At 42.9% G+C, this 72,089-nt stretch overlaps 1 protein-coding gene and 1 long non-coding RNA gene across 2 annotated transcripts; one reads left to right on the top strand and one right to left on the bottom strand.

Moving 5' to 3' along the window:
* Window positions 1-37,059: 37,059 nt before the first annotated feature.
* Snx18 (sorting nexin 18) lies at window positions 37,060-60,419 on the bottom strand. Its single transcript, XM_048368119.1, has 2 exons — window positions 58,597-60,419; window positions 37,060-37,829 (listed from the first exon to the last, which is right to left on the bottom strand). The coding sequence occupies exons 1-2, from the start codon at window positions 60,215-60,217 to the stop codon at window positions 37,576-37,578; spliced, it is 1,875 nt and encodes a 624-aa protein (XP_048224076.1). The 5' UTR covers window positions 60,218-60,419; the 3' UTR covers window positions 37,060-37,575.
* LOC125367456 lies at window positions 44,368-66,159 on the top strand. The gene is made up of 3 exons (XR_007214090.1): window positions 44,368-44,842; window positions 57,026-57,030; window positions 66,145-66,159. It is a non-coding gene; the product is annotated as an uncharacterized LOC125367456 (long non-coding RNA).
* Window positions 66,160-72,089: the final 5,930 nt, after the last annotated feature.

Here is a 72,089-nt window from a genome sequence, read left to right as displayed (position 1 = left end):
AGGAAGTCTAAAATAAAAATAATAATGACAATAAATGCTGGTGAAGATATAGAGAAAAGAGAAAGTGGATCGCAGATAAGAATGTGAAATTGTGTTACTCTTTTAAATGGTTTGGTAGTTTTTAAAAGAAGAATAAAACAATTAGGAGATAAAAAGGACCTCCCACGCTCATCAATTGTTTGAATCAATATCATTGAAAATGCTCATACTAGAACAATCTACAGATTCAATGCAAAATATCTATCAAACTCCCAATGTCACTCTTCACAGAAATAGAAAAATAGATCTAGAAGCTTATATGTAATTACAAAAAAAGACCATGAATAGTGAAAACAGTTTTGAGTCAAAAAAAATTTTGGAAGCATCACAATACCAGACGTCAAATTATACTATAGAGTCATAGTAATAAAAACTAACTTGGTACTGGCATAAAAACAGATCCCAAATCCAATGGCACCAATTATAAGATCCAAGTATAAAAGCACACAGCTGTGGACATCTAATTTTTAACCCAAGATTTAGCAATATATACTAGAGAAAAGATAGTTTCTCCAACAAATGGTGTTGGGGAAACTTGCAAGCAACATTCTTGACCCACCTCTCACTTTTACAGAAGTCAACTTCAAAAAACTCAAAGTAAGAGCTAAAACTTAAGCCTACCACAGGAAAATACTGGGAAAACACTATCAAGTTTAAGCACAGATAATTATTTTTTGAATCAGACTCCAATTGCCCAGAAAACCAGAACAACAAATGGCACATGTCGATTTTTGGCAGTGACAAAGGTTTTGTATTGTGAAAGGAAAAATCATCAGACCCAAGAAACAAGGGAATCAGAGAAAATCTTTGCCAGCTATACAACTGATAAAGGATTACTATCCTGAACACAGAAAGAACTCAAAAGAATGAACAGCAGAAAAACAATCCAATTAATAAATGGACAAGTGGATTTAATAGTTTCCTGGAAGAAGAAATATAAATAGTGAAGAAATGCATGAGAAATATTCAATATCAGGCTGGGGATATGGCCTAGTGGCAAGAGTGCCTGCCTCGTATACATGAGGCCCTGGGTTCGATTCCCCAGCACCACATATACAGAAAATGGCCAGAAGTGGCGCTGTGGCTCAAGTGGCAGAGTGCTAGCCTTGAGCAAAAAGGAAGCCAGGGACAGTGCTCAGGCCCTGAGTCCAAGGCCCAGGACTGGCCAAAAAAAAAAAAAAAAAAAAAATTCAATATCTTTAGTCATTAAGGAAATGCAAGTCATAAATAACAATACTAGATTTCATCTCACCTCAGTCTGAATGGCCATCATCAAGAAAACAACAGATTATGGCAAAGATTTGAGGGAAAATGAAACTTTATACACTGTTGGCAAAAATCTAAAGTAGTATAACTACTAGGGAAATTGATATAGATTCAATAAATCTTAAAAAAAAAATTTTAAATAGACCTACCTTATGATCCCATATTACTACTATTGTTTGGATTTACATCTAAAAGTAGTGTAAAATCAGTAAACAAGAGCGATATCTGCCTACCCATGTTTATTACCACACTATTTACAATAGGCAAATCAGTCTAGGTATCCAAGAAAAGACAAATTGATAAAAGAAGGTACATATATGGTATGGAACATTACCTATCCATGAATAAAAATTAGATCATTTCATTTGTATAAAAGTGGATGGGATTGGGGAACATCATGTTCAATGAGATAAAAGCTAAATATTATGTTTTCACTTATATATTTAAGACAGACATAAAAATGATACATATTCATAGACATGTACAAACATATGTATACATACATATTTATTTATCTATATCCATCTATAACATGATTCTAACTGTGACTCTATGTAGGAAGACAAAAGAAGAGAGGGTAAAAGAAAACAGAGGGTAAATAATTTCAAAATACAGTGCACATATGTATAAAGACAGCATAGGGAATATCAGTGAACACTCGATCAAAAGGAGGTGGTGGGGGTGAGGGAAGAAAGAATAAGTGTTATTCTGTGCAAAACATAATACTATGCATGTCTGAAACATCATAGCAAGTTTTTTGGGCATAATTAATATACACTTTTAAAAAGAATAGTTGAAGAGTAAAATGGGGACCAACATGATAGAGGTTCTGGAAAACAAGGAGTATAAATAAGGATGAGTATGGTAGAAGTTGTTAATTTGCATGCTGGAACTGTTTTTAAGAAGAGAGAATGGGATACAGGAGGTGGAGGGAGTGCAGTAGATGGAGATACATCATATGTACATGCGTAGAAATATTGCAATGCGACTTCTCTTGTACAACAAATACATGTTCACAAAAAATTGGTCATTATTTTTTAAATGATTTCAAACTCCTTTGAGCATGGTAACTATGATTGTACATGCTATATTGTCCACCCTATCTCATAGATACTAAGTTATACCTACCCTATTTCTTCTTAAGTGTAGTAATTGCATATGGATTGGAGAAGGTAAAACATGTCCAAATAGCACCTGGAGTGAGATTCATGGACTTTCCCCCACAATCCAGTCTTCTCTACTATTAGGAAAACTCTTAATTTCAGCAAGCAGAAAGAGAATGTGAGCAGACAGATGAGTATTTCCTAGACTCTTAGCACTGGGAGGCTCCAAAACGCTTCTAGCCAGTGAGCAATGACCTGAGGTCATTCGTTTTTTTCCAGTGACCCTGACCTATCCTTTCAGTCATCCTTACCTCTGTCTAGAGCCACTAGCCTCTGCATAGATCCTCTCTCTGTATTCTGCTGCCTATATGATGTTCATATAGAAAGCCTCAGGTTTTCATTCTTTGTTTATGGAACCCCAATTACCCTCCAATTCTGCATCTTCCTGCATTAGAAACCTCCCAAGATTTGCACTGCCATAGATCTTCCTTGGGTGTTGTCCATTTCCATAGGATCATGATTCTTGGAAGAATTTTCCTCTTTAAGGAATACGGTCTGATTCTTGGGTGTGTGAGAACACTGTCTATCAAAAGTAAACAGTGATTTCAGAAAGTAGGCAAACAGTACAACAGAATGAAGAGAAAATGGTATGTGTCAGGGGAAGCCTTAGACATGCCTTAAAACCACACCGAAAGCTGTAGTTTCCAATTTGCTCTTTTTTTTTCGTTAAAAAAATAGTTTGCAATTTTCCCCAGTTAAGTGATATTATTACCTCATGGAGGGGGGCAGGCAGTAAAGAAATGAGGGAGGAGACGTGCCAGCCACATAGACAGTTTATGAGAAATCAGCAGGAGATGAGGATCAGGAGGTGTGGAAGGTAAAGTTGAAAAACAACTGAAGATGGCAACCCCAGGACAGACTTCATCTGCTTTCCCTTTTTCCAGGCTGTCCTGACTACTCCCATCAATCCCTATGACCACCTTCACCTTCTGGTGCCATGACTACTGGTTACTAACTGTTCTGGAACTAAAGTTATCTAACATAAACATTGTGGAAGAGTTGGGCAGAGCTCTCCTCTACAGGACAGTCTTGCTCCCTGCCCCACGCCTCATATTGTTTCTGGTCTAATGACTGGGACAGAAATGGCTCCTAAAGGAAGGGTTAAAATAAAGATAGCCTTCATGCTCTTTTACTGCTAGGATCTATCAGACATTCTGACCCCGAAGTGAGGTGTAAAGGGCATCTGAAAGCCTTCTACATCCTGGGTATCCAGTTCATATGAGTGAACTGAACTCATAAGACATGTGGGTAGAAAGGTAGGTAGATGGATGATGGATGGATTGATTGATATGCAGGAAAAGAATAGGCACAATAGATAAATAGACAGGACTAGTGATGGGTTGGTAAGTGTTTAACCATCAGGCCTCCAGAAGCCTTGATTTTACTGGTTGTCAATTTGATTTTTACGACGTGAATATTCCCAACATGATAAAGAGTTAGGAAGAAGTGTTAGAGTATACCACCGGATAGATTGGATGCTTGGTGGGAGGATGGATGGATAGGTGGATGGGTGGGTGGATGGATGGAAATTATCAGCTCTGTTTTGAGCTAATCACTTGAATCTAAATTTAGGGACACAAACCAGCCACAGTCTCACTTGCTCACCAATATCCAAGTCGACACTGCCAAGAAATCATTGCAAATAAGGCAGGAAAGAGGATCATTTCATCTCTTCTTTTGTGAATCACCTTCTCCTCTTCTTTTTGTTTACTGCTTCTTGTCCAAAAGTGGCCATCTGCCAATGAAATTAACTAGACAAGCCATCCCTAAACAAAATCCCAATGAAAGTGACCTCCATTCTTTTCTTTTTTCACCTGCTTCTAGGTTTCCTTTACTACAGAGGGGATATTTCCAAGTGAAGGTAGCAGGGAAGAGAGCTAGAGCACTGTCTGCAGGCAGAGGAACATCACCAGTAATCTCATTCACATTTTTATGCAATTTCCAAAGTAGTATTGCATCATAAGTGAAGCAGTATACTGTGTAAATGATTTTTCTTTTTTTCTGTTTTCACAGACACTTGAAGTTAAGGGGGGCAGACCCAGATTCTGCAATGGCTGTCTCCGAAGAAGCATTGTCTTCATTACCCAGGAATGAGAAGAGACTTCTCAGTTTAGTGACCTTGCCAGCCTGAAGAGCCACCCACTCAGACTATGAAGCCAGTCTAGGACTAAGAAGAGATTTGGAAGGGAGGACAGGGAAGAAGAGCTCTCTAGGGATTGTCATCTTGCTGGCTTAGTCTCCCTGACATGTATCCTGAACTGGGAAGTGAATAGGTGGACAGGAGAGGAAACAGGATCTAACATCCTGAAACAAAAACCAAATTTGAAAACATTCAGTTAAAAGGAAAAAGCAAACATGGCTGTGCATAGGAACTTCTAGATTCACACCAAGGCACAGATTCTTTCTCCTTCAGCTCTTCTGAGACAATTTGTGTCTTGTATCTTCCCCTCATGGTTCCTTTTCCCCATTCCTGGATCCTGATCAGGGCTGGGTGAAATGCACGGTGCTGTTTTAAAAAGCCCTCTCTCCGAGCTGTGAACAATCCTAGCTAGATGGATGCCTGTACCAGGACTGCTTCCTCTCCCAACCCTCCACTCCCCGCCATCACCCCCAAACACTCCCCCCCCCACTGCTCACTCCCAGCCTGAAGAGACTGTCAGTGTCTCATGCCAGTGGCTGGCAGGACTGTCTCTCGCTGCCTGCTCTATAGGCCAATTTTCTTTGCTCTTTCTTCAAGCTGTCTCACAAGTTTGTTATGAAATTTACTTTGATTTTAGTACTATGGGCTGCCAACAAATATGAGCCAGGGATAAAATATTTCCCTGGCATAAAGTTGGCAGGCAGTTCAGTCTACATCACTAAATTTCAACCAGAGGTTTTATTAGCATCACTGAGTTCCCCCCAAACAATCTAATTTGCCAAGTTGAAGAACGGACCCATTTATCTTCAGGAATTAAGAAGCTATAATTCTTAGAGACACCCTTCAGTACCCAACTTGGCTCTATCCCAACAATAATCTTGACTCCAAGGGGTCTAAGACATCTGGCCAATCTGCCTGTGGATCTGTTCTGAACCTTGTGTTTTCTCTCCCAATTATAAAAATTGTAAGGTTGATTATTGATTCACTTCTTTTATTTTAAGGCTGTGGAAAATACTTTCTTCAAATAGTAATGCTTACATGTATGTAACTCAAAGCAATAAACACTATGGCCAGACTGTGGTCTGTGTAGTGATTGAGCAGGAGAGAGGAGCAGAGGATTTGATTTATATAGTTTGGAACCCAGCCAAAGTGCTGAGAGATTTGCTACAATCAAATTAAATGACTATGAGGAGCTGGTGCAGGATCTCTTTTTATCCTAATCTCTAGCTCCTTTGTTGACTTACTGAGGTATATAATCTGTGCCACAAATAAAATTACCAACTTTAATTTCTCTTAAACATGGAAGTTCACTGCACCTCTGGATGGCAGCTTTCCTCATGTGATAGCTCACCATCCAGGCTTTACAGGCTTTTACAGGTAACCGTGACCCCGGCTAACTATGTGCAAAAATCACATATCAACTTTTAATTTTCATGGACTGAAACAGAAGAGATTTGAACAGGAGGTGGTTTGTTAATACATAACATGAAAACAGAACAAAAGTGCACTCTTGACAAGAGCATGGTCAGGCTCAAGAAGTGCTATGCTGAGACTCTCAAGGCCTCATACTTTGACTGGAGTCTCAGGACATGGTCATTCAAAAACTCAGTCAATGTGTCATTAATCTTCAGAGACTGGGCTATGTGTCACTAACTCTACCCACATATTGGGTAACAGAGTTCTTGACACTAGATGGTCAGAACGGGGCTATTATTTTCTTCAGACTATGGGGACTTTGGGTCAGCAAGACCCTGCCATATGTCACAAGTTCTTTCATTAACACCAGCAGGACAGAATGCATATTATTTTTCATCAACCTCTCAGCCATTATTCTCCGCCATTAGGTTTCCTAACTCCCTAACACCATCACCAAGAAACCAACACATGACTTTATAATTCAGTGGAGAAGTAAGGGCACTGAAGCAAAAGGGAAGGAAAATATTGTAGAGTAAGTTTCTCATCTATTTCAATAGCTAGAAGTGTCCTGCTTCTAAAGCCTCATTAATAACACAGGACCCAACTGCAAAATAGTTGACATTGAGAGCATTTGAAACACCATTGGCACTACTGCATGTACAGAGATGAGGATAGCTTCATCTCATCATTGAATTCTAACTTTGCAAATGGAAAAAAAGAACATGTTTATTCGGTCTTGATAGGAAAGTGCTGATCACTATGCTTTGCCATAAACATTGGAGCAAAGCTATCTATGGAAGACTAGGAAAATCAACATGGCAGGCCTTTGGCCTATTCTAGCTGTGGAATCCATTGAGTAGGCACACTGCCACTCTGGACCCAGGGACAAGGAGTGGAAGAATAACATCTTCTATTGGAAAGGGCAACATGGGAAAACAAAAATTGTTTCTGAGTGCACAGCTGTTACTCTCCCAGAAGCTGGGCTTTCTGTGTTTGTATTGCCTGAAGGTTCTCACACCCAGAGTGTGTGTATATGTGTGTGTGTTTGTGTTTGTGTGTGTGAGTGTGTGTTAAGAAAGGCATATGTTGATGAGAATCAAAATATGGTAAACAGTGCCTAACCTTCCCCATTTTCAACACACTCTGCTGTATTTTCCACACAAGTAACTATGGCTCCATCAACAAGGTACCACTGGGATAACATTAGCGGTTTCTAAAAGGGAGGGGGCCTGGGGTCATGCCGAGCAGTGGTGCCACAGAGACTCGTGGAATGGAACAAATTATCAGATAGGAAGAAAGAAATGAGAAGAAAAGGAAAAGAATTTGGAAGAAAGGACTGGGAGAGAAGACAACAGTGGAGCAGAAAGAGGAGAATGTGTCTGTGTGTCTTTTAAATGAAAGAGCTCAATCATATTTTTACTTTTGTCTTACCAGGCTAAACCATATATTAAGTAGGATGCTTACCTGCCCTTAAATTGTAGTAGTGGTTTTAAAAAGAAGTTGCCTTTTCTTCTACATAAACAGTAGAAGCAGATCAGGGCTAGTGAGGACACCCCACAGAAGGGGCTCCCCCAGGAGGCCCCACAGCACCACATGGGGGCCACAGCTAACAGTAAATACTTGAAGAGAGCTGCATGGTACTTGACATTTGTGAAATACAGCAGGAACTACTAGCTTGAGGTAGTTGAGAGTGTAAACTTTAGATCTTGTCATGGTCTCTTGGTGATATAAGTGGGTCACAAAGCTGGGTTGGATGATTGCTCTGATTAAATGCAAGCAGATGACAGCCCAGCAGGTGTGTGCACATGCTGCTAGTGAGCGTGTGTCTACTTAAGGACAGACATGGGTTATATTTTCTTCTTTCAGTTTATTTGTATTGATTTTTGTCTGGCTTCTAAATCATTGGGCTATATGAGTATATTACATTGTTTGGATACAACTACTTAAAATACAGAAATTCTTTATGCATTGCCTCCCGCCTAGAGGCAGCAGGCATGTGCTGTGCTGAGAAACAAGAACACCTGGGAACTTCTGTCTCCACCTTCCTCCCCCTTTCTTGGGTCAGAAATTCAGGTTTTTGCTGCCTGGCTGCACTGGAGAACTGATTGACTTTTTCCAAACTTCTGTTTCTTTCAAAAGGGGGTAAGGAGCGCAGCCTCCTTCTTTCTAATGGTGCAGCTTGGAGGACAGACCCATTCGTATCCAGAATGATGCTACAGGGCTGGGGATATGGCCTAGTGGCAAGAGTGCCTGCCTCGGATACACGAGGCCCTGGGTTCGATTCCCCAGCACCACATATACAGAAAACGGCCAGAAGCGGCGCTGTGGCTCAAGTGGCAGAGTGCTAGCCTTGAGCGGGAAGAAGCCAGGGACAGTGCTCAGGCCCTGAGTCCAAGGCCCAGGACTGGCAAAAAAAAAAAAAAAAATGCCTGCCTCAGAATGATGCCGCAGGGCCACAGCCAGCTGCCAGGAAGGCATGGAACTGCAAACTGTGTCCTAAATGGCCATATGTCCAAAACACACTAAGATTTTATGAGTATGGGAACAGTGGGGGAAGGTATATGGGAGGGCATCGACCATATGAATGGAAAGCAATGAACCCTCCACTCCTGATTAGGGTTTGGTTTTATGGACAATCGTATATTATTTCTGTGTGGACCAAAGGACACAGTGGGCTCCAAAGTGCAATGAAAGCCCCAGTAACAGGTTGGAGCACTGACAGTACCAGGGAGTTTTGTGTTTATGTCACATTTTTTTCTATATGTAGAATCTTGTGTGGAACTGGGAAGAAAAAAAAAGAAAGGAAAATAAATAGTTTATTGTTGCTGACTTGGAAAGAAATGGAAAACAATCATAGTAATTGATTTGGGGGGGAGGAAGTCTTTTATATTTACTTCTTTTTGGATGTTGTTGGCTGTTTTCAATCTGTTGAAGATAAAAATATTAATATGTCTTTGAAATGTAGCTTTTTGTTCCTGTAAGAGCCAGGGGGAGATGATCAGGTTATTACTTCTCCTTGACCAAGTCTTATTATTTATATACTACTGATATGATTTCTTAGGAGACCAGAATGCCCTACTTTTTTTGTAATTCAAAATTATTCAAAACATTGACTGGACCAGAGTAGCTGGACCAAGACTTCATGATAGGGCAAAGTAATTTTTCAGATGAAAATAATTAGAGGTTGACTGGATTAGTGGCTTCGCTGTCCTACCAAAATTTGATGCTCCAAGGAAAATGTCTCTGACAACCTATTGATATAGGAGTTATGGAGTTAGGAAGCCTGGCAGCTGAAGATTATGGCTTAGATGTTGATAAGGAATCACACCTGGGCTGCTAATGATCATGGAATGCTGTGACATACAGCAAAGTCTTGTGGATTCATGGCCCCAGCAGCCCATGAAAATGACAGCCCCATTCTGATCATCCAAAGCCAAGAACTCCCCACCCAATGTGTGGGAGGAGTTGATGACTCACAGCCCAGACTCCAGAAATTAATGACACATTAACCCAGTTTTCCAGCACTGATCACCTCCATATACTCAGACCAATAAAAGCACAAAGTCCTGAGACCCTCAGGGTAATACTTCCTTGGGATTGCCCACTCTCCCATCTGCTCTGTGTTTACTTTGCTTTGCATCAATAAACCTGTTGGCGTTTAAGTCTCCTCTGTATCAATCTGTGAAGTATTTCTCTACTAAGATCAAGACTTGATGGCCCTCAGACCCAATGACTTGAAAGTGGTAACTCAAGCTTCAAATGTTCCATCTGGAATTGGGAGTAACAGACTTCCTCCTCGGAAGACAGCCTGTGTGGGAGAGAATGGAAATGCTTTGCCATTACCCTTCCTGCATTCCTGTCTTTCCATATCCTTCTTCTGCTACCTCTGTGCAGGTGCTGCTCATGAGGCAGGCTGTTCTATGGTTTACTCCTCCCTACCCGGCCTCATCCTAGCTTTGCTGCTGGCTTCACAAAGAGGTAACAAAGAAAGCCATGCCCCAGGACCAGCCCTGTTGCTTGTTTCTCCAGTGCATCATCACACTAATGTACAGCAGATGTAAGTAGTTGCTGGTCTAGAATTAGGGAAATGTTTAAAGGGAATTAAAGAATAGGAGAAAAGCTTAAAATCTGGCAATTAATGTATCCATTTCCAGAATCTAAGGAAAACAAAGTATACAAATGCATGTCCCAGTTTCTCATTCTGCTTCCTGCCATAAGGGTCATTTCTTACTTTTCTCTTCAAGAGAGAACATTAGAAAGGTTTCTCTTTAGGAAAATGCATCCTCTCTCTCTGAATTAGACTCCACTTGGACTGTGGAGCACTGCTGTATGGTAGTGTGCCCTGGGCATTGTGATCCTGGAAAAGAAGCATGCAGGCCGCCAGTGTTGGGAGGCTCTTCATAGCTCCAGGGCTTCCTGCTTACTCTCCTGAAACAGTCACCGCCATATGGCACCATGTTCACTCACTCTGTCCCTTCCTTCCAACACCACACAACCAAGGTGGGCAAGTCAGTCCCAGAGGACCTCTGACTCCAGCAAAGTTCACATCCTCTGTCCATAGAGGCCAGCAAGACAGAAGCCCAGCAAGGTGGAACCGGCCTCTGTGTCCCTCAACCTACCATCCTAAATTCAAACTGGAATCTTCCTGCTACTTGATTCTGGGTTTCTAGTTCTCCATGTATCCCTCCCCCACAGAAGGTAGGCATTTGGCATCTGTCAAATGTGTAAATCGCATTTAGGCCCTCGTTTATATTTTATCCACTGAGCAAATGGCAAAGGCTTCAATGCATAGTCAAAGGTTTGTACTGGCCCCCAAATTGGACTAGAATTACAGCAAGGCATTTCTGCAGGCAGTCGAGGATAAGACTCCAAGCTCCATGCTTGGTCTTGTTCTAAGACCACCCATCTGTGAAGCCATGCCCAGCCACTCTGTTCTTTTGGTAGTGAACACTGGAACACACACACACACACACACACACACACACACACACACACCTCCCAATTTAAGAGCAAAGCAACCTTTTGCCTAAGTGCTGTCTAATCTATAGTAATTCTCCTATTTTCAATTAAGCGACATAAGATAGCTATCTGCTCTCCTGTTCATCTTTCCGAGTTCAGAATCATCCTCATGGGCCTTCCTTGCAAAATAAACTGGCTTGTGATTAATCTTTCAAACCACAAGCCATAAGCACAAATGGCCATGGACTTGATGAAACTTTTTACTTTGTATTGGGTCTCAACAGGAAGCTATGTTCTTTTAGTCTCTATAAATGTATTGGAGGTGATATGTGGATTTATGATTCCTCTTTTTCTAATTTCTATTTTTTATTGTTATCTTAAAAGTGAAGTACAGAGGGGTTACAGTTTTATAAGTCAGATTTCTTTTTGAACAATGTTACCCCTTTCCTCACTCTCATCTTCACTCACAGTTATATAGTTCATTTTCAACATAGTGTCTACAGAGTACCACTGTTGTATTTGCTCACCCTTTGTCCCTCCATTTCTGTGCCCCCTTTCCCCTCCTAAAGACAGATAAGTGAACAAACAAGACAAAAAGAAAACAACAACAAAGGAAGAAAACTCTTGTTTCCATTTCCTGGAGTTCATTTCTATAAAAAAAAACATTTTATATAATCAGAGGCACATAGGCATTGTGCCTTGTGTTCTTCCTTGAAGAGTATCCTCCTTTGGTCTCACTGTGTATGAATGAGTCCTGTGTTACGACTCTTATCCTAGAGTAAGCCCAAGCACCTAGGGAAAGTTCGCAAAAGCTTTGACCCTGACAACCCAGAAGCAGCCTCCTCCTGACCTAAGGAACCCCTGCAAGTTTGACAATGGCTATGAAGGTTTCTGCTTCTGATTGCCCAAGCTGCAGTGTGCGGACAGCAACCCCAGACTTGCTCAGTAGTGTGATTGCCGCAGAATTCATGGGGAGAACTCAGAACTCCCAACAAGGAGAAAAGATCTGGAACTGACCCTTAACACTGAGTGAATAGTTCTGGTTCTCAGGCTGAACATGAAAAGGGATCCACATGGAACAAACATGATTGTGGGATTCTTAATCTGAGTACATGGGCTCTCAAGTGGCATATTCAATGACAGCCAATGGAACTCATTCCTTACATACCTAAAGTGGGCACTGAAGCCATATAGTCCAACTGTTTACATTACTTTTCAAAATAAAAAAGCTAAGATTCCCATTTTATAGATAAGGAAAGTATATAATTTTGTGAAAATAACATGTCCAATGCGATTCAGCTAATAAATTGATAAAGTAGGCTTTATGCCCCTTTTTGCTGAACCCAAAGCCTTTGTTTCTTGTTTCACTACCACTTGTGGCTCTCAACAAGTGACGGACTTCTGTTGGCAAGTTCTGGCCACAGCCTCTTCCCATGGCAAGCCTTGGATTAAGCCATGCCTAAGCTCTTTCTGCAGTAAAGAAAAGACCAGAGCTAGGTGTGGCTCTTGAAATGATCCCATAACTAGATATTTAATGAATTCATTTCATAAGTAAGTGTTTATCAGGTACATTAGTTTTCAGTAGTAGGTTCCACTTATAGGAGGTAACAGGAAGTCTAGCAAGATACCTGCTCTCTAAAATACCTTACCATCTGAAGGAAAAACACATAATAGTGACTGATATAGAAGGTACTTTATCATAGAGAACAAATTATATGGTACTGAGGATCTGGGGCCAGCACTCAAGTGCAGAGCATTTCCTTAGCAAGCACAGGGCGCTGATCAATCTCCAGTGCCACCACGTGCACACAGGAAAGGATAGTAGTGACTACAACTCTCTAGTAATTCAGAGAGGAAGTTAATATGGTCTATGCTAACGCAGGGAACTCTTTTTTTGTTTTTGTTTTTGTTTTGTCAGTTGTGGAGCTTGAACTCAGCTCCTAGGCACTGTCCCTCAACTCTTTTGCTCAAGCTTAGTGCTCTACCACTTTGAGCCACAGTACCACTTCTGATTTTCTGGTGGTTAACTGGAGATCAGTCTCCTAGACTTTCCTGCCTGGGCCGGCTCTAAAAGGAAATCCTCAGATCTCAGCCTACTGAGGAACTAGCATGAACCACCAGCACCTGGTTGCAGGGAAGTCTTTATAACAAAGAACAGATTTGAACTAGACTTTCCAGAATGGATGGAATTTGGGTAAGAGACTTTAACACTTTGTAACTTCCTCCCCCCAAATCAATTACTATGATTGTTTTCCATTTCTTTCCAAGTCAGCAATAATAAACTATTTATTTAGCTTTCTTTTTTTTCCCCAGTTCCACACAAGATTCTACATATAGAAAAAAAATGTGACATAAACACAAAACTTTAAAAACATGCTGAAAATAACATTTTATTATGAACTTTTCTAGTCAGTGCTCATGGGCTAAGTATTCTGGCTGACGCTTAGGTAATTTGTTTAGGACACAGTCATCTGCCACTATCTGAGAGGTTTCTTAGAAATATAAAGGAAAAAAAAAAGACAAGATGTCTGGTTCTAGCAAACCAGAATCTGTCTTCTTTCTAATTGTTAACAAGAGCAAAAACCTTTAAAAGAACATTTTCTACTCACGATTTCCAGGGTCTTTGATGAAGGCCAGGGCCAGGATGTAGAGATAAATTCTCACAGACAAAAAATAAAAAGTTCTCCTAACTACCTAAACATGTTGCTCTCCTTGGCCTCTGGACCCCAATCAATGCTCCACAATATTTTGGATGTGACCACTTGAGTCTAGCAAGTGACTGCCAGCTGTCCCTGGGTTTGTCCCCTTATTCAGCAGGCTTAATATCTTCAGATCTGAACACACACTGACCATCAGGTGCTTTGCAGTACATTGCAACAATTATCTGAACAGAGATTGGGTTCAATAAAACAGCCACCACCCAAGTGGAAGACTTTGATAAGGAAAATGGTTTCAGGGAGGCTCCATCTGGACCAGAGGGACTGAAAATGATCAGTACCAACAAGCCCTGCGAGCCTTTTCAAAATTTGCTAAAGGAGGATCTCCCTTTGCAGGCTGTTGATTAATAGTAAACATCAATTTCCACGTATAAAACAAAAGGAGCAGGAGGGAATACTGAGAGCAAATGGAGACAGAGTTACTGGGGAAGAACTGAACCCAGGGAGAAGTCAAATAAAAGTGTCAGACATTGATCGGTGTTTATTTCCAAGAAAAAAAACTCTTTTTGGTCACACTGCTTTAAAATAGGCTTTGTAGCATTATGTCTAGCCCCAGCAATAGCAATGTTATACCACCGAAGCTATTCATTTTTTTTAAAAAGATAATCTCTCCTTAAATTGGCTCTACCCCATCTCTAGTTGCTTCCTTTTTTCTAATCCTTCCTATACAGAGAAATCAGATTTATTTTCCCAAATATAATTTAGTCTTCAATTATATTACTGCAGATATGTTCATATTACTCCACAGAAAGGTCTAAGGGATGTTCCTGATTATGGAATTCAATGGTAGACCACAACCCAGCCAAATACTCCCTCAATCTGGTTTCCACAAGGTTATTGACCTAACCTTTTGTTATCTTAGGGCTCTGGTTACCTTTTATCCCTTCTCTATGTCTTTCTAACTTCAACACCTCTTCATTATCACTGTCCTGGGAAACTCTTGGTGTCAACTTCACCCCACATAATCCCAGTCAGTGACCTCAAAAGTGGCCCCAATGTATTAGAGGACTTCTTAGTAAGCACAGGCCCAATACTGAAAAATAAGAAAAAAAAATAAGTTCCTGTGAAAGTCAAAATTCCTAAACTACCTCTAATCATGACACATAAATTGAATTTGCCCAAGAAATAGTCTTATATTTTGACCCAGGTGGGAACGTTTCTGCTTAGGAGTTCCTCTTCCCATCAGCATTAGATTTGTCTTGCACAGGTTGGTACTCAGGATGTTTTTGATGTTTTTTTTTTTAATAGAAGAAAAAGAAAAAGAAAGGACAAAAAAGCATCCATTTCCTCCTCTCTCTTTTTGCAGTTGTAAATAGTTCACAAATGTAGCTATACACACTTGGAAGTGAAGGTGGAAATTGTACAAAAATTGGCTTGCAGTTTTACCACACTTTAACGTATATAGTCCTGATGTTAGCTAAATAGATGGTATGTACTTTACCTAGACATGTAATTAATAAAATAATTTAGGGCTAGAACCACCTGGCTTTTTCAGGAAGCATTAGAACAACTAACCAATCAATCAATATTAAAGAAAAAAGGAAGCATCTAAGAAACGAGAGGGAGAACAGGCAAAACAGACAGACACAGAGAGTATCACGCATGAAAAGCTACTAATGTCTTCAATAAATTCCATACTTTAAAAACGCTATCAAAATATGCTTTATGAAATACTTAGTTAAATGTGGCAATGCTACAGAAGTCTATTTGAAACACAAAATCAAACCAAAGCATCACAGGGAGAGACAGTGGAGGCGAAAAAGTTTTTAAATTTGGCTTTTGCAAATCTGTTTCACAATTTTTTTTATTGATTTGTTTTACAATTCCCCTCAGACAACTGTCTAACTTGAATCTTTCTCCCACTTCCCTTCTCCCTTGCTCCCTCTGTCCCCTTCTTTTCATCGGAAAAAAAAATACTAAGTTCTTTGAAACTACATAAACTCATTAAGTGTGTGAATCAAAAGACCTAAACGAAACCTAAGCGCACATAACTGACAGGTAACTATTGAGAACATCTAGGAAATGTATATACTTACCTTTTTTTAAAAAGAAAAATATATTTGTTTTCTCCAATTCTTGTTTTTTATTTTATTTTATTTGTAATTATAAAGGTGATGTATACAAAGATTACAGTTATCTAAGTCAGGTAAAGAGAACATTTCTTTTACTTACAAAACCAATTGGTATAAACCAACCGTAAAATTCATGGCAGGGCGGGGGGGGGGTGTAACTGGGGAGGGGGGAGATGGAGGAAAAATGAGGGAGGAGGTAATAAGCTGGATAAGTAATGTACTTGCTTTACATATGAAACTGTAGTCCCTCGGTACTTCACTTTGACAATAGAGAAGAAAAAAATTTTAAAAAGAGTACATTTCTTTTTGTATAATGTCACTCCCTTCCTCGCTCTCTCCGTCTCCTCACATGAGTTGTGTAGTTCATTTTCAACGCAGTGTCTAGGGAGTAGCACTGCTACATTTGTTCATTGCTTTTCTCCAGTTCATACATTTGCAAACTAATATGTGTTTTTCAAGAGAAAAGTTCCTTGAAAGGAAGTCAATGCACTTTGCAATATTTCTGACCCAGCCACACCCTCTACGTGCCTGCCAGGACAGTCCACTGAGAAACACACCAAGATTCTTTCCCATCTTCAGTAAATTCCTCTTTTCGTGCCCACTGCTTCCAGTGGCTGGCTGCTGCACATCTTCCTCTGAAAAATCTCCTTTCCTCTGTACCCCCACTTTCTAGGCTCTTAAACTGAGGTGAGCACAGGAGGCATCTTCAACTCCAAAAGAACCAGAGACTGGATAAAAATATGGAGGACAGAGAGGACTCTTGTTTATTATTAACAGTGACCTCCAGCTCTCTCCTTCCTGTCACATCACCCAATTCACTTTTCTGATTTGTCCTACAATTGGCATACAGTAGGGACCCAACAAACAAATTTTTAAGTCATTTGTGGGGAACAGAACTGGCCATCACACAGTCCCCCACCTCACCCGCTCCCTGACCCTCATATCCCCAGCACTGTCTCCATGGGTACCTCCCGCTCACTGAGTCACAGCACAACTCCGGGATGCAGGATGGGTCCTGCCCATTCAGGCACAGAGTCTAGCTCAGCAAGTGGCCAGGAGTGCTCTTCATCCAGGTACCAAATCCATTTACCTCAAGTTAAAGGGAAGTCTCTGTGAGGGCATTTCCAAGGATACTAGCTTCCAAATATTCTGAAAACATGAATCATCCTCGCCCCACTCCACAGCCCCCACCAACTTCAGCAGGTTCTTACTCCCGGAACAAGAATTTTTATACTTTTTTTTTTTTTTTTGCCAGTCCTGGGCTTGGACTCAGGGCCTGAGCACTGTCTCTGGCTTCTTTTTGCTCAAGGTTAGCACTCTGCCACTTGAGCCACAGCGCCACTTCTGGCCATTTTCTATATATGTGGTGCTGGGGAATCGAACCCAGGGCTTCATGTATGTGAGGCAAGCACTCTTGCCACTAGGCCATATTCCCAGCCCCGGGAATTTTTATACTTAAATAAGAACTCTGCACTGTTCTCACCCTACTCCAAATACTTGTGTAGACCAATGCATTTAGAGCAGCTAGGAGTCCCTCAAAAATGGCTAAGGGAGAGTCAAGCATCTTGGAATTCAAACACACTTAATTTTTCCTGCAGACACTGTTTCACAAGGCTGGTGGTCTATGGAAATAAAGAAAGGAAGGCTCATATTGGAGCTGACAGCTTGCCACTGCCTTGACTTCCCATCCCTGAGGGGTAGGGAAGGAACCCGGGCAGCTATCCAAGGTTGCCTAGTACCCGCCCTTCTACATAGAGGAAGTCACAAATGTGGCCAAGAAGAGAAAAAAGAAATTTGAACTTGAGAAGGAAAACACAGGAGGCCTCATCTAAGCTAGAAATCATAAAGGAACAGCAGCAGCAGAGGCCCAGAAGGCATGAGGTCTGCATCGCACTCCATCTCATACAGCTACTGTCTGCCAAGATTACATTTCTGAATAATTTCTTATCATTTGGCAAAGAAACTTGGATATTTAAAACGCCTTCTGTGCCTGAGGAACTTGAAATTTTACATCTGCAAACAAGGATACATTCTAACTTTTTGGCATTGTTTCATTTAAAATTCTTTTAAGTTTTACAGGATGGCTCTTGGAGGCTGAAAATATTCCTTCCTTCCTTCCTTCCTTCCTTCCTTCCTTCCTTCCTTCCTTCCTTCCTTCCTTCCTTCCTTCTTTCCTTCCTCCCTTCCTGCCTTCCTGCCTTCCTGTTTTGTGCTGGTACCAGGGCTTGAACTCAGAGCCTTGTGCTCTTGCTTTGGCTTTCTTGCTCACAGCTGGCGGTGCTCTACCATTTGAGCCATGACTTTACTTCTGGCTTTTTGCTGGTTAATTGCAGATAACAGTCTTTCAGATTTCTCTCTCTAGGCTGGCTCCAAACCATAATCCTCAGATTTTAGCTAGGATTCTAGGTGTGAGCCACCAGCACTCAGCTTAGCTGTTCCAAATAAGTAGGCTTTATATGGCTATAGATAATGGATCAAGGATTTATAAAATATCACCAATTGTATAGTTCTATTGTTTGAAGTATGACTGTATGTTTGTGTACAGGAAAAGCCTAGAAAGATTGACCTTTAAGTATTAATAGCAAATAGTGATTTTTAGAGAGGCAAGTTGAGCTCAATTCTTATTCATACTTTTCTATTTCTTTCAGAATTCTTTTGCAATGAGTTTATATTGTTTAAATAAGTAGGAGTAAAAGAAAGCCAATTATCATTTGGAGAAAAAGGAAGGTACCACTAAAGTATGGTGGTTGTTCCCAGTTTCAAACAATGAAGAACTCTTAAGAATGCCCGACCAAAAGCTGGGAATATAGCCTAGTGGTAAAGTGCTTGCCTCGTATACATGAAGCCCTGAGTTTGATTCCTCAGCACAACATATATAGAAAAAGCTGGAAGTGGCTCAAGTGGTAGAGTGCTAGCCTTGAGCAAAAAGAAGCCAGGGACAATGCTCAGGCCTTGAGTTCAAGCCCCAGAATTGGAAAAAAAAAAAAAAGAGAGAAAGAGAGAGAGAGAGAGACCATAAAAGAAATGCAGATTCCACTTCACCCCAGTAAGAATGTCCATTATCAGGAAAACTAATAATAACAAATGCTGGGGGGGATGTGGCCAAGAGGGAACCTTACTACATTATTGGTGGGAATGTAAACTTGTTCAACCACTCTGGAAAGCAGTATGGAGGTTCTTCAGAAGGCTAAGCATAGAGCTCCCCTATGACCCAGCTGCCTCAAAAGATTATACTAAAGCCACCAGCACAACTATGTTCAGCACAGCACAATTTGTCATAGCTAAAATATGGAGCCAACCCAGATGTCCCTCAGTAGATGAGTGGATCAGGAAAATGTGACACATATACACAATGGAATTCTATGCTTCTATCGGAAAGAATGACACGGCCCCATTCGTAAGGAAATGGAAGGACTTGGAAAAAAAATCATCCCAAGTGAAGTAAGCTAGACCCCAAGAAACATGAACTCTATGGTTTCCCTCATAGGGAATAATTGATACATTTCTAGGATAGACATAGCCGATGATCACAATAGCTCAATAGCTGTGCCCATATGATCACAGATAATGCTAAGCAAAATGATCTCCATGTTATGGAAATAAGTGGTATATCATTGTTGTAGTTAATCTCAACATGCCATGTGAAACCATACCTTTTTTTTTATCTTGTATTCCCTTACTGTGGTTTTACTCCTGCTGTTACTGGAACTGATCTTAGTACCCTGGACACTGTATATATGTGTATTTGAAGGGACAGGGAATACCAAAATCGAGAGACAAGGGATTAAAAAGACAAACCATTCCAAAAGCAATACTTACAAAACCATTTGGTGTAAATCAACTGTACGACTCATGGGGAGGAAAGGGAAAGGGGGAGGGGGAAGGCAGGGGAAAAATGAGGGAGGACGTAACAAGTTGAACAAGAAATGTACTCACTCCCTTACCTATGAAACTGTAGCCCCTCTGTACTTCACTTTGACAATAAAGAAAAAAATTAATTAAAAAAAGAATGCCTGAGGCCTCTCTGTCCTGCAACCATAGTCAACACAAATGCCTCTGAAACCCAAAGCTGACTTTAGCTAAATAAGGGCCCAGTGTCCAGAGGGTTAAATATATATTCTCTTCTGGCTGGTTCCTATGAATTAGCAGTGACTGAAGGGGAGATTCAGGCACTTTCTCTGAACCTAGAGCTCAGCCAAACACTCTTCTTTGACAATAAGGGAGGGCAGAGGTTGTGCTGCAGTGTGGGTTGGGGAAGAAGAGGCAATAAAAGGGGTGGGAGCAGCCACAGAGGGCCTAGAAGGTAGAGACCTAGGTCCTGTTTCAAGGAAAGAGACAGTCTGGGTCCCCACTTGCATCTAGGTGCAGTCCCCCATGAATTCCAGACCTGGGCATGTGTGCTGCGGATGTTATTTCCTCCACCTGCTAGCAAAGTTGCTGACATAAAGTGTGTCACTGGAGCATATCGTTTTCCTTTGGAGACACAGCATTCAAAGGTTAACGACAGGTCCTGCCAAGAGCGCAGGCACAAATCTTGGCCTGACAAAGGAGGTCTTGGCCCTCATGAATGGCCACACTTTAGAAGCGGAGGGAAAACAGGGAGAAGCAAAAAAGGCCACAGCTGAAAAGACCAGACCTTGTGACTTGCAGAGAAAAATGTGTTCGAATGGAGCCCAGGGTGAGTTAAGCATTCTATGCATGGTTTCTATGGAAACTTTAACAGCAAATAGATTACCAGTGCAGAAGGCACTCAAACAGAGCAGTTTGCAAACCCTGGAACGTACACTTCCCACTACTCCAGAACATTCCAAACCAGGGCCCAAACACAGTGGGCACCAAAAGAGGTAAAATGTGTCCCCAGAGAGGAAGCAAGGTATTCATGCCAAGTAATCCAGGCAACACCAGGCCAGAAGGAGATCATTTCTGTTTGTCCTCCGGGCTCCCATTCACATCGCACTGAACTTGGGATCTAGTCCATGCCACTTGCCCACAGCTGATATTCTGGTTGCTCAGAGGTAACAATGTATGTGGCTCTAGTTTCTAGTAAGACACACAGTAGGAATCACAGCCAATCCGTCTAGCTCCCTGCTTTGCTGTTCCCCCTCACAGAATGAAATATGTTCAATTCCTAGGCTTCAAACCTTGCTGTTTTTACACCATTTCCTCAGCCTTGTTCTGGACCTTCTGATGGTCCTTTGTTATGAGTAGCTCTGACAGGGTTCTTCATACCACTTTCACCAACCTTTCTAGGAAAAAAAAATAATTTATTATTTCTTGACTTTTATCCTCATCTACAATTCTGTGGATTTGGGATATTCCATCTCTTTAACTGTCCTACCCCGCCCCCCCCCCCCCACATAATTAACAAAACATGCCTCTGTTCCAAATTACTATATTTAACCCTGGATGAGGTTATCTTGGCTTCTAAGCTAGTAAAAATTAACACAGAACAACTAAGACAAACATAGAAAAAGAGAATGAGGGTGGGATAGGATGCCTTCTAAAATCCTACAATATGTAAGAATAAGAGAAACAAAACTTGGCCAAAGCCATGTGAATACCTGCAGCGAGGTGAGCCCCCACCAAGAAACTTCCATGGTTTCTAAGCCCAATGAAAATACCTTCCCCACTGTAGAGAGGAGGAGGAGCAATGGACTTTGACCATTTCTAGTTCTACTGCCAGGCCAGAGAGGAGGAGGCGAAGGCTGGCTGTTCACTGATCCAAGTTCTGCCTTCTGTGATAATACATCTCCACCTGGGGAGCCTGGGGCGACACCTCTGTTTTCAGGTACTTCTGTAGCTATAGGTATGGCCATCCATGTTCCTTGGTCCTTTGTGAAAGGTGAGAGGAAATGTTCCAACTCCAGCCTGGCCATTGAAAGGATACACAAGTTCCCTTTACCAGGAACTGAGGACTCAACTACAACCTCTAAATGAAGCAGAGCTGCAAGGAGACTTGGTTTTCTTTTTTCCCTTTTCCCAAGGAAATAAAACATTATCATCTTTATTCCGAAATTATTACAGCATACTAACAAAATTTCTTCCTAAAATGTTTATGGTTTATGTTTTCCAAATAATTTTGACATGTAAGAACTCACAATTTCACTGTAAAATTTTACTTTGTTTTCAGACAGGAAATGAATTGACTCCAGTTAATCAATGGATAATTGACTTTGCTGCAATGATTGAAGGGTTTTCTTTTGCATCTACTGTCTTTCCATTCAAATTCCAGTCCATTTTCTGGACTCCACATTGTATTCTGGTGATAGTTTTAGTTCTGGGGCAAATCACATGTGCACTGTGAATTATGATCAGCTGCAAATATGGCTCAATATCTTAAAGCCACTTGTCAAATACCTATTGTTACTTTTTGTCTCTAGAATAGCACATTCAATTACTAGATAAAACAGCATCATTTTTGGTAATTTTCAATAAAAGAAAGTCTAGCTTTTTTTCTTAAATTTAGATACTGGGGAAGATCTTCATGTTAGTAAATATTTAGTATACTTAAAAAAATAGATCTTTCCATTTATTCAACACCTCTAGTGTTCTTATGAAATTTTACACTTTGTGTGTCTAATTTTTCCTGTTAGATTCATTCTGAGATGTTCAATTGCTGCAACTGTTGTGAATGATGTCTTTTTCCTCTTAATGTTTTATAATTGTTTGTTTATTATTTAAATACAAGAATGCTGAGTTGAATTTCTTTCATCATAGGCTTTCTTTTCCTTTGTTTTCCAATCATGATAATTAGCTTCCAAATCACAATTAGGGAACACTATCAAGTCTCAGGAATTGATTATTAGATGTGGTAACTATATTGTTCTTTATGAAAATATTGGCTAATAGTTGTGTAATCTGCTTTATCTAGAACATCACAAGCCTGGATACTATAAAGACACTTGCCCATCCATGTTCATTGCTATACTATTCACAACAGCCAAGTTATGGAAACAGCCCAGATGCCCTACAATAGATGAGTGGATCAAGAAAATGTGGTACATATATACAATGGAATTTTACTCGTCCATTAGAAAGAATAGTATGTCATTTGCAGGGAAATGGATGGACCTAGAAAAGTTCATGTTAAGTGAAGTAAATCAGGCACAGAGAAACAAACAATTCATGCTTTCTTTCACATGTGGAAGCTAGATCTAAAATACAATCATGCATGATAACATACACAAGGCCTTCTGCAGTTACACATAAACTGACTAAAGGGAGGAGTCCAAAGGTTATACCTTTGTGCCAGAAAATGGAAACATATTTTGGGGGGAAGCAAAAATGGGAAGCACAGGAGTGGAGGGTAGATGAGCAGATGAATTATGCTATATTCATTATATTCAATGTAGATTGTGTAAAAAATGAACTACATAACTTTTGGGTAGGGATGGAAGGAGGGAAGAATGAGGGAGAATGATGGAAGGTATAATATTGATCAAGAAGCATTACAGTCACAACCCAACTAAGGAAATTGTATCCTCTTTGTATGATTACTTCATAATAATTTTTAAAATCAGTAAAAATATACACAGTCTATTAGGTTTATGCAACAAACATTGCGCTCAACCCATTGCATAAAAACAGCACCCTGTCTATATTTGACAATAAATGAATAAGATGTGATCCCAGAACTTTTGAAGGGCAAACGGGAAATTTATGATAAACAAGTGGTAGAGATGATCTGTTTTCAGTAAACTTTGAAACTTTCATAACTGAGTAAATGTCACAGATATAGTTATAGCAGCTTAGACAAGTTTGGCTGTCATTGTCACTCCTGATGAGCCTGGAGAGCTTTCACATATATGGTCATTACTCAGAGACACAGCTTCCCTTTGGGAGAAGCTGCTGTGGATTCTGGTGCCTAAATAGGAATGAAAGTCAGCGCTGTCACACAGAATATCCACTTTGAAGGGTCATGGGAGGAGACAGAGTTTATGATGTGCCTCCTCCCTTTCAAATCAAACTTCTATACTACAAGTCAAGTGTTATTTCAAATAAGTTTGTGGGTAGGAAAGACATTCGCCAGAAAATGGCAATATAGGTAGCAACATCAGCCTCTGTGGATGGTAGTGAGGCCTATTCATTTTCCTCATCAAACAGCCTTTTAGTCCCCAGAGGAGAAGCATTCAAATGCATAACCTTTAAAGGACCTATGAATAAAGCTCAATAGGAAGTGATTTAACTTTTATTTCCAAATACACAAGTAAAGGAAGTAAGGCCATTAATTTAGTCAGCTTTTGAGATAAGAGCCAAGCAGGAAATGACTTTTTATATGATGTCAGGAGAAACAGGTGGGGCATGTCCTTTGTCTGATCTGTAGCAGATCTTACTTAGCCTCTGAGTCAAAGAATGCTGTGGTCAGGGGCTAATTATAAGTCACAGCAGCATGGCTTGTGCTGTGTGACGACTGTGAGGTCGACAGTCCTCTAGCATTGCAAGAAAGATCCAGAAAGGAAAGAAAGGAGAGAAGAAATAAGGAGAGGAATCCAAGTTACTTACTAAGATAAACTTTAAATGTTGGTGATGATTTCTAGGACTTTCATGTCCTTTTGACACTTTTAATATAATTCCTTGCAGGAGGTGTCGTGGGGGAGTTTCTGGGGTTTGAACTCAGAGCCTAAATGCTGTTCCGAAGAGTTTGCACTCAAAGCTGGCACTCTATTCCTTGAGCCACAGCTACACCTCTGGCTTTTTGGTTGTTCATTGGACAGAAGAGTCAGACTTTCCTGCATAAGCTGGTTTTGAACCAGTATCCTCACATCTCAGCCTCCTGAGTAGTTAGGATTACAGGTGAAAGCCACAGGTGCTGCATCTTTTTTCGTTTTTGAGACCAGGTACTTTCTGGTACTTGCCTGGTACTTTCTCTAGGTAGCCCAGGTATCCTTGAACTCATGATCCTCCTAACTCAGCTTTCTAACTGCATTATAGGCCTGTACCACCATGCTAGGCCTTTCTTTGTTAATTTTTAGTTTAGAGATGATATGGTAACATTTGCAGGGTAAATGTCTTTGATATACTTGGACCTCTTTCATCATCAGGCTTGAGGACAAAAGTAAATGATGTATTGGGCTCAAACTTCAGTTTGTTTGGATCAAGGCAAGTGGTGGTGGCTTTTTTGATTACAGAAGAGCTTGACTAATATCGAATTCAAAAGGTTGTTGGGAAGATCAAACAAAGTGATGCATGGGAGTGTCCAACAGAGTTGGAGATAACACTCCCTCCACTGCCTAAAAAGTACCAATTTGAAAGATTTTTATTTATCTGTGGTAAAATATACATACACAAATATTGCCAGCTCAACCATTTTTTTTTTTTTTTTTTGGCCAGTCCTGGGCCTTGGACTCAGGGCCTGAGCACTGTCCCTGGCTTCTTCCCGCTCAAGGCTAGCACTCTGCCACTTGAGCCACAGCGCCGCTTCTGGCCATTTTCTGTATATGTGGTGCTGGGGAATCGAACCTAGGGCCTTGTGTATCCGAGGCAGGCACTCTTGCCACTAGGCTATATCCCCAGCCCAGCTCAACCATTTTTAAGTGTACGCAAATATTAAACACATCACATCATGTAAGCACAACCTCCTGAAATCTTTCCTTCTTCAAAACTGAAGCTCTGAAACTCTATCCCCATTAGATCACTCCATTCTCCTCCATTCAGCCCCTGCCAACGCTCACCATACGTTCTGACGAGACCAAGCGCACTCAGGGTGGTATGGCCGTAGACCTCACCATACTTTCTGTTCCCGTGAATTCAATCCCTGGTGGCATCTTGTGTGTGAAGAATCATCTAGTATTTGCCTTTTGTGATTGGCTTACTTCAGGTAGTCAACTTTTTAACAAGAATATTCTCTAAGGCTTGACAAATGTTTGCCATATTGTGCTAAATAGTCATCCTCTATGATTATCCAACTAGTTTGCTAAAAATGTGAAGTTTTCCAAAACAAAACAATTTCAAGATGTTCCACTATTGTCATACAAAAGAGGCTGAAAATGAAGTATTATTACAAAGGCATGTATAAAAATGGGATAATAAAATGTGTTGAAATTGTTTGAGAAGGGGAGGAGGGATGGATGAGGGATGGTGACAAAGGGGAGTGAGGTTGTTCGGGGATGCATGAATAGAAATATCACAGTAAAACTCCCTTGTGCCACCCATGTACGCCAATAAAAATAAGTTATCTAAAAAGAGAAAAGATTCATAAGTTACTACCCTTACCTCTGTGCCACATCTTTACGCCTTAACTGACAGTACTCAGAGAATATAAAATTACTGGTCAGATTTGATTAGTATTAAAATTTGGGAGTGCTAACTTATTATTAACAGTAAGACTGGCAAAAATTTAATACATTGAGATATTCAGGCTAGTTGTGGTAAGATAATAAGGACCTCATGGAAATCCAAAAGTTTATGCATGTGTAGCTCCTCAATTCTATAGGTCCATTTCTGGATAATTTCTGAAGAGATCATCATACATGTGGTTCAAAGACATATAACCATGGTTGAACTGGAAAATAATCCCTTCAAAATATTGACTTCCTAATGCCTAGAACCGCTGTTTTCGGAAGGGAAGAATTAAGTTTACAGATAAGTTAAGTTTGCTGTTCACTTGACCTTACTATAAGAGCCTCCTAGATTATACTTGGTAGGCTAGTGGTCCTTTAAGTGAAAACGAGAACCCAACCAGCCTTTGCTGGCTTTCAAGATGACAAGGGGATCAGGAGCCCAGGCATAAAGACAGCATCCAGAAGCTGGATAAGATAAGAAATTGAGTTCTCCCCTACCGCCTCCAAGCAGAAACAAAACCCTGTCAACACCTTTTTTAGGCATAATGAAATTTATTTTGATCTTCTGATTGCTACAACTTTAAGGGAATACATTTGTGTATTTTAAGTCACTGAGTTTGGGGGTAATTTGTCACAGTGACAACTGTCAATAAATGAAATAGGTGAGGTGTCACTTAGGATGAAAAAGAAATAGAAGCAATGGAACTATAACAAAATACATAGGCTGACTGTTTTATACAGAAATTTATCTAGCTCAGTTTGGGAGGCTGAATTGCTCACGATCATATGTTCAAATTCTTGTGGCAAATGATACCAGAATGAAACCGATCATATGGTGACGCAGAGAGCTCGTGTGAGATTCTAGGCTCATGCTTTCACTTGGTGTTGTTAGAACCAGGCCACTGAGAACTTCATAAATCCCTTCCAATGACAGTCACACCCAATTTCTTTATCACTGTCCATCAGATCCTGCTTCTTAAAGGTTCTACCACCTCCTAACACCACCAGATGGAGGACCAAGCCTCCTGACTATGAACCACATCCAACCCACAACTGCATCTAAACACCCACTAACAGGAGCCTGATCACATGTGATGAGTTTACAAGGGGTGCCCAAGATTCTTAGGCTTTCCCCAAAGGGAAAGTTGCTGTTTCTAATGTTGTTTTTTTCCCCCCTGCCTTTGGCTAGGCCTTGATGATTAATTCAAAACAGAAGGGAGAAAAACTGGAGCTAAGAAATCCACCCAGTTCATAAGTTTTTCTGCTCGTAAATATTTAGGCAAATATAATTCAACAGCGAAACTGTACTACGTCTTGCTTTCATTCTTTCAGTAAATAAATAAGTATGCAAGGCACTGTGTTAAACACTGGAAAACAAAGAGCAAAGAAGCAGATAAAACAAACAAGGCAGGGAAAACCAGGCAAAAAATATACAAAATGTAACAAATGTTAAGATTAAGGGAAGCATTGGGTACTACAAAAAGGAAGGGAGGGATGCTAACTAAGGCAGGGTGTGGGGAAGGCTGCCTGTAGGAGGTCATGCCTGAACCCCGTCCCAAAGAGGCAGGACCCAGCCACACAAAGACTTGGAAGGCCAAACCAACAGAGGAAACAGCTCACAAAAAGCCAATTGGCATGAGGTCCAATGTAGGCATATGGGTGGGGTAGCTAGAAGAGGCCAGGAAACTATAAAAGGCCACACAAAGGATTTGTGTGCATAATTCACTTTGTGATATTCTCTGACCCACCTTCCTTTTGAGGAGGCTGGAGATCTGTCTATCTCAGAGCCAGAAAAAAAGAAACCAGCTTTCTGGAATTCTCCATCCTTTTCTCCTTCCTTCCAGCCATGGCTTCTCCGCAGAAAACGGCCATTCCTCCAGATAGGGTAGGCAGACTTCTAGGAATTTACAGCCCCAATGCATTCAGTAATGAAAAAAAAAATGTTTTGTGGTATGTTGAAATCACTCATATTTAGCAAACCCTCTTGCACATACAACAGAATCCAACAACATGCAGGTGTACAATTCAGAATGGACTGCAGACTGTACTAATTCAGAGTTCACCATGGGCTATGTATTCTAGTAATGGAACAGAGAATTAAATGGTAGAATGAACCTTTTCTTCCTTTGATCCCTGCTTGTAAACACATAGCCCATAAAACACAGCAGTGACACTCTACAGCATTTCACTCATTCAGTCTTGGTTCTATGTGTATGATAAATAAATAAATATGCCCTGCCTGGTGCTAAACACTGGAAAATAAACAAAGAAGCTGAGTGCATGGAGGGGTTATATAAAGCAGGCAAACTGTGTCTTTCTATAAGGCCTGTTGAGAAAGACCTTTTGAAGGCCTGTGCTGAAGAGAAGCCTAACCAGTGGGCGGAACTCAGCCAAGCTTGTGTTTGCTTGAACGAAACGAAACTGCACGTCAGAAGCATCTGGAAGCTTTCAAAACTCACTACAACCTGGGCCCTACTTTGCCACGCTGCTCCAGCTGTCTGGGTGAAGGTCCCAGAAAGATATTTTAAAAGTTCCCAGGTGACCTCGAGATAAAGCCAGGGCCCCAAACACCCAAAAAAGGAGGACTAAGAAAAAGAGTACTGGGAAGTTTTACCAGAGCATTCGCAGGCATTGCTCACAAGACAAACAATGGTCACGATGGATGAGCAAAGGGTGAGGGGAAGGGACAAGTGCATCCTCACCGAGGACAACATGCTGGTGATGTGAAGATGCAGAAGCAGGAGCTGGCAGAGAATAGGGCTCAACAGAGGAGCTGCGCCTAGGGACATGTCTGCTCACTGGAGAGCAGGAAGGGACCTAAAAGAATCAGACGCACTTAGGGGCTGGAAGAATGGCTCACAGGGAAGAGTGCCAGCCAAGCAAGCCAGGTAAACTGGATAGAGTCTCTGAGTTCAAATCCCAGAACCAGGAAAAAAAATTCTAAAAACCAGAGCCACTGTACAAAATAGTGTTCTGAACACTGTTCAAATTTGGGGATTCAGTTAGCATTTTGACCAGACTGTTAGATGCTGGCCAGAGTAGAGAGAAGGGCAATCCTGGGCCTGAGCTTTGTGTTGGGAGATGGCAGGGCTGACCAGAGGGGTTCCTGTGGCCACCAGGTAGACTGGACCCCACCGAAAAGAAAGGTTGCAGCCACCACCAGGGGCCATCAATGGCAGAAACAGAGGTGTGCGCCCAGAATGTGGAGGACAGCCCGTGTCTGACCTCTAGTCAGGACATCTTGTCTGGAGTTGATGGTGAGCTGGCCCCAGTAACAGGAAGTCTCCAAGAGCTAACGTAAATTCAGTACTTCATAGTTCAAATCTGAGAATAAATGCCTCGAGTCAGGCAAGCTTCAAAGTAAGAAGTGGTTGAAGGGGGTGGCCATTGATGACAGCATGGAATACTAGGAGGGGAATGGCTCCTGGGCTTGTCCAGCCCTTCTGAGGACATGGTACCTGGAGCAAAGAACTCACCTTCTCTCCACATCCCCTGCCCCATCTTGGTATGAACCACGCTTGATTGTTTGGAGCATCACAGAGCTCTCTGTCTGTCTGCCTGCTTCTGTCTTTGCCCACCCACTCACTGCAGCCAGTGCTTCTACTGCACATGCTACCACCCGTAGGCACTCCCCATGGCACAGAAACCCAAGTCCTCTTAACAGGACTTGTGGCCTTACTGGGCTTCCATATACCCTGGATTATCTCTTCCCACTCTACCATCACCTCTACCCCATCCTACCCACCCTACCCCACTGCAGCCACACAGCTTACCCAGGCTACACTTCAACATGTAAGATGGACTCCTGCCTCAGGGCCTTAGCACCTGCTGTTGAGACTCTGGAATGTTCTTCCCTGGTTATCTGCAAGGCTCATCTCCAAGTGTTCAGATTGGGCATCCCTTCCTGACCACCTCATTTAAAACAAGAAATGTTCCTCTCACAACTCATCTACCTTCCTTCCCTACTCCCCCCCATCCATCATATACCACCTACTTCAGTCATGTATTTATTATGTCTCACCTCTACCCCTAGGCTTTATCCACCTCTGCATCCCCAAGGGCCTGGAATGGTACCTGAAACAATAGACATTCCATGGATGTTGTTGAATGAATAAAAGAATCCATCAACTCCAGTGTCTGGGACATCTTTGCTGTGTTGATGCGAAGCTAACTGTGTGGTACATTGGAATGGCTAACCACCTTTGTTTCTGCAACCCTTCCAGGAAGATGATTTGATTTCCCACAGGATTTGTCCACAGGGGAACATTCTGGTGTAAAGTCTTGTCTCATTGGAAGTTTCTGTGTTCTTGAAGCAGTAAAGCAACCAGCATGGTCTGGGCACCAGTGGCTCATTCCTGTCATCCTGGATGCTGAGATCTGAGGACTCTGGTTCAGACCTAGCTAAAGCAGGAAAGTCTGTGAGACTCTTAACTCCAATTAATCACCAAAAAGCCAGAAGTAGAGCTGTGGCTCAAGTGATAAAGCTCCTGCCTTGAGCAAAAACTCCAAGTGAGAGCAGGATCCCTGAGTCCAGCCCCAGCAGCAGCATACACATGAAAAGAAGCCACACAGCAAGTAGTTACTTTTTCATGGTACCTCCCCCTTTAGACTCCAAAAGCCACCCACTCCCAGGCCAAATTTCCTCGTCTCTAAGGCAGCCCCAGCCTTTCTTCCAAGCTCTGCTGGTTGCAGTTAGGAAGAACACACAAACGCTGGCAACAGCTTGGCAGATGGTTTGACAAGCTAGCCATTCTCAGCTGAACAGAGCTGGTCCTATGGCTGCCGCTATGCCCTGCCTCACCCTGCCAGACGCAAGTCTGGCTCTGTGAAAGCAGTCATCACGGGAGGAAACTGCAGGCATGCTCATACCAATACTTTATTTCTTAATCAAGTGTAATTCAGTGTTCCTTGCAAACCTGGGCAATCAGAGGTCTTCTGTTCTCAAGAGTCACCTTCCTATTCTACTTACTGCTTCTGTCTCCAGTGGCTGGAGTCCTCGAAGGGGTGGCAGCCAAGGACAGGCCTTGACCTCAAGGAGACCAAAATTCCATCTCCCCTGTGTTCACCTGATATTCTCAAGTGTGAGCAAGAACACACCCGGTCACTGGAGGTGACCAAGTGAGCCGCATCAGTATCAGCTTGGCCCTTCTAGCTATGTGATCTTTAGGGAGCCTGGCTTCTGTGGCTGGTAGTTGGTTCCTGGATCTCAAAGGGGCTAGCATAGAACTGAAGCCCCACCCATTTGGGGGTCTCCCTTTTGTTTGTTTCTTTCAAAGATTTTATTTTGCTAATTCCTCTATTTCAATTTTTTTATCTTCAGCTATTAAATAGCAAATACACTCACTCAAATACAAGAGATTCAGTAGAGTACATACACAATGACCAGTCTCCATCACACCCTGCTCCAGAAGCAAACACTGTTAAAACTGCTATCAGTTGGTGGCATTTACGTTCACAAATAACCTACATACATAAAATAAGCAAGTTTTATTTTACTTAAAAAGTCACATGTGAAATACTGCTCCACTCCTTTCATTTTACACTTAATTTTCTTGGGAAATTCTATGTTGGTATATTGTTTCCTCATTTCTTAAAAAAAATGACTGAGCTCTACATAGTTTTTAATCCTTTAGGTAACTCAAATGTATCAAAAGACACCTGTTAGCATAAATACCTAAAGTGTCTAGTTTTCTTTCCATGTATTCTAACATGAGGACCTTTGGAAAGCAGGAAATGCAAATCAAAACTGTAGAGATTTAACTCACCCAGGTCAGAGTGAATAATCCTCAAGTAAACACAGAACAGATGTTGGCTAGGATGGTGGGGGAGGGGATAAACATATATATAATATATGCATTATATACATATATATATATGCATGCATGCATGCTGCAAGTGGGACTAAATTAGAGGGGCCACTATGGAAATCTGCTTTTCTGAAGGTCTTTAAAAAAAAAAACTAAAAATAGGATAACCATATGATCTAGCTATGCTAATTCCAGGTACATATAAATTTATGTTTGTTGCCACACTAGTTATAATAGCCAAGTCATGGAATCAACCTAGGTGCCTATTAATAGATGAATGGATAAAGAAAATGCCACCCCCCCCCACACACTCATGCACAAAGAATGAAATTATGTCATTTGCAGGAAAACAGATGAAACTGGAGATCATCAAGGTAAGAGAAATAGGCCAGACTAAGAAAGACAAGCATGACATGTTCTCTCTCATATGTGTGATGTAAGGAAAAGAAAAGGAGGGTGATGGGAAACACTATGAAGTAGTAAGAGGAAAAGGACCAGTCAGAAGGAGAGATAAATATGGGGTATAGAGGAATAAATAAGAGCAAAGTATCATATATATGTATAAAAACACAGCAGACTCCACCATTATATAGTTAATATGCAGTAGTCTTTAAAAAGCACCATTTGGCAAGGATGGCCCCTTTTCTCTGGAGTTACAGGTCTCACATGGAGAACACACTTAGGGCTGGAGGCATGGCTCTGCGTTTGGATCCCAGTACCACCTAATAAAAGTAACAATAAATGAACACAGACTAACAGACTTAACACTTGTACTGAAGACAATTCCAAGGGACTGGAAGTGATTAAAAATAGATTCTGATAACAAGTTTCAAGCTGAACCTAATTTGCTATAAGCTCTACATTGCACTCTAGGTTTTCTTCCCAAGGGAAATGTTTAGTCAAAAGCTTAAAGCATGGCATTTTTGAAATGTTAGGTAGAACAATTGAATATGGTCAATATTAATGTTACCTGATTCATGGCATGGTTGCTCCAAAAAGCCACATAAGGGTACTAAATTCAGCTTCCCTGAGTTGACTGCCCTGATCCTCTTTTCAAAATGCCTGAGTCAGATGCTGTGAGGTAATGAACACATATCTCCAAGCCTCAAGTTCATATATGCCAGTCCTGGGACTTGAGATCAGGGCCTGAGCACTGTCCCTGGCTTCTTTTGCTCAAGGCTAGCACTCTACCACTTGAGTCACAGCGCCAACTTCCGGCTTTTTCTGTTTATGTGGTACTGAGGAATCGAACCCAGGGTTTCATGCATGCTAAGCAAGCACTCTACCTCTAAGCCACATTCCCAGCCCCTCATAGTTTTAAGGTGTGGAAGAATTCAATAAAATTACTCATAATGAGGTGAATCAAAACAGAATTCTGATCTAACTTCAGATATTCCTTGTCAGAGTCAGAGCTATGGGGCAACTTAGTAGACACTGGCACTTAAAGACTCTTGAAGACCATGGGACGCTCATTAAGAAGGAGCTGCTTCTAGACTGAGCCCCCTCACCTGTTAGGAGTTTGCTGAGTGAAGGAAGCAGTGGAGAACAAGGCTTCTGAGCTGATCTAGAGGCAGAAGTAGGCGATGGGAAGCTAGCCCCCTTTACACACACCCCCCTCCCAAATCTTCCTCAGAGGTTTGTTTGGGGCATCAGATACAGTTCACAATTGAGGTAACACACTTTTCTCTCCTTGTGGACCCTTTAACATAGGGAAGGTTATAAACCCCAGGAAGCCAGCATAATTCCAGATCTAACTGTGGCCTCCATTGAGGCCCATGAGATCCTTGTACCATTATTTTTTTACTTACATGGTTTTCAGTTGGTCTGTTTTTAATAACCAATGAAGAAAGGGTGAGTGTTGGAACCATAGTTACTACTACAAATCACTACACTCACAATGTACTGACATAAGGTTAATTGTGGATGGTACTAACGTAAGCAAACACTATGTGCCACATGAATGGTTTATAGTTTTAAATGAATTCAATTCACTAAGTTCCATGGACATTTACATAGCAAATACAAATGGAAGTTTAAGATAGAAGGCATACTCTCCATTTCTCTGTGTAAGTCTTGCATTGAACAAATGCCTCCTTGACTGAAGAAAAAAATAACTAACATTCCATTTAAGCTGGGGAGTAAAGCAACCTTTGTTTATTATTTTTTGAAAGACAAATGTGGCTGCTTTGCACAGATAATGTTTTGAAAGAAAGAAAATAGCATTCAACATTTCTAATCTATACATAAATAATAATTTTACTTAGTCTGCTAGCTAAAGTTGGAAATGAAAAAAATGGATAAAGCCTTAAAAAAAAAACTGAACAAAGACCCAAAGGTATTATACTCAGATAAGGTATTTGATTCTAAAAGATAAACAAATGGAAAAAATTAGCTATGCCAATGAACTTGGTAAAAAATGACATTTAAAGGTTTAATCCATAAATTTTACATGCTTGGCTTGTCAAGACTAGAATCTTTCTCAATTATGAGAATAGAAGCAAATTTTAAAACTCTTGAAAACTGGCATGTACCCATGCCGGTGGCTCACGCCTATTCAGGAGGCAAATGTCATTCAAAACCGACTGAGGCAGGCAAAGTCCATGAGACTCTTTTCTCCAAACACCCAAAGGCAAAAAGTGGAGCTGTGTCTCAAGTGGTGAAGTACTCAACTTAAGTGAAAAAATACAGGGACAATGTCCAGGTCCTGAGTTCAAGCCTATGTCTATGCCTATGTGCACGTGTGCATGTGCGCGCACGCGTGCACACACACACACAAAGTGATATGTAAGAATCTGCTGTATTCTAGTGAATAAATGTAAGACAATCATCTCAAAGAAGTCTAGGAAAATTCCATCAGCTACTCTGTACTAGTCAATGTGGGTTGGTTCAATTCACTCCCAAATGTATTCTCCCATTCTGGGTGTGAGTGGTATTTTCAGAGACAGCAGTCTGGAAAGCTGTTGTATCTGCATGGCTGAAAACCCAGTCTTGCAGCACTACCCCTTCAGCACACAAACTTGAGGGCAAGTTTTTGTGTTATAAACACAGCAGGCAGCAGAACCACAAATTGTAGAAATGAAGACAAGTGATGGCTTGAAGGGCATGACAGTTTATTCTTAAAAAATTGTACCACACTGATCCCGATGACCAGTATACACATGATAATGGCTTTTCTCTTGGGTATTAACATTGCAGTATTTCTGTATACTGAAATGTTTTAATAGGACCAAGAACGTTAGAGAATAAGGATCTTAGATGAAAATGGACACTTACAACTCTGGTGTTCTAACTCACAGAATTAATTTCCATCAGTGGTATTATGTTATGTAATAGGGAGAGCACAAGTTCTCTTAGAAATAGGCAGCATGAACTTAAGACTTCTTTGTACTTTAATCTTTAGTTTTTATAATTTTACCTCTGTCCACCCTGGCTAAAGCACATTTGTACAAGACACCTCAGATAATTTCTATGCTACCATTGTACAAGTTTAGTGATTTTACTTAAGATTTTTTTAAAAAGTCAAACCACCATCAAAACAGAAGAAAATGTATGTGACTTTCAACTCATTTGAAAAGCATAGTGCTTCTTCTCCAATACAGATCCAAACTTAAATTCTATAACTTCCAAATTTCTGTGATAAAATTAACATTATATATATGTGTATATTTATGGGTTTATAAAACTGTAGTTTGTAATAAAACAAGAGAAACTTATTTTTAGAGAACAAAGTATTCAGTGACAAAGCCATGTGATGTTACAACTGGCTCTAAGAATTCTAAGGTACAATTTTTTTTTTTTTTAACCAAAGATCAAAATTAGGATACTCTGATCCTAAAAAATTCAACCCAGTCTGGGTGCTGGTGGCTCACACCTGTAATCCTAGCTACTCAGAGGCCGAGATCTTAGGCTCATGGTTGGAAGCCAGTGGGGGCAGAAAAGTCTGTGAGACTCTTGTCTCCAAACAACCATTAGAAAGCCAGAAATGGAGCTGTGGCTCAAGTGTAGAGAGCTAGCCTTGAACAAAAAAGCTAAGGGACAGCACCCAGGCCCTGAGTTCAAGCCCCAATATGGGCTCAAAAAAAAACTTCAACCCATAGGAGATAACTTTTTAGAGAGTAAATGTGCTGTTGAGTAATTAATTATGCCACTAACCTTTTCTTCTTAAGACCTTCTACAAGCTGACCTTTTCCTGTAATCATTGTGACTCACCACAATATCAAACTGACCTCCACTTCCGCCTAGCCATTCCAGTACTCAGGGATTTCTGAGGCAGTACAAGTACTATTTCATGAAAACAGTAGCTACTTTAACCTTTCAGTGACAATTTTTAAATCTGTAAACTCAAGAATCACATTATTTAGCCCAGCAACTATTAAAAACATTATGATCTTGGCATTTTCAGCCAGAATCTCTTTGTGCTTTTTAAATTAAGCTGCTGTTGAACCTTTTTGGTATTTATCATCCATGCGTATTTCCCTTGTAATAAAAGAATATTTTAAATCATTTTTAAGGTTAAATGTTCAGGGGTGGGGGCTTTACCAATACTTTTCCTCTTTCTAAAATACAGTATAAATCAATATTACTTTTCCTTCAGTATTGGAATAGTAGAAATTATTTCTGGTCCCTCCTTAAATCAACCAACACTTTTCATCACGAATAACACTGAAATTTACAGACATCCCTGAAAAGTTTTTGATTAAGTAAACGAATGAATCACAGTGGAGTCTCAATCAATTAACAGTGTAGATCCATTTAAAAACTGATTATTAAAATCTTCAAGCTATAAAACAAAAACAAAAAACCCAGGAAGCTCTTCCAAGAACTGAAACCAAGTGTGTTGTCACTGCTTCTGGACTTGTATCCCCTGACTGCTCAGACTTTTCTCCTCCACATTATGAGACGTGTTTTCAGCAATCCTCATGCCCAGGTTTCACACTACTGCAGCCTGCAGGAGATTACAGTGCATTCACTGTCTCGTCTCTTCCCTTCATCTCCAGACATGGGCATGTGTATCACTCCACTGCATTGCATTCACCAGCATCTTATCAGGAGACAGTATTTGCTGTGCAAGTTGATGACAGTTGACCCTTCTACTCTTCTACCCCATCCCCCAGGCAATATGAGGTTATCACCAGCGTGTCATCCTATGCACTGGCCTTTCACTCTTTCAATCAGAAAAGTTGACTTACTTACTTTATAAAAAAGGAGGGGGGGTGAGGGTAGGGATGAAAAACCAAGAGTTTAAAGGCACAAAGTCGAGTAGCTGCTCTAGTTGGAGGTTGTAAACAGAGAATAGGTTGAATTTAGGTAATCCCAATCAATGAGAATAAAAAGGCATCCACAGCAGGCTTTTGTCCAGCCAGCTTCTTTGAGACCCTTCATGGGTTTTGAGGTCTACAAAGTATGCACTAAAATACCCATACTTCAAAAAGCAATAAGGCAAATAGTATAATCATTATTCCAAAAGTTACAATGGTAGTGTAGGCATACATAGTATAATTTAGTTACAATGTGTGGTACTGTTTCTATTATATAACCTTATTAACTGTTTCTCTCCTACGTAATTATAGATTCAGCTGGGTTTCAGTTGAACACAAAACCATCCTTGTACCACCACTGGTAGTTGGCAATAGCTCTTTGATAGCACTTTTTATTCTGCTGGAGAAATTTTCCTTGAGCTGAAAAATAAAAAAGTCTACAATCCAAAGTCCAGTCATTAAATGCTATCATATTTGTGAAGAGCTTCTTCCAACTTCTGGGTCACTTTTTGGAAAAATATTATTTGCTGTTGTAAGAAATGCTGCATCTGTGATTTAAAGTCTCTTACTCTAATTTGATGGAAATGGTGGATTTCAGCCAATGTGGCAAAAGAAATAGTGTTACAGCGGTCTTGAATGCCGTCAGCCTTCTGGACTTCCATCTTTCCTTCTTCCACATGGCGCCTACTCTCCTTGACTTTGGTAAGAGCTCCTGTAGTTAAAAATAAAGTCATTAGTTTAAACCAATAAATACACACATACACACACACACACACACACACACACATCCCGATGACATACATACCTACATACCACAGCCTCTGGGGTACTGTAAATACTAACCTGACCTATTTCAAAGTGCTTTGGCATTTGAAATGGTAACTGTAATTACTCACTTAAAAGCTGAAAGCTTTCCCATTGCTAGAAACTAGTATTTGGCATATTCAGTTATGTGTAGTATTTTTGACACGCTATAGCTAACAGATAATAAAGTACAAGGAATTGTTCTTAGAGACAAAACAAAGCTGGACACTAGGGGCCAATGCCTGTTATCCTAACTATGGGGGAGGCTGTATTGCAAGGACTGTAGTTCCAGGCCAGTCTTCTCAAAAAAGTCTGTGAGCCTTTGTCTCAATAGAAAAAGTTGGACACGGTGGCACAAACCTCCCACTGTAGCAGGAAGCAAGAGCACTAGGAGAATTATGGTCCAGGCCCATGCCCAGGTAAGAAGTGAAATCCTATCTAAAAAATAACCAGTATTAAAAAAAGGGCTGGAGGGTGTTGTCATTAATCAGCTGCTTACTTTAATAAGCCTTACTACAGTTTCTAAAGGATATGAGGTGGGGGTGGGGGGGGAATGAGGCCAGTTGCAGGACAGGGTGTATGTGGGGCGGGGGGGGGCAGAGGAGGTGTCAATGGGCTGAACTTTGTGGTTTGGCCACAGGTGCAGGTGATTTAGTTCAGGAAGCCCTAATAACTAAGTTTCATTCTCTTTGTTATTCTCCTGGCCATTTCCTGATAAGGAAGGTCTATGAAGGTTTCTCTTTGAGCACCATGGATTGGAGTAGTCTGGGAAAGTATTATCTAGAGCAGGTGGTACCAATCACTTAATGGATGACATGTGGGTGAAATATATTTGCCAATTAGCTCCTGAGGTAGGCCTTGGGCCTAATGAGTTAGGAAAGGTGTGGGGGGGTTATGTTACTTGTGGCTTTGATTTGGTAGTCTGGGCAGTGTTTTGGATAGGGGGTGGGTAATTGTACATGTGATTTTAGGATGTAAAGAAGAGAGGAGAGATCGGAGAGGAAGGCATCCTACAGATGTTTCAGACAAGAGTGCTACATGGAGGAAGCAAGAACCATTTTTCCTTCTATATACTACCAGGAATCTAGTGAGACTGGAAGTGGTCTGTTTTTTCCTAGGAAGAAGAGGAAGGAAGGAACTGTCTGGGTTGTAGCCACCATCTTTGCTTGGTTATTCGAGTCAGAGACATACTGTTTGCCCCTCTGGTGACTCTTACAGTGTTGACTACAGCCTGGGTAGATGTAGCAAGGCATTCCTGGAGAGAGCCTGGATGGATGTCCAGTTATTGATGAGGGTTCTTTGTAGTCAGAAATCCCCTCTACTGCCAGATTTGGGCATTGGAGTGCAATTAAAGTCCTATTTTGACTAAAATATTAGTTGATCACTTTTTCCTCAGAATCAGCGCCCTAGTCAGGGCAATTAATCTTCCCTCTTAAGATGTGGCTCCTGGTGGTAAGGATTTAGCTCGTACCACCCAACAAAGAGGGCAGGTGACCGGGTCACCATGGCATCTCAAAATAGTACATCTTGCCTGACCTGGGGGTTTGTGGGTGGGTGCCCTGAGGGCACTTCCATAAAAAAATGTTTCAAAAGGCTGGAGGTACAGGCGGAGCTCAGCAGCAGAGTGCCTGCCTATCGAACTGGAGCTCAAAACCTTCAGTTCAAGCCTCAGACTTTAAACACAAAAAGACAAACCAACAAACTGAATTTTCTCATGCTTAAAAGGTGTAAGACCTTTGTATCAACTCATGTGAGGAAATTATGTATAAAAACAATACATCATAAAAAATATAAATCCCATTCTCACTAAAGAATTAGTGTGCAGGACTTGAGAACCAATCTGTAAAATGTATTAGTACCACCTTGGGCTGGTCAGTGTGAATGTCACAATCATGGAGGGGGCTGGCAAGGCTGCCCCCAACATCAGGGCACACACATGCCCCGGTTTGCAGAACATGCCTAGTTAAATAAAATGTCTGGGGATGGAGTGTGTTCTGTACACATGCCCTGTGTAATCCCACCAATAGGGTGTCAGGACCTTTTTGCCTTTTTAAGGAAATCAGTGAGCTACAAGCCTTCCTAAGGAGAATGACAACACAGACATAATAGCTTCTTGAAGAAATATTACCAGAGGACGGTGCAGGGGTGAGAGTAGGGAACCAGTCACTTTAGTGGGTGTCACAGAAGGGGGGACCTTCCCCCTACACACACACACACAGAGACACACACACACACAGTAGCACAGTCCTGTGAAGACACCAAACGCTGAGATGTTCAGCAGTATGAAATATGGGATACCTACAGGTTCCTGAGAATGTGAAAGACAAGGCTAAAATCACTGGAACACAGTCAGGTGGAAGAATTCAGATTTCCTAGTATCTACTGCACTAGAGCTTGCTGAAGGGCAGGAGAGAGCACAGAGCAAGGCTACCAAGAGCCCTGGCCTGGCAATGCAGACTCCTGAGGGACAGGGGAGCCTGGAGCAGACAGGATTCACTGACACAGTCATGGATGGCAGTACTGCTCCCACCTCATCTGCAGAAACAGGTGAACTCTACGGCACACCTGGACCCACCCAGTGAATATGGCTTCAAGAACTTGACCCCTGCCCTCACCACTCAGGAGCCCGACACGTGGCAAGAGTAGCACTTGCCCTATGCCTCCCACTGCCCACGGTACCAATCAAGCACAAAAACCTAGAAGACCTCGCTACATCAAAAAAAAAAAGGAAGAGAGTTTTTGTAACCCACTGTCCTTGTTTATATTTGTACAGGTTTTACATTGTAGAAGTTGAAGTTGAAAAGACCAGGAAAGTTACAAGAGGAAAAACTCAAGAAAAGAAAACTCAAAGACCACTGAAAATAGGAAACGATGCTGCTGAGGTTGGGTAGTAAAACAGAATAAAAACAGAAAAGTCTCAGGTCATTTGACATTTCTTCATGTGATTTCGATCCAAGAACCTGAGAAGGCCACAGTGTAGGGTTCACACAGGTGGATACAGGTGGGCAAGCACACAGACGCCCTGCTCAGGTGCTGACACGGCGGGTCAGCTGGAGCCTGACCTGGGACAGTGCGGAAAGGCAGCTTGCTCTAGTTAGTAGAGCCAGCATTCCTCTACTGGAAGTTGTCTGGAGAACAGGGAGAAGCAGACCCCCTGCCAAGAACCGTGAATGATGGTCCACTAAACTGAGCTTGTCCCATTCCAAATTAGATCACCACATTTCTCAAGCCGCATTCTATTAAACCTAACTATAATGTACACCTACAACTGCTTTAAAAACAAACAAGTCTGAGACTTTTACAACACATCACATGGGCAAACATATTCCAAGCTCTTGGACAGAGCAGTAAGGATTAAAATCTCTGAAGCCTGAGGACCTTTTGGCATTTAAAATGGTTAAGGCTTCTGCATGTATATAAGGAAGCCAAAGAAAAATTTAAGACTCATTTTTCTTCTAAGTATGAATTGGTTAGGAAAATAACACAGTGTTGCTATTTTTAAAGCACCCAAAAGGTTGGGCTCTGGGTCAAGGAACTGAATTCATTGAAGAAACAGTAAGCGTATGCTGGCAGAACACGGAGAATCAAATGCTTATGTTTTTGTTCCCACCCTAAGTGAGCTCAAGAGGAAGGTACAGAACAGGTACACTGAGGACAGACAGACAGACAGTCAGGCCTACCACTTAGACACAGCAAAACAGCACTACAAGGCACATAATTTCATTCCACATGGGGGTGGGGGTGTGGCTTCCCCAAAGCACCATGAATTGTGTCAAGACAGAAAATGCTCAGAGGGCCTGCTCCCTGTCAAGCACTGTGTTAAGGATGGAGGGACAGGGTGCATAAAGACGATTATCCAAGACAATACATGGCAGCTGCCAAAAATAGTCATAATTATGCCAGGCATTTTCCAGAGCCTATTTCTAATCCTCACTACAATGTCCAACAGACAACACTGCATGTGTGAAGAAACTGAGAGTTACTCGGCATCTTTTCTCTGAAAGTGACCCAGGTAACCCACTAAGAGGCTGAGATGGGAACTCAACACATAACTAAATTCAAAGCAAATACCACAAACACAGAGAAAAGAAAGTGGAGCAGGCAAGAAAGCAAGGTGGTCCTAGGTGGAAGCATGGTGTTAGGTGTCCAAGACCCAGGGACTGGGGAGGGGCTGCTCTGCCCAGCCCAGCTCCTGGCTCCCCAGCCCTCCAGCATTGCCTTCTTTCTCACCTTCCTTCTAAGAGTCCTGACTCTGGTTTTCACCTGTATTCAAAAGGCGTTAAGGAAACTAGATTTAAATTTTCCCCTCTGGAATCTTACTAGACTCATTCAATTTATTAGCTGAACCTGTGACATTCTTTAACACTTAAGGAGGGATGACTTCCTGGTCCTGGTAGCAACAACATTAGGGTACCACAAAGTGAAAAACTGAAAGAACATAACATTCTTCATTATTTTTGAAAATGTAAGCTTACACTGACTTCCCTTTTAGCTTGTCTTCTTTCTTGCTCTTTTTCTTTCCCCCTTACCCTCCCATTCATCTACCGAGATACTATGGGAAGATTAATGAATTGTGAACTGCCCCCCCATAAACATTAACATATAATTCCTTTAGGAAACAGATGAGGTTTGTCTCTTTACTAGTGCAATTGGACAAAAACAAAAAAAGGAACAAAACTTGAATTTGCAAATCAGGAAGGACAAAACATTTGGAAGAGTAAGTGCTTGAAAGCCAATTCCCTGAGATGTGCAATTTGACCCAGTTAATAAATCCCAGTTCACTAGTTTAATGTGTCAGGCCTGCAGGGGAGGAGAAAAGCCTGTAGAAAGAGACAGAGTCCCTGTGTAAGGAACTCAAACTATTTTCTCAAGTGACAAATCATAGACGCCTGAAAAAATGAAGGGTCTATATGAAACATTACAGAGCACACAGTAATGGCATATAGTATGTAACTTACTATAAATATACAAACAGAAGAGTGACAGCTATGGGTAATCAAGGCAGATTATGTCTCCATAAAAAATACACCCATGACATAGAGCAAATTAAGAAGAAAAAGAACCCCCATTAAACTAAAATGTAGTTAAATTTTCTCCTACATTCACCTTCAGTAGGAAGCAAGATGATCAACAATAAAACAAGCTGCTGGCAATATACTAGAAAAATAAAAGTCACCAACATTTCTGGACACAATTTGAGTTCAAGAGCCAGCAGCTTGGTTCCTGTAAGAGGAATGCCACTGGCTCTGAGGCTCAGATGCCAAACCTATGAGACTCCCATCTCCTAAGCCTAATAAAAGCTCTTTGTACAATATTTTGAAAAATATTTTATACAAGAAAGCTATTAAAAAATTCATTTCACAACCCTCCAAACAGTTTGCCCTAAACATTTTAATGAGCAGTTTAGGATGTCAACATGTTTTCCTTCCTATAAAAAAGATAAGACTTATTATAGAAGCTAACTTCCTGGTTTACTAACTGGAAAAAACCAGAAATGAACATGAGATCCTTCCAATAGGCCAAGCTATACAAATGGACTGCTATCAAGGGTGTTTACCATGTGGGCTGACACATACAGAGAATACTTTCTAATGTCCCCTGCCCAGAAACTTCCCTCTGTCCCAGCCCTACCTTCTCTGAATTCATGCCACAGAAAAGCAGAAACAAATTTTCTAGTAGAATTATTATATTGCATAGTTAAGAAATTAACTACTACTATTGATTAGAACTAGAATTAGGGTGTTATTACATATAACCCGTTCCCACTGTTGATTGGCCAATTCTCAATCTGGAAATTATCAGTACACATTTCCAAAATTTTAAATATCAACAGTAGAACAGAAGTTGCCAAATTTGTAGCCTGGTATAGCATATAAGCTGTGAGAGTCTGGAGGAGAAAACTTTTGGAGCAGGGTTCGATTCGATAATTAAAGGCTTGCTACCGCTAAAGTAGCTTTAAAAATTCAAGTAAATTTGTAGGGTTTAAGCAGGAGTTTTGGAGTGGGTGGGGGGGCAGCTCCAAAGCCGTAGAAGGAATCACAGAATTGCCTAGCAGTGCGTGGCTCTACTGAATTTTTGCTAAATATGAGAGGGTAAAATAAAAGCTATGAGCAATGCCCACAATCTACGCCACAACAGGACCACACTTTTTTTTCCCTTTTAAATCATGGGATCAATGAAATGCAAGCAAAGGTTTCAGATGTTCCACTTAAGTAGCTAGTTTAGGGAAGCACCCCTGCAAGCCCCCTTTCCAGTCACATGCATCATCCACACTGCTTTAAAAACAAAAAGGAAGAATAAGGGGAGAAATTATACAATGAAGCCTAAGGTCCTATATCCTATAATGCTCAGTTAGGTCAACAGTTTTAGAATGAAAGAAAAGAATCCATAGGAGTGATCAGAGTCTTGACATTGTTCTTGGCTGACAGACAGGACTTGCTGCATCAGGAGTAACATGGCAGAAGACTTAGAAGTTGAGAAGACACCAACAATACAGAACACTGAATCTACTCTTCCTAAGAAAAGGAGAACTCTTCTGATTGAGGAGACAATGCTTACAAGTTAGCACAGGACTACAGACTTTCCAAGGGGCACAACTGAAAAAAAAATCCCTGAAATATATTTGAATTACAGAAGAAGGTACCACTTGGCACATGATCAGGATACAAAGTTCACTCTGGAACACTCCTCGTGGACCATATTCCTAACGGAGCAGTAGTGACTGTGGGAATAAACACCCCACACCACTCCAGGCTGACAGAAGCCCAGGTAAGAAGCACAGAGCTGGTTGCCAGATAGAAGGACTGATTTATTTTTAGCTGAAAGACCTTGGAAGAGTTTTTAGAATAAGTCCCTTGATCTTACAAACAAGAAGCTGAGTCACTTGTCCAAACTCTCGTAGCTATTTGTGGCAAAGAACCCGTTCTTGAAGCCTTTTCTACTTCCTGGTCCCTGTGTCCAGCTTTCAGGACTTCGGGGCACAGACCAAGATCTGCCTGGAGACCTGAGACGGACACTTCATCCTGCTACCAGCCATTGCAACATTCCTTTCATTCTCACAGTTTTCAGGATGAAAAGGAAAACTAAGCCAATGTTTCCACTTTGCTTATTAAATGTCTCTCCTAGATTCCAGTGTCAATTCCATACACGCAAAAAAAAAAAAATCATAAAAAGCAACCCTTAACAGGTTCACTTTCATACATACCATAACTATCTAGGCTCACAAAAACGCTTTGCCCCATGTTTCCATCAGCAAATCCAGGTCCTAAATTCATACTCCCCCCTACCTCTTTCTTCGTGTCTTACCAGATCAGAGTCAGACATCTTGCAAACATATATATATAGAGAGAGATATATAGATACATATTATACTTTATAACACATGTATTTAATTTTAGAGAGACTGTATTACTCATGATTTTTTTTTTTTTTTTTTTTTTTTGGCCAGTCCTGGGCCTTGGACTCAGGGCCTGAGCACTGTCCCTGGCTTCTTCCCGCTCAAGGCTAGCACTCTGCCACTTGAGCCACAGCGCCGCTTCTGGCCGTTTTCTGTATATGTGGTGCTGGGGAATCGAACCTAGAGCCTCGTGTATCCGAGGCAGGCACTCTTGCCACTAGGCTATATCCCCAGCCCTACTCATGATTTTGATGAATTAAAAAACAAAAATTCATTTGACAAAGCTCATTAATATTATAAAGGGCTCAAATGAAAAAATATACCCTTCATTTTATAAATGAATAATGATCAAGAAAATCAGCACCACTTGCAAAAGCACATTATTTACACAGCACATCGTTAAACTATTTCCACCAGCAGAAACTACTGTTTAAGAAGCATTTCAGGGTCCCTGTGTTTTCTTTGTGATGAGAGGGAAGGAGCTCTGCTGTCTCTAGCCCTCAGCACATGCTGAAAACCCTCTGCAAGCTGAGCTGAGTAGCAAGCACACCAACAACTGCGCCTGCATGCCCCTTACCTTACTACCCCACAGTCCTCTGCTGCTGGTGTGCAGGGAGAACTACTTACTTCCCAGGCAACTTGCTACCCAGCCAGTTAAGACAGGGGAACCACATCCCCTCAGGGTATGCTGCCTCTGACATTTCACTCTTAGGGGTGCTGCTTAACACCCAGCTTTACCTGTCTGTGCTCCGCAGAGCTTCTAGCTCCAGAAGCTTCCAGGCCCACAGGAGCATCTGCACCTCAATTCCTTTCCTCACCCAAAATGTCTCTTCTTGTTGTGTTTGGTCTCTCTTAAGCCACCTGTACAAAAGGACTATTCATTAAGCTATGGGGATCCAGAGACTAAGTTTTCCCCCTATAAAGCACCTCATTTAATTTCCAAATGGAGAAGGTGTCAAAAACATGAAGGAGGTTTTTAGTCTCCCTTGGGCCTTTCCCCCAGAAACCAAGGCCAGATGTGAGGGTGAGAACTGAAGACATGACAAGCCAGGGCCAGCTGAGTGGCTCAAGTAGCTGGAGACTGGACCCAACCTGTTTTCCCTCATTCCCAGAGACTCTCAAAATGTTGACAGAAAATGCTAATTTAATCTTAGTCAAGGCAGTCTACAGCCTTCTTATCAATGGTACAGACAGCCTAGGTCCCTGCTACTCCCGGGGACCTCCTTCCCCTCCCCTTTTGTCCCTCTCTTTGGGTCTCCATCCACTTACTTACCCTTTCCCCCCTCTGCTTCAATATTGACTTGATAGTCCTTAGGTAAAATGTCCCCCAAAACAAGGGCTGATATCTACCCAACAGAAACAGGTAGATGTTCATCCACCCAGGCCGCGGTACCACAGGGGTGCAGATCTGTGCCCAGCACTGCCAGTCTCATTTTTCTTCTCTTTAACCCCAAAAGGAAAGTAATCATCACCATCAGATTCCAAGGTGAAAGCTAAGGAACACTAATAGTGTCATGAATGCTGACCAGCTGCATACAAATCTGGGCATCTTTCCTGAATCTGGCCAGGGAGATCTCAAATCCCACAGACCAGTCCCCCATCTCAGGGATGGGTGACCCCCAAACTGCCGCCAGGCCCTCAGACTTCTATTTCTGTACCAAGTCCACCCTAGGTAGGCTCCAGGTTTAGAGCACACCAAATAAGCTCAGAAGAACGCACATGTTAACACTGAGCTCCAGCCAGGAAGAGCGAAAATGGGTTGTTTTAAGATAGGGTCTCCCTAGGTAACCCAGACTGTTCTGGAACTCCAAATTTCTGCTAGCCTCCCTCGTGCTAGGGTTGTAGGCATGGACTGCCATACTCAGTCCAAAAGCAATTTCTTTTGAAGGATTACAAGTCACAAAGGCCAAGAACTATCAAAATTCAGAAGCAAATCAATTTAAACTTTACTTTCAATTCATAGTGTACTAAACGACAGAGAACCTGGGAGCCACTGTCAAAAAGAAGGAAGAGAGTAAGACAAAGAGGGTAAACTGCAGAAAAATCCTGGTTGCTTGTGGATGGAAAAAAAAAAAAATCACCTGAAGAATTCAGGTCCTGAAGATATGTAAGGGGGCTGGGAATATGGCCTAGTGGCAAGAGTGCTTGCCTCCTACACATGAAGCTCTCGGTTCGATTCCCCAGCACCACATATATGGAAAATGGCCAGAAGGGGTGCTGTGGCTCAGGTGGCAGAGTGCTAGCCTTGAACGGGAAGAAGCCAGCGACTGTGCTCAGGCCCCGAGTCCAAGGCCCAGGACTGGCCAAAAAAAAAAAAGATATGTAAGGAGTAATTTATTCTGGGCACAAGCCTTGCAGTACATAAAATAGCAGCTCTTAAGCTTCATTCATCAGTCACCCAATGTCTAAGTGCAGAATCATATTCAGTAGGAAAACATTCACTTGCATAAAAATATCCTCACAGAATTATTTGTGCATATTATGAATATACACTCACATAGTTCACCTTGTTCCAAAAGCAAGAGTGAAATCATGTGATTACATTTCTTGTGGCTTATTTGCTAAAACAAGGTGTTCATTGCTTGAATTTTTTTAATTTTAAAAATACACATACACATTCCTGTGTTTTTCACTTAGACCATAATAAATGGTGTAGCTCAGTGGAAAAGCCCATGCTTAGCATGTGTGAGGCCCCAGGTTTAATCCTCAGAATCAAAACATAAATAAAAATTTTAAACTTAAATAATAAATTTACTAGGGTAATAGTTTCAAGAGAACTCTATATACACAGTGAATCTTTATTTGAGAAAACTGTTTGATGCAGTGGTAAAAATGCAGATTTTCCTACAGCTAAGCAAATACAGATGAAGACTTTAAACTCTCAGAATAGGGAGAGAATGACAAGCATTGCTTTTTTTGTTAAATATTTTATACCCATAGAATCTTCCTAAAGCAACACTATACTATGCCTACAAACCATCAGCATGCTGAGTTTAGTCAACCATTCACATACAACAAATGTAGTTATATGTGAAGAGACATGACTGACTTCTATATACTGGAAACTACTCTGTGTATGTGTGTCTGTGTATTTGTCTATGTGTGTGTTGGCACATGCACGCACCAGTACTGAAGTCTGAACTCAGAGCCTCGAGTTCTCACTTGGCTTTTTCCACTCAAGGCTGGACTCTACCACTTGAGCTACCCCCTTCAGTTCCAGCTTTTTGCTGGTTAACTGGAGATAAAGAGTCTCAACAGATTTGTCTACCTGGGCTGCTATGGAACCCTGATCTTCAAATCTCAGCCTCCTGAGTAGTTAGTATTACAGTCATGAGCTGCTGGAACCAGCTGAAAACTACCTTTAATTAAAAGTCAAACCTTTGTTTCTTTTGTTCTAGGAAGACAAAAGAGTAAAATAAATCTAAATGGAGCTGCTAAACAGGGGAGCCCATCAGCAGAGTACAGGAAAGTATGGAGTGGCATGAGCTCTTAGCAAGCCACTAAAGTGCTGGGTGCTGCTTGTCTAGCCTGGATGGGGGAAAGGCTCTAAGGGCTACAGTGAGCACAGCAGTTAGGAGTCATGTCTAGTTTGTCAAGGAAATTCCAATCCTTGTCAACTGTCAGGCTGCTCCAGTCTTCTGTTTTCTTTAGTGCCGCCACCAGTACCAAGGGCAGTGCAGCAAATGGTTTCTCTGCTTGGGGAATGATTCTGAAATCAGTGGTATTCAACTCACGCCCCCTCCTTCTGTGGCTTCTGCCTCCTGTGCTGGCAGGGGCCAGGTGTCCAGGGGCCCTAGCTGAGCTTCCTCAAACGAGATCACAAAGATAAAGAAAGACAAAAAGCATCTGGAACTATGCATCAAGTGATAAACGCAAGTCTCAAAACATGAAGACTGAGAGGTGACCCTAAACACGGTTACCTGTTGGTGTTAAGAATGCCTGGCTGCAAGGGTGAGCAAATGCAGCAGTGGTACTCACTGGACACTACACTGGAAATAAACTGTACAACTCGTGGGTGAGGGAAAAACTGGGAGACAGTGAGAGAAGGGGAGACAAAAAGAAATGTACTCCTTACCTGACCTATGTAACTGTAACTGCTCTGTAACAATAATTTTTAAGTGCCTTGATGCAACAACAGGGACTTAGCTGTATGTCAACAAAAGCACCAGACAATACAAGGCCAGTGGCTCTGCACGCTCAGCTCCTGGCTCTGCCGTGCCTCTCATCAGGAGCTGGCAAGCTATTCTTCTGCCTCGCCCAGTATGGAGGAGCTTGTCTGCTTAGTGGCTGTTAAGCAGATTTATTTTAGCCTGGACCCTCCTCCCCCCCAATCTTGGTACAACAAAAGAAACTAAGGCTTTACCTTTAATCAAAACAACGAAAGGCAGGGGGGAAAAAAGGATTTCTTAAGGATTTTGTGGGCTTTATTCCTTGTTTGTTTGTTTCCCCAATCCTGCTCCTTTTCTTCCCCTGCCTATTTCCATTACTGACTTGGCCACTTCTCTCTCATCCACACTTAAAACCTCGAAAGTAACACTAGACCTCTGCAGCGAGCCATCGCCTCACTAGGCAGGCTCTGCACCGCAGCCAGCAGGTGTCTCAAGTTCATCTGCTCCTCTCCAAAGTTGCCCCAGGGCCTTCATCACCCTTCCTTCGAGCTTCAGCACTGCACACCTGCTGCAGGAGAAACGTGGACAGCCCTGCGGATCGCAGAGCCAGGCCAGGACACATACCAGAGGGCTGCTTCCAAAGCTTTGAGCTTTCTTTCTGTGGCTAAGCTCCTGTCTGCAAAGGAGGGGTAGGAGTACCGCAAAAGTGTCATCAAGTTTAAATAGATACAATGGCTATAAACCATAAACACCATGCCTGGCATGTAGCAAGTCCTTGAAATATATGGCTATTTTGAACATGATTAAAGTATCACTTCAGTTTTAGGACCTTTTGTCACTCCTGACTATATACCAAGAAACCCAGTGTTGTAATAAGCATGATAGGTACTGAACTTCAAGGAGCTCCAATCTGAAGTCAGGATGAACAACAAATTCACAACCTGGCTCTCCTTACCAGCTGTGGGATCCTAGAAATTAGCTCACTTCCCTCAGCCTCAGTTTCTACAGCCACCATATGGGCTATCAGCACTGTGGGGCTACTTTCTAACTTAGTACAGTAGTAACTGTGCCCCCCGCCCTATAATTCACAGCCCACTGGAAACTGTGACTGCTAACATATTTTGGAAATCTACTGTGCATATGTAATAGCTGAGTTGAGGTCATAGTGAATTTAGGGTGGATCCTAAATCAAATATGACTTTAAAGTATCCTTAAAAAAAAAATAAGGTACGCAGCCAGGCAAATAGGAAGGAGCAGATTGGAGACAAGGAACTACCAAGAACTCCAAGGAAGGCCAACAACCAGGAGCTGGAAAGACAGGGGCAGGCATGCCCTTTGAAGGGAGACTGACTGTCAATACCTTCACTTCAGACTGCTAGTGTACAGAACTGTGGGAGGCGACATTACAGTTGTTTAAAACCACCCAACGTGGTGATTTGTTATAGCAACCCTAGGAAAGGAATATGCTAATTAGCTGCATAACTAATGCTTAAAAACCTGTCACTGCTACCTTAAAGGACAGTCACTCCATGTTACACATGAGGAAACTGAGCTGAAAGGGTAAGTCTGTGTGTGGAGCTGTCAGGAACTCGACCCCACCTGGCTCTTGTCCATGTCACAGCCACTCCCTCGTGGAGCTGAGACATAATGTATGCATTCTGCCTGGCACAGTGAAGGTCACTACAATACACACAAAGGCTACCACTACTGCCACTCACACCCCAGCACACTGAGGGCCTGGGAAATGCCAAGGTCAGCAAACCTTTTAGTGTTCCAATAGTACACACTTTAGGTTTTGCAGGTCAGCAGACAAAATCTAGGTTCTTACGTAGGCACTGTTATAATAGTTGAAAATAGAATTACTTTAAACTTTAAAACCATTCTTAGACTTCTACTCCAAACCATCTCCAAACATCTCCACCGGAGGTCCACAGCCCCTGCTCTGCAGGTCCCCCTTCTCCACTCCTGCAGCTGCTGCCTCCTCCTTCCTACCTACCAAAATGCCTCCACTTAACTTTATCATTTCTTCCTTCTGTTACTACCAGATCTCCCATGTGCCTAGCCCCAAGCCACCTAACAGAACCCATCCATCTCAAGTGCTACCTGCCCACGTCACTGCCCACTGATCACCACCTTGCATGGTGCGGCCTCCGCCACTTCCTGCAACAGATGTGAAATGAGCAGGGCATCAGAGGCACCTGAGGGCTGTGTGTGTGTGTGTGTGTGTGTGTGTGTGTGTGTGTGTGTGTGTGTCCTGGGGCACTACCTTGAGCCACAGCTCCACAGCTTTTAGTGATTCGTTGGAGATGACAGTCTCCAAGACTATCCTGCCCAGGGATGGCTTCGGACCTTGATCTTCACATCACAGCCTCCTGAGTAAGTACTCTGAGGAGCTTTTGGAATATCTCCAATGTCCAGATGGCCTTGACATTCAGATTCAATAAAACCACTCCCCAGCTGATTCTGACAGGCAGCTAGGACTGGCAACTGAACATGTGGTTCCTTTGATCTGGAATGCCCTTCCTCAGGCCTGCCTACTTGTCAAACTATTTTTCTTTCTTTTTAAATTATCTTTAAGTAGTTGTAGAAAGGAGCTGCCTTTTAACAAAGCAGTTTATGAATACAATGCATCTTGATCAACGCCACCACTTTCAAAGTTCTTACCCTTCCCTCTCAACCTATCCCTTCTCTCACTCTTCTTAATTTAATAGAACATGCATTGAATTCCTGGACTGCATTGTCCCTTCCCTGCTTCTCCTCTTCATTCATTTTCATCCACTGAGACTGGTGGAAACGATCTTTGAACCTACCCTTTCTCCCCAGTGTTAATTATACACTCCACTGCCCTCCCTCCACGCCATGGTGCAGGTCTAAGAAAGTGCATGTCACAGTGTGATGACAGCTAGTCAGTCTCCCTTGGTGAGTTGAGTACTAGGAACCAGTGATAACTATTACGTACTTTTCAACCCTATCTTAAAGCCTATCTGAGACCACAGTGGTAAACCAAGGGCTACCCACACAGGCTTTGAAGACAGACAATTATTCCCCATCCATTGGATACCATGTGCTGTCTTCTTCTCAATAGTTAATTTTACCTTCTATCAGGCAACAAGATGCTGAGAAGGACGACAAGGTTACTGAAATAGACTTTAGTGGCACCTTTTAAAAAGCCCTTTCCTCTTTTTCAAAATTAAGCACATAATAAGTAAGTAGCTACTACAAACCACTGTAGTTAATCTTCATTTACTACTTAAGCTTGAGGAAATGCTCCCACTTGGCCAATGAGAGAACAGAATGAAACTTAGGAGGTTAGCTACTGTTTAAAGCTCTCCAGCCCATCATTTATACAGTGGCCCGCTAGACTCTATGATGGTCCAGATGGGCCTGCTCCCACAGCAATAGGACTCTGAACAGGAGAACTTCTGGCTTGGTTAACTCAGCCCCAAGCTATCCATTGCCGGTATACAGCCAGGGTTACTCTCTCTAGAGCAGATCCCTTCCTTCCCCCTCCTCCAGCCCCTCCTCAGCTACCCAGCAACCTGGCACACCACAATTCCAGAGCTGGTGAACCAGCACGTATCGTCAATCCAAGAACTCACTGAGCACCAGAGTGCTACCCATTCCTCTGGAGTGAAATTCAATCTGGCTTCCTAAATGTGAAATGACAAATGGTACAGGTCTGTCTTCTGCAAGTAATCTCATCAAACAGAGCTCAAGCTACTGTACCAAAATGTGGGTGCTGATCACTTAATGATATCACAGTTTCATAAACATGTTATGTGATACTAGAGTTTGATTTAAAAATATTTAAGACATAACACAACCCCACCAAAAAAAAAAAAAAAAAGAACCCAGTTTAAGAGAAGTGTCATGTTTCCAAGTGAATCCTAGAAATTCTTAGTCCACTGTACACTCCCAGTACGCCTGGAGATTCTACAATGACCAGACGGAATGATGTTGCTCACCAAAGGGGAAAGTCCAAGAGAGCCCTAGGAACCAAGAGTCCTGGGAGAACAGGGTCCCAGGCTCCTCCCGGCTGGACTGGATGGGTGACATAAATGTGGCTTGGGGGGGGAGGGGAGCTGATTGGGTCTAAAAGAATTCTAGAAAGGACTGTGGCTTTGTGAGTAGAATGACATGTGGCTAGTCACATTTATGCATTAACCAAGGAACTGAGTCATCAGAAGCCCCAAAGGTTACTATCTCCATTCCTCTAAGAAAGTACATATCTGGGCAAAAGGTTAAAGCTAGAAGTTTCTTTCTAAAACAACTGGGGAGGAGGTTTGGAATGGTATGTTAAGATGGTGCTAAAACAAAGATGTATGACCTCAATTTCTGGCTGAGGTTTCAAAGTAAATTTGAGTTTACAAACATCCCACCACTGAGCCTGATTCCAGAACCGCTCTTAGCCACTAGACAACGGGACCAGACTGTAACTGAGGGGCAGCCCAGCCCAACCTAGCCTGCCTTTCTAGGGTCCTGGCACCTTTAATGAATGAATGGGGCACCACAGACCAACTGGCCTAGTAGAAAAAGGAAGCATAATGGTGAAATTCATCGTGAAAGCCCTCAACTGGTCCACCTTTCCTCACGTCCCAGTGCTATTTGTGTGTGTGTGAGTGAGGAAAAGGCAGCAAACATCTGGAACATGTAGAAAGCAGAGAGCAAACAAGGCAATTTTTGCATATTAATTTGAGAGTACAGAAAACAGTACTGCCTGTCTGTTTGTTTATCTAGTCCTATTTCCTGCTTCACACAGCATAAACAAGGTTTTACCCAGAGAAAGAAAACAAGACTTCTCATAATTTAACTTTTATGGTCTTTGCCTTTGGTAATATCTCTCAAGAGGCAAATGTAACTTTCAAACCCGGAGCTGAAGCCACTCAGATTTAGCTTTAGTCAGTCAGCAGCATCAGCATTAGAAAAGCACATCACAGGCAGAAAGGATGAGGAGGGGAGAAAAGAAATCAAAACCACAGCATCTGCAGGCCAGTGACAGACTACAAAACATGCTGGCTGCTCAGTGGTCACAGAGCTGCTACAAAGAACTTTTGCCAGCTAGGGCAAAGCAAAATACAAATAAAATTCAAACCAATTCTGGGTCCCCATGTCCTGTCCTACAGGGTACAGCAATCTATCTTCTTCCTTCATTCCATTAACCCAAGTAAGAAGGTATCTGAGACTCAATTAATTTAAAGAACTAGAATAGGAAAGGCTCATGCTATGGCTCAAATGGTAGATCAATTGCCTAGCCAGTGAGGCCCTGAGTTCAAACCCCAGTACTGCTACAAATAAAAAAAAAATATATATATATATATATATGGAATTCTACAAATGTTTTAGCTGATAGAATAACGTGGCTTTCCACACTTTTTCTGAAAGTTCTATGTTTTATTAGTTAACCAATGGTTTCAGTACGGGAACAGTGAGAAGAACTGAGCCTCCCACACTTAGGACCGTGCTGTAGGGTGTCCTTGCTGTCCATCCAGGGACCCGTGTGTGTTCTGAGCAAGGCTGGACGTAGGCAGGTCAGCTGCTCACAGAGCGCCCGCCTGCATGCTCCACATGGGGATGCCGTAGAACCTGTTTCCCCTCCCAGCTTTGATTAAGTCTACATGGGAAGGAAGAGATCCACGAGATGCAAATAAAAAGAAAACCATCAGGAAAGCACGTTGGAGATGCACCAGTTCCCTGGTTCCCTGGAGAAGGGAGAGGACAGGACAACAGCTCAGTGACAGCCAGCAAGGCAGTGTTGCCCAACAGAACTCTCGGCAGCAATGCCAACAGTCCCTATCTGGGCTGACCCTTAGCCATTCAATCACCTAAGAGACGGAAGAACTGAATTTTTCATTCAGTTTAAATTTTTTTTTTTTTTTTTTTTTTTGCCAGTCCTGGGGCTTGGACTCAGGGCCTGAGCACTGTCCCTGGCTTCTTCCCGCTCAAGGCTAGCACTCTGCCACTTGAGCCACAGCGCCGCTTCTGGCCCTTTTTCTGTATATGTGGTGCTGGGGAATCGAACCTAGGGCCTCATGTATCCGAGGCAGGCACTCTTGCCACTAGGCCATATCCCCAGCCCCATTCAGTTTAATTTTAACCGAACACATGTAGCTCATAGATACAGTAACACTCGAAAAGCTGACTGACCACAGCAGCCTCCCACAGAAGGAAAGGCTTGGCTTTCCCCAGAGAATTTCCCCCTGCTTTCCTTTCCACAGGGGGTCAGGGGTGGGGGTAGGGAGAACCTAATTAAATCTCCTTAACTGTTTTAGTAATGGAAAAAAAAATGTCGAATCATGTTCTGTCACATCTCAACACAAAACGAAGCAGGATTGGACATGTAAAATGTTCAAGAAGGGAAAAAACCGCCTTTATTCTTACTTTAAACATGGATAATGTGGAGAGGGTAAAACAAAGGATTCTCACTTTTTAAATTTCTCTCTAACTTGAATTATAAACTTTAGACCAAACACAACAAAAGACTACTAAAACTATTCGAAGATTTTTTTCATTTGTCCTTTTCGTTGTTATTGTTCCATCTCAAAAGTCACAGTGAACCCAACATTATGTAACTAAAACCAAACAACTACTCAACATATAAAGGTCAAAAATTGACCTCTCAGTGGAATACAATAGCTCAAAAGCTATGTATGTACGTTCATATAAGACTGCTGTCGACATATTGTCTAATATCAACATTACATTTAAAGCCCTAGGCAAATTTTCTTGGGCTTGGCCATGTCGGTACTGTATATGTTCTTGATACATTGTGTATTGTATATATGTCTACCTGACCTAGAGAAGGGAAAGAAAAACAGGGCGTAAGATAGCACAAGAAATGTACACACTGCCCTACTATGTAACTGTACCCTTTTTGCACAACACCTTGTCAAAAAAAATTGTGCTCAATTAATAAATAAATTTTTAAAAAAAGTCACAGTGAGACCATTGATGTGACTGTGCTTTGAGACCAGAGAGAAGAAGGAAAAAAACTTAAAAAATCAAGTAGTAAGCAAACTCCCCAAGCATTCAGATTGAAGAGTCATTCCTGTGGCGCCATGTAGCTGAGGTCCCATCCAGACCTGTTAACAATGCTTTACCCTATGATACCAACTCGGGTATCCTGAACAACCTATTAAAGTACTGACTGTAAAGAAATGCTTCTAGCCTTGCATATGGCATGCTGGAGCTTTAAGGGCAGTCCATTTAAAGAACTGTCATCTAGGCACACAGGATCCTTGTACATTACACATCACAGTGACAGCAGAAACAAACTACATTGAATGTCAGTCAACCGGTATTCTTTCCAGAGTCCCAAGAGATTATGTTTAGGACCTCTGAATCTGAATGACACTGGTTTTTAAAAAAGGTTTTTCAAATTTCAAGTAACAAGCGACAATTCCAGTTCTAAGATGAAAAAATAAAAATTAGCTTAGTGGTTGAACAAACTAAGGGGGCTACTGCAGTAAACTCCAAGTAAACCTTATTATAAGCACCATACCTTTTCTAACATGGAAATTCAACAACAGGGCTAGAGAACTGAATGACAGGAGACCACACGAATATGCAGATACCAGTGTGAAGTTGAGTCACCTGTATGAGGCCCTGTAGGGTCTGTGCTTGGTTCAGCCCTCTCTCAACTATTTACCAACAATCTGACTCAACTGGCAGAACTGTATGATAGGCAACCGACAATGAGTCCAAAATGATGTAATACAATGTGTAATGTAATACACGTAACACAATACATGACGTAACACAATGGAATTTAAACATTAAAGTCCTGGATCAAAAACAAGGAGTCGATTTTACCAGCACCAGCCAAAGCACCAAAGATTCTTAGTAATTTAGGCAAAAATAAAGGCATGAGATTCAGATGTAGGCTCGATACAGGCCTACAGCAATACTACTTCTCAAAAAGCTAATTTACTCAGACTGCATTTATGAACTGTAAATTGCTAAGAAAATTGCTATCCTCTACTAAAAATCCTGCTGCAGATGTTCAGGGTACTGCATTTTGGCAGCAGCATCAACAGATTGAAGATATCTGTGCCCCATCTCCGCCCCCACATTGAGTTACAAGCCCTGTCACACTTGGGAAGAGGAGAGAAGCAGAGAGGAAGGAAGTGGAAATGAGACTGCTCACCCAATGTCTGAAGTCTTTCTTGGCATGCTGAGGAACGTGGCTCCAGGGAACCAAAAGACAACCCCAAAAGACAAACGAGCCCAACACAAGAAAGAACATCCTAAAGACCAAGACCATTCCCAAATGGCCTGTCCCATCTGGAAAGGGAGTAAGCACCTCATCAATGGAGGCCAGAGGTGCATTCTAGAGGACTCGCTCCTCCCCATCCTCCCCGACACTGGACTTTCCAAACTCCAATACTTCCCATTCTCTCACACTGCTGGGTAACCACTGGACAGGCATTACTGCTATAATTTACTTCACACACAAAAAAATCCTAACAAAAGCCAGTGCTCATAATTACTAATAGAACCCTGATAGTAGGATGGTTAACTCATCACTCTCGTACAGGAATTCAGATTTCAACCTAGTTTTCCTACATCATTTTCCAGATGACATTCCTGAATTCGGTTGATTCACAGGTTCCAAACCCCAAATGACCAAAGCTAATTTCCTGAAACGAGAGTGGGCTTTTTACCTATTTTATAAGGCTTGCACGTGAGAGGCCTATAGAGGAAGTTCTTTTACACCCAACTCAGAGAATTGGTGCTAACGTTCCAGGTGGAGCAGGGCCTGACGTGCAGAGGGGGAAATGCAAATGCGGGCTTACCTTCCTTGCAGACCTCCATTCTTCCTCACCACTTCCTCCCATTTCTGGCACTGTTCACAAGATGCCTAACATGTTTTGGGTCCCCGTGCCATTCTACTCAACAAAATTACTGATCTGCTTGTTATCCGCCTATTCGAATTCTTAAATGATAGCATTTATAAAAACTACTTTCAGACCTCTGAAGACTTCTCACTTTCTGAGAAGTTACTGGAAGAAGGAAGCTAAGTCTGCCAATTCAGCAAACACACACGGGGGGGGGGGGGGGGGAGGGGGCAGCGGAAGTTCACATCCCTCCCAGGCGTGTGAAATATTAGCCTCAACTTCCCGTCATCCTTTGCCTTCCGCACCACCTGCTCTACAAGCCAAGCTTTTTTTTACCTTTCTGAACGTGGATGATGTCCGGGAAGTTGGCCAGGTGCCCCTGATACAGCGCTAACAGGTCCATGACCGGGTCCAGGTCCTGCCTGGGCTGCTCAGCAAAGAGCTCGCCGATGGCATCGTAGGCATCTCCGGTGAAGGCGATGGCCTGGTTCAGGCCCACGGAGAAGGCCTGCTGGTCAAGCTCGAAGGCCTGGCTGAGGCCGCGGAAGGACTGGCCCACCTTCTGGTACTCCTTCTTGAAGCCCGTCACCTGCTTGCGAGCGAACTCGTTGGCCGTGTGGTTGAGCTGCAGCGCGCTGTCGTCCATCTTCTTGGTGAAGCACTTGAAGCCGTCGATCTTGCTCTCCACCTCCTGCAGGTCCAGGGCCGCGGCGGGCGGCGTGCTCAGGGTCAGGAAGAAGTTGGCGCCCACCATCTCGTCCTTCTCCGCCTTCCGCTTGCCCTGTTTCCAGGCCTTCTCGTCCGTGCTGCTGGGGCAGGTGAGGAAGTGCTGGAAGACGTCGCACTGGGCCAACACGGGGTGGCTGGCCATGTGGTTCATCCACCAGATCAGGCCCTTCCTGCGCTTGGAGATGAAGTCCTCCTCGAAGCGGCCCGTGGCCTGCTTCTCGGGCAGGTGCGGCACCGAGATGACCGGGAACTTCTCGGCCAGGCGCGCGTACAGCCAGTCGAAGTGCTTGTAGCGCCGGTGCACGGGCACCTGGGTGTGCGTGGGCACCAGCTTGTAGGAGATGTAGCTCTTCATGCCCTTGAACTTGGTCTGCTTGGTGGGGTCGTCGATGGTGCACTGGAAGGGGTAGGGGTTCTCCTGCCACTCGGGGCCGTAGGGGCCCAGCACCACGCACAACTTGTCCCCGTCCTTCACGAAGCCCGACGCCTCGCCCAGCACGAAGGCTTCCCCGCCGGACTTGACGAAGGTGGAGAAGCGGTTGAGGTTGCGGCTGACGGTGGCTGAGCTCTTGGCCCCTGGAGGGTGGTGGGGATGCGGCGGGGGCGCCGAGCCCCCGCGCGGGCCCAGGGACAGGTCGGAGCGCGTGGACAGGCGATAGCGCCCCGGCGCGCCGCCGCCCGCCGACGACGAGCCGTCGAGGTCCGGGTAGGCGCCGCTGCCCAGGGCGCCCGGCTCGTCGGCAACCGTGGAGCTGTCGTCCCACTCGTCGTCCCAGTCGTCGTCGCTGCCCTGGCTGGCCTGGTAGCCGCCGCCACCGAAGAGCGGCTGCGGGGCGCCCCCGCCGTACGGGAAGCCGGTGCCTGGCGGCTGGAAGGAGCTCGGCGGCGGCGCGGGCTGCGGCTGCAGCAGCGGCTGGAAGGCGTCGGCCGGAGGCCGGAAGGAGGCGGGCGGCGCGGCGGGCAGGGGCTCGAAGCCCCCGGGCGGCACGTTGGCGTAGCGAGCCGGGGCGCCCGGGCCCCCGTCGCCCGCGGGGCTGGGCTCCGGGGCGCGGATCACCTGCACGTACGAAGCCGGGAAGAGGCCGCGGTCGCCGCGGCTGTTGACCCCCTCCAGCCAGCCCTCGATGTCCTGCTCGCTGCACAGGCTCAGCACCTCGTGCTCCCGCAGCGAGATCTCACCCGGGTTCTCCGACCTGAAGTCATACAGCGCCCGGGCGCGCAGCGCCATGGTGCCGGCGCCCGACGAACGGGCGGGCGGTCCCGATCCCGCTGCTCCCGGCCCGTCGGAAAGGGGTGAGGGGAAGGTCCGCGGTGCCGCCCGCTCCTCGGTGCACGGATTGAGGCCCCGAAGGCAGCGCGCAGCCCGCCACCCCGGCCGCCGGTCGCGCCCTCCGCGCCGCTCGGCTCCGCTCCCAGCCTGGACTGCCGCCGCCGCCGCCGCCGCCGCCGGGGGCGGGGCCGCGCCTCCCACGTCCCCAGATGCACTAATCCACAGCCGAGTGCCAGGCAAAAGCAAGCGAGGGCCGAGCCGTCGCGCTAGCCCCGACTCCACGGCCACCGCTGCCCCCTTGTGGCGAACACTGAGAAGTGAGGCGCCGGTGTGACAACAGGCTGGGGCATGAATTCTTTGCGGATATTTTAGGCATAGTGAGAGGGGAGCTGGAAAGAGTCCAGTGGAGTAAGTATGTGCAGGGGTTCCCTCTTCCTCCCCGGGACATCCAGTCTGTGTTCCGTGAACTAGCAAGCTGTGAGACCTTTATACTCCTTTATATTGCCCTCTCCTCCTGGGGTTGTCTTGGGGATTCAACACTAAGGTCATCTCTTAAAGAGGAAAAAAAGGAAACATTCATATATCGCCAACACTGTGCGTGTCACATAGGTCAAGTGTTTGCTGTCCCTACTAATGTTTGGGAAGGTGAAATCCCTGGCCTATTTCGTAAAGAGAGTAAGGGACCTAAAATTACAACCACAACGTGTGTGTACCAGGGAAGGCTGCAGGGTTCGCCCCTTACTCTTCCTGCTAGGTCAGTGACTCTCTCTCTCTCTCTTTCTCTCTCTCTGCAGGTAGTCTCTTTGTCTGACTAAATTTGTATTGTTCTTAAGATAAGTAGATCCAGAACCACTTCCTGAAATATTAATCAACTCCAATCTCATACAATTGCCTCATTTCATATCTTCTTTTCCTTCTGTGTATAATTTACCCAAAGCTTCTTTTTTCTTCTTCTCACAATCCCTGCTTATTAAGTCTACCCTCATTATTTCTTTGAAGACACCCCTAATTGGGGCTCAGCATTCATTTGTCATTAATCCCAGCCTGTCCTCTGACCCTTTCCAAGCAAATCTGGGAATGGAGCCAGATGAGTATACCATTATCATAATGGCTGTGGTATTCTAAGCATCCTTTACAAAACCACCAACCTAGCACACCATAATTCCTCCCACAGTGTGCATCTTGATGCAAAAGCTTTAATTCAATTCCATGAGCAAATTCTGAAACACAACATTTTTTGCTGGAAACTCTGAGTATGACTGTTGTCACCGTGAGCAGGGGGGATCATTGAACTTCAATGTCAACATTTTATGTGGCCAGAAATGTGAAGCATCAGCAAGAACTCAGCTTGTAAATTGAATGTGAGTATTTGGTGTGTGCCACATACCAGATCTCAAGAAAGATATGGGTATGGTGCTTGGCGCTTTGGCGTGAGTGACAGGAAAACTTCTACCCCTGAAAGTCTTGAGCTATGTAGAAAAAAAGTGTTTGATTATTAGTAACATAACTAAAGTAGATATGTGAATTCATTTGTAAAAGATTCTCGAGAAAATAGAGCACATCATCATTAAAACTATCAATACTTTTTATCTCAGTTGACCACCAGCAGCTCACACCTATAATCCTAGCTATACAGCAGGCTGAGATCTAAGGATTATAGTTCAAAGCCAGCCCAGACAGGAAAGTCTGTGAGACTCTCCAGTTAGCCAATTAAAAGCCAGAAGTAGAGTTATGGCTCACCTGGTAGTGAAAAAAAGCTAAGGGAGATGGCCAAGGCCCCGAGTTCAAGCCCTAGTATTGGCACAACAAAACAAAACAGAAAACAAATAAAAAAACTTTTCTATCTCATTATGCTTTTATTTTAAAAAATATATATGGGACACTAAATGGCCTCAAATACTGCATTTCTCACTTTCTCCTTTGACTACAGAAGACCAAGGTGGCCTGGGCCTTGGCTGTCCTTTCCACCGAGAGAAACTACTATGATTTCATTGTTATTCCTGGAACACGCTAAGCACACTTCTATCTTTTCAACTGTCTTTGTTGTTTACAGGCTTTTACCTTTGCTGTTTTCTCTGCCTGGAATGTTCTTCCTCTAGAAACCCACTATGTAATACCTCCACTTCACTCAGAGTCAGAAGATGGATAAAGTCTGGATCCCTAAATCACTGCCCCTAATCCCACTTTGTAAGAGAAAGCCTTTGCTGGGCTGAGGCACTGACATTGCAAGGTTTGTTTGTTAAGACAGCTGGCATTAATTATCCTGACTAATACAGCCTCCCTTCCTCTATCAGCAATTGGCCAGTCTCTGTTTTTCTCTGTAGGGCTTACCACCAAACACAAGCACATCAACAAATTACTCATCTCCCCTTGTTAGAATGTAAACTTTTTCAGGGCAGTGAGTTTGATCTGGGTATCAAGGATATAAGCAAGCAACAAAAAGGACATGAAAGGCAACCAGGAAATATTTGTTCAATGAATGAATGAGGGACTGCTCACTTATTTCTCCCTTGATGATGTCAGCTCTGAAAAGTGGGTCTTGCTTTATGCCTGGCACTACTGGCCTGGGCCCTTCTGCTGCCAGTGGTAACTCAATACTTCTAAGGACAACTAAATAGCACTGCTGTTTAAATCAACAGACTTAACAGCTAACTGACTGCCTAGAATACCACTGCAAATTTTCTCACATTACTGGCAATTTCACCATTGCTAAGCCAGTCATTATGTAACAACAAAAACTATTCCTGGCAAACATTTTATATGTGCCACGCATTCCACAGTGTATACATATGATTTTATACACACTTCCATGATTATTGTGCTATGCCCCACTGTGTATTCACAGCAGCAACTCCAAGCACAACGCAGATACAGTCACACATCAGGCTGTGCAACCAGAGAGGGCTATCAGCCCAGACAGAGCGGTCAAAATGCTGCTCAGCAGTCCTGAGAGTGTATTTCTCCACTCTGGTGATCTCTCAGAATTACTGATTGGCTGGGCGCATTGGCCACTTTCTAGAAATTCTGTAGTTTAATAGGATGCCTGGACCGAGGGACAAGGAAGGCTGTGTCTCACTCTGCTAGGACAGGAGCTTCTGCTGAGATTGAGAGTAAGATTCAAAGCCAGCCTGAGCAGAAAAAAAGTGAGATTTGATCTCCAATGAACCAATAAAAAGCCAGGCTAGAGTCCCTGGCTTAAGTGGTATAGTGCCAGCTGTGAGGGAAAAAGTCCAGAGAGAGCACAAGACCCTGAGTTCATGCTCTAGTGTTAGCACATGTTCATGCATGCACACACACACGCGTGCACACACATGCACACACACAGAGGACAATTAAGTTCTTCATTTTTTGTGCAGTTCATTCTCAAGGTGAATTCTTGAGGTGTTGACCTGTGTGAATTCTATCGTGCTAGTCTTCTCTGCAGTAGTATTTATAGTTGAGAATGTGCAAGTACCTAAAAATTTTATTCACTGCTACTAAAGAAATATCATTTTTCATTGCCAGACTTCTTTCATGCACAGCACATTTCTGTGGCAAAATCAAATCAGGACCAGGTTCAATATTTATTACCTGTCACATGCCCTTATATAATTTCCCTCTTTTGTCAAACACAGGTTTTTCTAAATTAATTCAGCTGCTGACTGATGAATGTGTTTTTGTGGATATATTTCCCAAATTTTCTCTTCAGCTGTCCCATCTTGAATTATGGCCTCCATTTTGCTTCCCATTATCAATATATTCACATGTTTCAGAGTTTCTAAGGCAACATTATTTAATATTTTGGCCCAGAACTCACAAATTGTCAAGCCAAAAACTATGCAGTGAAAGGTTTTGTTTTATCCGCATAAAATACAGACATTCCCTGACTTACAGGTGGTTTAACTCATGGATTTTCAATGAAGCAAAAGTGATATGCACTCACTAAAAGCCTTATTCTGAGTTTGGAATGTTGCTCTTTTACACTGCGAAGCACAATGCTGTTTGTGACGCTAGGCAGTGGCAAGAATCATGTGGTCAAGAGGAAAATAACCAAGATGCTACTCTTGGAAGCGCCATTTTGCTAAGCTATGCTGTTCCTATACAAGGTGTAGTAAATGCTCTTTCAAACATGGAATATTTTCAATGTATGATAAGTTTATCTGGTGTGATCCCATCACAAGTTGAAGAGCATCTGTGTTGGAACTTTCTCATTCAACAATAGGGCTGTGTGGTGTGTGTGTGTGTGTGTGTGTGTGTGTGTGTGTGTATCATGGAGGGATTGACCACACTGGGCCAGTATCAGTATTTCTGCACAGCTCAACTAGCTTCTCTCCTTTAGATCGGGCACATTCTCCCTTGTATACCACAGCCCTTATGGCTCTTTGGTGTCTCACTCCCAAGACCATGAGAAATCCACATCTCTGTCTAACATGGCCCTCTTCTGAACTCTGCTCACATCCAAATATCTTCTAGAAATTTCCCATAGAGTGCCTGTCCTCCCCTCTACCAAACAGGTAGTTACCAAGACATGATATAATTGCCATTTAAGCTTGGCAGATGGGGGAGACAGGGAGGCTGGTGGTTGAGGACGGCTTTTCAGAACAAGTGGTGCCGAATTTAGTCAGTTCAGGCCCTCAGGGAATGGGGATGTGATAGAGGATAATTTTATTCCCTGAGGGGTAACTGAGCCAGAAACCTAAAGGCTCCTTCTGCCTCCTGAACCTTCCTGTAGCAGCACTGGAGTGTCGGCTGTGTGGTCTGCTCACTAGGCCACAGGCAGTGATGACTGCAGCAGTCCCTGCACTCATGGACCTACCCTGCAAAGGCGTCGGGGAAGGCAGGAAGGCTGCTGAGTGTGGGTGAGAAGGTTTAGCTAGAGGAGATACGCTGTGTTAGAGAAGATAATGCTGTGTTTGAGATGCCTACACGGTACTCAGAGGGAAATGTTCAGGAGGCAATTGCACAAAAAGATTTGGAAGTCATGAGTGAGATGGAGGCTGTACCTAGGGGTTCAGAAGTGACCAGTTCGTAGCTAGAAATTGAAGACCTGCGGGGTGGGAAATGATCAGAGAGCAAGACAGCATAGACAAGAGAGAGGGAACTGCATGACAATGACAGAAGCCTCCCTTAACTTCTCCTTTTCCTCTCCATCCCAGACAAGGTGAGAAGAAATGTATGGTGTGAAAGATAGTTTTCTCCTTGTGTTTTGTTTTTGTTTTGTTGGTTGGTTTTTGTTTTGTTTTGTTTTTGCAGGTCCTGGGGTGTCGGGATCTGAACGATCCCTTTCTCCCTGATCTCCCGGGGAGAATGCCTGAACCCCAAAATCTATGAAAGAGCACTCGGCCTTGCCTTCCGCCGGCAGAAGGCCAAAGGCGTACTCTCATGGACTTGCGCTAAGTTGAGGAAAGGTTGCTGAAGCCTCCCCTCCCCCCAGTCCCCTCACATGTTACCAGGAGCTGGGGAGGAAAAGAAGGCATCAGTGACACGCTGCTATGGTGGGATGCGTCTCAGCCCCTAGAGGGCGGAACAGAGAAATTTATTACGATGACAAAGGCGGAAGGGGAAGGACTTGGGGTGACTGACTGATTGGCTGACTGTGCTGTCACTCAAGTGATCCTGGAACTTCCTTTCTGGGCCAGGCAACCATCATGGTGGCACGCACGCTCTCGCCCCCCAAGGGGCGGCGGGGGGGGGGGGGGGGGGTTCTCTTCCAGTTGAGGCCGGAGGTGGGAGGGGCTCCCTCCCATTGTCTCAGGGCTGGGGGAAGGGCAGCCCCAAACAATGGGGCTTGAACTCTGGGCCTGGCCTCTCTCCCTGAGCTTCTTTTGCTCAAGGCTACTGTTTTACCACTTGACCCACAGCACCACTTTTGGCTTTTTGTCTAAGTAGTTTATTGGAGATGAAAGTCTCATGGACTTTCCTGCCCTGGCTGACTTCAACCTGTGATCCTCAGATCTCAGCCTCCTGGGTTAGGTGTGAGCTGTAATCCTAGCCCAGCACTCGGCGTCTCCCTGATTTTAGGCCACAACCATCATTACAGATGATATCTGTGAAGTCAAGAGGTTTGAGGATATCTCCCAAGCTGCAGGAAATACTTCTGTGTGCAGCAGACACTAGCAGGGTGCTTCTAATTCCATTTTGTCCAGACACTGGCTTCCTGGAGAGGGCAGGGAACCACACAGCTTGAGAGCTCCATCCCAAGACTGCCTCCAATTCCAGACCAACCACAAACCCCAGGCTGATCCCTGTGCTTCTGACCAGCATAGATCCAGGTGCCCACAATGCTCTCACCGTTTCTGTTCACTTGCTGGAGCAGTTTACGAAAGGGAGAGAGACACTCAGGTTCCCTGGGTTATGACAAGGGCACAGAGGAAGGGTCGCAGGGCAAGACAGGAGAACATAAAGGTAGACTGTTCATCCCTCTCTGAGCATGCCACCTCAAGGAACCACCATGTGTTTGTTTTCTGGAAGGTTTCAGAACCCTGTTCTTATTGCTTTGTTGTGTATTTGTGGTTCTTTTGTATATTTGTTTTATTCTATTTGACACAGGGTCTTACTATGTAGCCCAGGCTGGCCTAGAACTCAGTCATCTGGACCTTGCCCACAGAGTGTTAGATAAGCAGCTATGCCAAGCTTCCTTTGAGGGTTTTCATAGATGCTTCACTATATATGATTTAATATTTAATTCCATGATTGGCCCTTGGTAATGGCAACCTTCAGACCCTTTCTCTTCCCAGGAAGGTAGGGGATGAATATGAAAGTCCAACTTCCCTGTGTGCACCACCACCTCATCCTGAAGCATCTAGAAGCTTCCAGCCATCTGTTTATGCACAAACATAGAAGACACGTAACATTTTGAAGGTTCCAAGGATGTTAGAAATTGTAAACCAAGCAGATGGAAGACAACCAAATATGCACTTCACAATATCACACTTGGGAGCTAAGAGAAAAGAATTTCAGGGAGAAAAAGTTGTCTGCAACAAAAAAAGATGAATACTATTCATTTAGTTTTAGCCAAAGAGGTCATTCAGTATACAGAAAGTTGTCCAAACCAGCCAGCTGACCCTGACATCTGTTGCCCGCTGGTTTTCTGTCTGATAATGGATGACCCTAAGGTCCACATCTCCCCACAAGATAGAAATTTCAGAGTTACCTTAACTTCATCTTCTACCTGTATCCTAAATTCAATCCTTTCTTGCTTCCTTTCTGCTATCACTTCTGATTGTGATAGATTAGTGCAAGTGCCTTGGTATTACTTGCTTCTGCTGAAGCTATACTGGCCTCCCGACTCTTTCCTTCATAGCCTATGTGCCTGTCATGATTGGGACTGGTAGATCTGTTCTTTCTGTGGCCTGGAGCACCGCCTCTCTTCATATGTCCTTGACAAAATGGTTAGAAGCCTGCAAGATCCTGCTCCTCTTCTCCCTAGAAGGCTCAGAGGATTTATCCCTTCATTATATCCTCACTGTTTCCATTGCTCTCTGTTCCAATGGCATCCGTGTTGTAAACGTGCATGACCTGTGGCCATTCAGCATGGATTTCAGGTGGGAAAAATCCAGAAGTTCCAAGTGATGCTTTTGACAAATCAACAAGATCCATGGTTCATAACCTGTACTTCCTGTGGCTATTCTTGGGACATTTCCTGTTAGAGTGGCCAGGTCTATAATAACCATAGGAAGCATGAACCTTCAAGAAGCAACTTGAAGCCCCTAGGGACAGTGTACTGCCAGGAAAGTGAAGCCTGCCCCATTGCTGTCCCTAACTAATGAGGCAGCTCTCCCTGGAGGGCTATGGGATTGCTTCTTGTATGAATTTTAATGAAGCCTTTCCTGTGCATCAGAACTGCATTCATCCACCTTTGCCTAGAGGTTAGAAAATACTGGAGTCTCTGAAATTCAGAGAAGTAAATAAATAAAATAAATAAACAACCAAATAAAACCTAACTGGAAATTTACCAAAGATTACAATATATTGACACTTCCTCTAAGACATCTATCCAGTGTTGAAAACTGATATCTGTAAGAAAAAGAAATGATTTGGAAGAGAAGCAAATGTGCACCTACTAGAATATTTATGCACATTAAGAATTTAATCAGCACAGTATTTTTGAAGAGCACTGCCATTTCCCAAACAGATTTTGTAGCAGTAAAACCATATAAGCCCAGTAATCTAATATACATGAGATATACTAGAAGGACAGCTATCTAAATATGTGAGAAAGATAATTTTTTATTCTTCATATTTTACAAATCGCATTTTAAGGAAGTCATTTGTGCAAGGCTGGGCACCCATGGCTACACCTGTAATCTTAACAACTAAGGGTGCTGAGATCTGGAAAATCTAAGTTAGAAGCCAGATGTGCAGAAATGTCTGCAGAGATTCCATCTACCAAAAGAAAAATTCAATAAGTAAATAAATGACCAACAACAAACAAGGATGGAAGCATGACTCAAATGATAGAGCATTAGTGATAAACAAGAAAGTTGAGTGAGCCTTGAATACAAGCCCCAATACAGGCTACACAAAAACAAGTCATTTGTTCAAGTAGTCCCATGTAATAAGTAAGTCGTTTGTGGGCCTGAGAGAGGGATCTGGATCTATAGAGGCGACATGAACTTGCACCCAACCTCATGTGACATGCAGGAACATGGGACCTCTACTCCTTATAGGATTGGATTTTTGCAAACATCCAGAAATCATGATTTGCATGTAAAACATCTTGATTTTGCAAACATCATGTGGCTAAAACAGCATGTATCTCATAGCAAGATTTTCCCTATCAGCCCCAGAGGCAACACCTATGTTGAAAGTCTAGATTGTGTCTGACCTGCTTAATCCATGGGGAGAAAGCTATCCGAAGCCTGCCTAATCATGTAATGTGGCTCATGTTGTTTCTGGTAGTGTGGAGAAGAATGCATCGATGACCTTGCAATGGCAAGATAGCAACAAAGTTCACAGATTTTACATAAAAAGCTACAAATCCGCTGTCATTGTCACAACTTTTCAAATTGACTCAAAAATATACCTTGAAAAGAATAATCCAGGGTATCTCTCTAACACACACACACAGAGCACAGATACACATATACATACACCCTGGAAATAAGACAAATCAAACACAAATTAAATAGATTAAAATTTAGATAATAAATCACCTTTAAAAATAATTTGATTGCCAGGTACCAGTGGCTCATGCCTATAATCCCAGTTAGTCAGAAGGCTGAGATCTTTAGATCATGGTTCAAAACCAGCTCAGGCAGAAAACTGAGATTCCTATCTCCAACTAATCACACACACAGAAAAAGCTCGAAGGGCTGGGGATATGGCCTAGTGGCAAGAGTGCTTGCCTCGTATACATGAGGCCCTGGGTTCAATTCCCCAGCACCACATATACAGAAAATGGCCAGAAGTGGCGCTGTGGCTCAAGTAGCAGAGTGCTAGCCTTGAGCAAAAAGAAGCCAGAGACAGTGCTCAGGCCCTGAGTCCAAGCCCCAGGACTGGCCAAAAGAAAAAAATAAAAAAGCTAGAAGTGGAGTGGTGGCTCAAGTGGTACAGTGCTATACCTGACCAAATTTTTTAAACATTAATAATTTTTTATTTATCTTCTGTGCTAGTCTCAGAGCTTGAATTCATGGCCTTGTGCTCTTGCTCAGCTTTTTTGCCGACAGTGCTCTACCACTTGAGCCATGCCTCCAGTTTTAAAGAAAACATTTTAAATAAATACAGGAAGTTTCTCTTTTGGAAATATTACTGTGTATGTATTCTTCAGCAAAGAATTCTTTTGCCATATAAAATAGATATGTAAAGGATCTTTTAAAAGTCATCTTTAAATCCAGGTTACTGTGACTCACACCTGTAATCCGTCTAGGGAGATTGAGGTCTGAGGATCATGGTTCAAAACCAGCCCAGGCAGAAAAGTCCCCATGAGACTCTTACCTCCAATTTACCACTCAAAAACTAGAAGTGGAATTGTGGCTCAAAGTTTTAGAGCGCTGGCCTTGAGCAAAAGAGCTCAGGGACAGTGCCTAGCCCCTGAGTTCAAGCCCCACAATCTACCAAAAAAAAAGGTCATCTTTATGTGTAAAACAATTTGTTTCTATAACAACCCAGAATCTGAACATCAGTCAAGTAGCTAAATCAGTAATGTCATACCCAGAAATACTATAGCGTGAAAATTATTTTAAAAGGCAGCCTATACAAGGCAGCATGCAAGAGGTCTGAGCAGCGCATACTCATGCAGAGTCAAGAGGGCTCAGGAGCCGGGAGTAACACCAAATACTTTGCCACTTCAAGGACCAGAAGGGTAGGAAGGGCGTTTGCCAATTCTCAGCTCTCAGGAGCAAGAATTTGTGATATTGAGATGATTAAGTTTCACTCTTCCCCCAAGTACTCAGTAGATTCAGAACCACTGTTACATCAATCTGCTACTAGACAGAGCTGGAACTTCCAAGTAAGATAGCTCACATGGGATCCTTCCTTTACAGCAAATTCTATCTGAATTATTGGTCAAAATCTGGGATCTCACAAAATACAAGTCAAGTGTGAGGCTTCCCAAGGGCACATCCTTGGAGGAACTACTTGCTGGGGAGAGAAACCCAACTTGTGCTCAAGAGCCTTCAGTCTACCTTCAACTATGTCTAAAGAGGGAGAGATTGTCCATCTTCAACTCAGTTTGGCCCATAAATACATATCTGGTCTTTAGAAATAGTAGAGGCAACTGAAAAGCTACTTTTTCTGGGCCCGTGAATTAAGTAAAACCTGGATACTCAGTCCTCCTACCCCTTGCACAGGGGCCTTTTGATACAAGTTATTCCTTGCTACAGTCACATTACAAGTACCTCAGCCTCCAGGGAAGACAAGAGTCACCAATGAGCAACTTGTGATAAAGGACAAACTGCCCCTCAAATAGGCAGTGCCATCTTCTTATCTGGAAGAGAAAAGTCAAAAGTTTCAGACCACCAGCCATGCCTCTGAAATTAGAGCCTGAGCTATTGGTCAACCAGACCATACCTGTGACTGGGACCATTTTAACCATACACACCTTTCTTACTTCCTGTCCCCAAGTCTCCCTATTTAACATGCATGTGGTCAATGCCTGTATCCTCTTACACCCCTGAAGACAGATGAAGATGGGCTGATGGGCTGCCTTCCCATGCCTCCACAGAATACACCTTTCTCTGTCATATCTCTTTTTTGACATATGGAAGAAAGTGGCTGGTCGTCCCTAACATGGTACTCCTAGACTTTGGGCCTGGGATCTAAAAGCCCAGGTTCAGGAGAGTGTATGATTGGGACTGTCTTCAGAATTTCCTAGTTTATAGTTTTGCGCCTTGCATCCCCTATCCTCCGTGGTTTTAAGAACTGGCCTTCCTCGGGGAGACTTTTCTGCTCTGAACCTTATCTAGAGAAAGAACATTGAGGTAGAGCCTGAAAAGCCTGTATGCAAATGTTCTTCTACTAGATCTTATGTATTCTCCCTTACAATAGGATTAAAAAAATATCTGGCCTAATTCATACTAACTTCTCAGGAAATCAGAACAGCCCAGGAAGTAAGAACAGCCATCTCTGATAAGCTCTACATAGTCTGTAGTTAGAACATACCATGGCCTCTAGTACAGCCTATATGGGCATGTTTAACCAGAGATAAAATACTCAGAACTTCTTACCCATCGAACATTCCGTCAGCCTGTCTGTTGATCAGATATTTATGGGGATCAGGGCAGAAACTCTGATATATGTGGCTACCACTTTATCAATACAACAAAGGCCTTGTTTCTGTGGCATATGTGGCCTCCAACATATAGTTGTCCTTAGGTTTGGGTATCTTGACCATTAGTAAGGAAAACCAAGT

Source organism: Perognathus longimembris, chromosome 19 (genome assembly GCF_023159225.1).
Source record: "Perognathus longimembris pacificus isolate PPM17 chromosome 19, ASM2315922v1, whole genome shotgun sequence".
In the NCBI taxonomy this organism is placed as follows: Eukaryota; Metazoa; Chordata; class Mammalia; order Rodentia; family Heteromyidae; genus Perognathus; species Perognathus longimembris.
Note: the sequence above shows the minus strand (reverse complement) of the source record. Positions and strands in the feature narration are given on the sequence as shown.

Coding starts and splice junctions, on each gene's coding strand:
- Snx18 (XM_048368119.1), bottom strand. CDS start 60,217: ATGGCGCTGCGCGCCCGGGCGCTGTATGACTTCAGGTCGGAGAACCCG. Junction 37,830..58,596: donor CATCATCCACGTTCAGAAAG/GTAAAAAAAAGC, acceptor TTTTAACTACAG/GAGCTCTTACCAAAGTCAAG.